General features: G+C 42.9%; 2 protein-coding genes across 3 annotated transcripts; one reads left to right on the top strand and one right to left on the bottom strand.

Annotated features, from left to right (window-relative positions):
* Nucleotides 1–8,626: 8,626 nt before the first annotated feature.
* si:dkey-63b1.1 (B2 bradykinin receptor) lies at nucleotides 8,627–13,847 on the top strand. Its single transcript, XM_048984877.1, has 2 exons — nucleotides 8,627–8,721; nucleotides 11,158–13,847. The coding sequence occupies exon 2, from the start codon at nucleotides 11,164–11,166 to the stop codon at nucleotides 12,247–12,249; it is 1,086 nt and encodes a 361-aa protein (XP_048840834.1). The 5' UTR covers nucleotides 8,627–8,721; nucleotides 11,158–11,163; the 3' UTR covers nucleotides 12,250–13,847.
* Nucleotides 13,848–29,730: 15,883 nt separating this feature from the next.
* On the bottom strand, nucleotides 29,731–50,597 carry kcnk10a (potassium channel, subfamily K, member 10a). 2 transcript variants are annotated; one of them, XM_048984873.1, is made up of 7 exons: nucleotides 49,760–50,597; nucleotides 45,439–45,842; nucleotides 37,874–37,991; nucleotides 36,287–36,447; nucleotides 34,805–34,997; nucleotides 33,981–34,123; nucleotides 29,731–33,473 (listed from the first exon to the last, which is right to left on the bottom strand). In XM_048984873.1, the coding sequence occupies exons 1-7, from the start codon at nucleotides 49,812–49,814 to the stop codon at nucleotides 32,847–32,849; spliced, it is 1,701 nt and encodes a 566-aa protein (XP_048840830.1). In that variant the 5' UTR covers nucleotides 49,815–50,597; the 3' UTR covers nucleotides 29,731–32,846. The 2 variants fall into 2 exon arrangements, with proteins under 2 accessions (XP_048840830.1, XP_048840831.1); XM_048984874.1 differs by lacking the exon at nucleotides 49,760–50,597 and adding an exon at nucleotides 46,302–46,334.
* Between the last annotated feature and the right edge of the window lie 7,515 nt (nucleotides 50,598–58,112).

Raw genomic sequence — 58,112 nt, 5'->3', positions numbered from 1 at the left:
GTGGCCGAGTCTGTTGCATGGCAACCAACATGCAGATGATGTTCTCCGTCGTCTAACCTTGAGGATGAAGAAACAGTAAGGAAATGGATTCCTGAAGATGCCAGGCAAAATTTACAAGGGGGTCCTAAACATTTTGCATGCATTATGCATTCTTGATGCTCAGCCTTGCTAAATATAGACCCACAGTATTACAAGACATTTGTTGCGTATTTTCCTTTTTGCACAGAAGAAATTCTATTTCCCGTTCAAATTTTTATTGCTTATTAATTGTAATTAAACTTATGTTCTTGCCTTGGGTGCTGAAAAAGCAGTACACAGCTGTGATGTTCAGAAAGGGGAGTCTTTTACAGTAGATGATGTAAGGAAGGGAATGTTTGAAATACCAAAGCTTAGAATTAAAGTGCACCAGCAGAGGGCACTGCAACTAAACACACATGGGGCTGAAAGCAGCAGTCACTGCCTTATACATCTGCAGGATATCCATTTATGGTAAGGGGTGTGGGGCTGTAGTGGTGTGGCGGGGGTGGAGTATATTCCAGGCATCACAGGGAATAAGGCCAGGACGATAATATGTATATAAAAATACACACGCACATATCATTGTGATGATTTTCTATTCATTTCTATGTGAAAAGGTCCGATCCAAAGAATGACAACCTTAACCCCCACCCAGCCCTAACCCTAACCCTAACCTTAACCCCCATACACCCCTAACCTCCACCCAGCCCTAACCCTAATCCCCACACACCCCTAACCCTAAGCCCTACCCAGCCCTAACCCTAATCCTCACTCACCCCTAAACCTAACCCCTATCCAGCCCTAACCTTAACCATAAGAAAACAAACAAAATGAAAGACCTTTTTAACTTTTTGATTGCAGTCAAAGATTTTTATTCATAGTTTTTTTTTTTTATTCATAAGCTTTTTTCATAAAGGGACTGAAAATAATGGTCCTCACAAAGTCAAAATAAACGTATATACCCCCCCACCCGCCATGCACTCTCTCTCTCTCTCTCTCTCTCTCTCTCTCACACACACACACACAGTGTGTGTAATTTATACAGTGTGTGTAATTTCACTTCAGTCACTCTCATTGTGTTTTGTCTAAGAGTGTCTATATTTACCTGTTTCCCATTAAATACTAGTGGAATTAAATGGAGAGGGAAAATTAATTTAATGGCTGTTTTTAGATGTAAAAAATACGACCCTTACTGCCCAGGATCTTGCTCACTATAACCAGGAATCATCTTTAAGCTTCATTTAAAAAGAATGACATCTGGTCCAGGGGGCGGCATGGTGGTGCAGTGGTTAGCACTGTCGCCTCACACCTCTGGGACCCGGGTTCGAGTCTCCGCCTGGGTCACATGTGTGCGGAGTTTGCATGTTCTCCCCGTGTCGTCGTGGGGTTTCCTCCGGGTACTCCGGTTTCCCCCCACAGTCCAAAAACATGCTGAGGCTAATTGGAGTTGCTGAATTGCCCGTAGGTGTGCATGTGTGAGTGAATGGTGTGTGAGTGTGCCCTGCGATGGGCTGGCCCCCCATCCTGGGTTGTTCCCTGCCTCGTGCCCATTGATTCCGGGATAGGCTCCGGACCCCCCGCGACCCAATAGGATAAGCGGTTTGGAAAATGGATGGATGGATGGATGGACATCTGGTCCACAGATGTGGCTAACACAGCTTAAGCCAAACCATTGTGACAGCAAGCTACCGGACGTTTAGTCAGCCAAAGGAAAGCGGTGTTACAATAGCTAACATGTGACGTTTCGAAACACCTCATGGCTGACATCTATTGCTTATCTGCTTAAGTGAAACACATTGTGGGATTTCCGGGCCACATGTCACCGAAAATGAAGAGGGGTCAGGGACAGTGTCGATGGCAGGCAGCACCTCACCTTTATCTGTTTTTGTGATGAGTAAAACCCACTTTCCTTCCACTGTGTGTCAGGATATAATGGCCTAACTACGCAGCCATAAGACGCCGGTGACGAATGGCGTTTCTGTACCTTCCCGTGTCGTTTTTGAGTCCTGTCCACCTTTATTGTAAGCTAGTCGTCACCATTTATCATTTGCGGTGACAAAATGAGAAGGAGGGAACAGAAATGGTTATATAAGGACTGTTATAAAGGAGATAACCAGAGGAATTTTTGGTGAGACCTTTTAATCAGATGCATACCTTGTAACATTCCTGTCGTTATGCAGACTGAGTGAATCTTGGGTTATGGTGGTCATGAACGGGACCACTCACACATGATTACTTGGAATTTGTAGCTATTCAAAGGAGACCACTCCTATCTCCCAGAAATGTAGCTCTTTCAAAAAGTGCAAAGTTCATAAATTAACTAAAAGTGGTTTGTAATATTACTTGATTATACACCGTGTTTAGCTCTGTAGAGTTTTAAAGTCAATTTTTCTGAAAATGTCTCCATTAGTTTTTGGCTCTCCCTTTTGTGATGTCTGCTTTGCAGACATGCTCACGTTTATTGGTGCTTATATCCACGTGACACTGAGTCAGCATCAGCAAAGGGCTCCTACGGTCAGTTCATATGCAGTTCAACGTCTGAGTGTCTCTGCAGACTCCCAATTCTGTTTCATGGTGACTGAGAGATTGGCAGATCAGGTGTGGATGATGATCTCTGCGTCCTGCTACAGCTGATGGTCTCAAGGTCATTTGGGACCCAGCCAGACAGCTGCGAAAATGTCCTCTTTCCAGGAGATCTTACATACAGACATGGTCCCACTGTATCTGTCACACATTAATGGTAGCATACAAACAGAAACTATAAACAACATTAAACAGCTCTGCTAAAATGCACAAAAAAAAAAAACAAAATGTGAAGCCAGCTGCAGATTTTTCTAGGATTTGCTAGGAGGTCCCTGGTTCCCTGAGTTAATCCCCTCCTCCGCTTACCTACCTCTGATATGTGGTGCCCTCTTGTGAGGAAATCAAGCAATAGATGCTGGTCAGATGGTCTATCACAGAAACACAAAACATAGGCAAGCGAGCCTCATACATCATTAGAAATGGAAATGTGTGTGTGTTGGGGGGGGCTGTGCAATGGTGTCATAGTAATAACACTGATAAAACAACTTATCAGTGCAGAACATATAAACTCGGCAGTTATACAAAGCTGCACTTGACTTTTTCCATATGCCAGTGTCTCCTGAGAGATAGCATTTGCCTTTTTGGAATGCTGGCCTGCATTAAGCAGAGAGGCATTACACTGGAGATTTAATAACCAACTTAATGAACAGGAGACTATCTTCATACATCAGGTGGTCGCAAACCAAAAGGAAAACTTCCGTTAAGACCTTACAGTGTCCCTATACTTTTACACACTGATTTAAAAGGAGCATATAAATTCCTGTATTTTAAGTTGAAATGATTACTTATTAAATCTGCGCGCCTGAGTGTCACCTGTCATTTTACATAACAAAACAAACAGGATGCATTGTGTCAGGATCCGGCCTGCTTCCCTGTTTGGCCACCTGGTGTCGCTGGCCATCCCATTTTGTGTTCCCCTCATCTTCCATGTTTCACTGGTCCTAGTGTGTTCCCCTGTTCCCCAGGCCACCACGTGGCTGCGAGGGATGAGTGTGTGGTTGGGACCCGAGCTCCCTTGCAGTCATGGGTTTGAGACATTTTTTGTCACCTTGGTTAATTGTTTTTGCATTTCAGTTTAGGTTTGTGTCTTTGTTTACCATGCCTGTGTCTAGTTTAATTATTATGTTCTCTTTACCTATATTCCCAGGGTCACCTAGTGTTTGAATATGTAGTTTTGTTAATGATCCTCACCAGTGTCTTGTTTCTGTAATTTTCAGTGTTTGGTTATTTCAGTTGTCCCTGGTCTAGCCTTCACCTCATGAGTATTTAGATGCCTGCCCTTACTTTGTTCCTCAGTTGGCCATTGCGCTTGTTCCTGTGCTGCTACATTTAATCCTGTGTGTTACCTCCATGGGTTTCTTGCCTGTGTTTTTCGGATCTTATTTATGTTTTTACCTCGTGGTCAGTTCAGTTATTATTTCTACCTACCAGCCTTCATTAGACCCCCCCATGCTTCCTTTTGTTTTTTGTCTTTATTGTGCTCAAGACTGAATAATTGTACCGATGGTTGTTCTTGGGTTACTAATATCAGATGAGTGAGCTACTTTAAGCTACACCAGGTCATATTACAAGCTTAGAGACTTAGAAGGAAGAATATCGGTAAATCTGCAAATCCAGGGGTTATCACGATTTCGGAATTCTTTATTTCATTTATTTATTTATTTTAGGCTCTCTGGAAAACATTACAGAACAGAACCAACAAACTACTTATCTTTGGAATATTGCAACTACGGTTCCCATATGAAGGGAAACATTCTTAGTTTCTAATTTTAACAGTTGTTGGTGGGAAGTGACTGAGTAAGAATTTTTGCAGGGTTGTTTTTTATAGTTTATAAATGTTGCTTTTCGCCATTAGATATTTTTGCCAGATAGTTTACACTGAAGTGAGTTTATGATTATTCTTCTATAAACAAAGCTGGTCACACTGACTTGCTTCTAGAAGGGTTGTGCCAAAGATGTCACATTTTTATGCAAGTCGAAATTAGTTTGCTGCCCCCAGAGCTTTAAAGGGCAAACTTTGTCAGAAATGAGCGACATAAAATATTACGTAAATAAGAGAGGTAATTAGGCAAGACACATTTATGGAAAGAAACAACAGCAGCATTGTGAGACCTGAACTTGAATTTTCTATATTTCGTTCCTGTTCTTTATGTGTCACACACCATTTGTCTTTAATAATTAAATTTAACCTGGATGCTTCTAAACAAGATACTGATACAGCTTACAATTGTTTTATTTGTTTGTTTGTTCAGCCATTTTTTAATCTCAAAACATCATATTCAATTGGATGTTGAGCAACTAACCCAATTAAATCTATAATATTTAAACTGGAATTACTGTCACACACCAAACAAAGTTGTGTATGATCTTAGATTTATTTTCTTTATCGCCGCACTTCATACGACTAGTCATCATCCTGGAACGAACTTGAGAATAATCTATACAAACAAGTACTTTCATTCTTTGAAGGAATGTATGAAACACTTATTGACGTCTCGATGAACCTACAAAGGCGACATCTGCACTCCCTGTGGTAACAAAACTGGAAGGGGTTCTCATAATCCCAAATGTGGATCTGCAAGCACTGTAACTATGTTTTTGTGATATAATACTGTTACTCTTAATATAGGTTTGTCTTTGATTAGTAACCTCAATTAAGTGATTTTTGATTTTTTCCACAACTATAGTTCATTACAGGGCCTTTTTAATTTGGCCTGAGCTCTGTATATGGAGTTTGTTTGGGTAAAAATACGTGATTCACCAGTGAGGATTCATCCAGTTCATGGTGTACCTTATGCCCTGTACTTCCTGAAATAGACTGTACATCACCATGATCCTAACTGGATATGTGATCATCAAAAACTTTGGATGGAAGGAACTTTATTTGCCAGTTTAGTTGTGTCTTGGCAGACAACCTAGACAACACACAAGATTGATGTTTGATTACCCAAAATGCATTTGGGTTACAAAGCCTGGTGGAAAAGGCTAATCCTATGGGCCAAGTTTCCAAGGAAACGTTTTACACAAGCAGTTAGAGTGTGATGTTGTAACATGCCTGAAACTTCCTAAAGCCCAATTAAGCATAAACAGTATACGTTTATAGCACAGTGTCTTCATTCTAGTGAACTAAACATTTTTAAATATTTAAAAAATCTAGCACCTTCTGTTTAAGTTCAATGTAGTAGAAATTAACAACCAGGGTGAGGCTTAATAAAGCTGTTCTCTTTCTGTTCATGCAAAGTGTGTAGTGTATGTCAAAGACAACGTGATTAAAATCATAAATAAAGTAACTAAAACCATCAACAACAAACAGATTTTTGACCCATTAATGTGTTTGTGTGTTTGATGAAACTAATGAATAAATATTTGCACTGCAGGGATTGCAACTGTCCAAGCAAACCACCTGGAAGACTCTGGGAGACATGATACCAATTTTAGATGCAACACTGGTGACTCAGACTCGGGGCTTAAGCCAGATGGTGTCTGTTCCCCTTGGGTTCAGTTGTGTCAACAGTTGCGACTGTTGTCCACAATGTCCTGTTAAAAAAAAAAAAAAAATTCTTCGTGACTTTTGTTGAGGTCTCGGGCAATATAAATTCCCTCTTTATGGAACCCATAGTCTTATTTTTATTGTGTAAAATATTTAACTGTCATCCTTAAATGTCTCTGAAGGTTTCAAAGAGAGAGAAATAAATGCAATGATTCTTATGTAATCTTAATTAAACTAATTAATAATATCGCAGGATTTAGATTAATTTCAAATAATGCAGATTATTGCTCATAAATATTTATGTGAGAAATTATCTTTCGAGCCATTTCAAAGTTTATGAAGAAATTTAATTAAAGTTTTATAAATAGACACAATTTATTGAGAGAAGTCCCTGCTGCCTTATGACACATGACACCCAGGGTGCAGCGTAGCCCTGCTGTGATAATCTCCTGAACTCAGTGATCTAATGCAGACCTGCAAATACACCACCGATCTAATGATCAACTGATGATCCCTACTGATCCCAAGCTGCTGTTCATGCAACTGCTGATAAGAGACTCCAAGGCTTCTGCATCCTAGGTGCCAAACACCATCAGATATTTTTTCCTCAATTTTTGCTACCGACACAACAGTCCTGACATATGTAGATCAATGTAAACAGCAATGTGTTCAGTATTATATACACAACAGGCTTGGTTCAGGAAACTTGCAGAGTTTGTTCCACACCCTATTAAGTACCCCATAGAGTCAATAAAACATTTTAAAGATCAGCTTAATTCTTTAAACTGTAATTAAAACTTTGGATCTTTTAGATAAGAGTTCCAAATGTAATAAAAGGTCCCAGATAGAGACAGCTGGCGTGGTGCCCTCCCTAATGTTGGCACCTCGCTTAAGTACACTGAACTGACAAGCCCTAATGAAGCCATTTGTCTGTGCTGTCCTGGTCGGGCCCACCTGATGAGCTGGGTGGCTCATCGCCGTTCACCAGCTGCTGCTCGCCTGCCATGATGGTGCATCTCTCAGCATTACCCCAAAAGCCCTCTGCTGAATTACAGAGTGACGGGCAGCGGATGTGCTTGTGTTCTCCTCCCGGGGGCTGGGCACACCAACCATCAATGCGGTCACTTTCCCCTTCCTTGCAAAGTCCGTGCTGGGAAATGAGACAGGATATCCTTTTGTAGACATCAATCAGACCATGGATGGTGGAACGAATTTGAAAGCAAGGCCGTTTTGCGGTGGGGTGGGTGGGGGGGGGGCATGCAGTCATGTTGTCTGTTTGCATTTGAAAAACTCAGATTTAACTTTTTGTTTAAAGTGACACTCGTGTAGCGGGTATCTCTGTTACCTCACCCCTCTGGAACCCAGGTTCAAGTCTCTGCCATGGGTCCATGTGTGATCCCTCAAAAGTCATCCAGGCGTGGGCCCAGATCATCCCCCCCTGCCCCCCACAAGTCTTTGGTCCATGAATCAGATGAAAATTCCAGGTTTCTCTTGAAAATGGGAGCTTATTCATAATCATGACTATCAAAATGCTTTAGGACAAACGAATTTGTGTTTGTTTTTCCTCCTTCATAAAATAAACACATTTAGTGTCTCGATTATACACTGCATGATGGTATAAAGTCTGCTAAAATCTACATTATATTTTGCCTTAGAGACAGAAATGATCTCTTATTTGTGAATCTCTCCTACCAAAAGGCAAATGTGTGTATTGTGATATTTTTCTCGCTCATGTTAGAGAGTGAACAAAATAATTTAGCCGATGTAACAGACGACTGGAGCCGCCGGCATCACAGACCACTTTCCGTTTCCTGGTTAATCGTATCTTACAGCAATAGCCAAGTCTGATTAAGATTAAGATGCACTTCCCAGGGGGGAATGTTCTTTTGAGGTGGTTGGCTGGGCATGAACGCGTGTATGTTGGGGATTGTCACATGAAGAGAAGTAGCTTACTTTGCTTGATTGATCTGAAGTTTCTTAGAACCTGATGTCAGAAAGCAATATGACAATCTTTCAGCAGTCAGGGTGTATTTTGTTCAACCGTAGAGCTGTGGTCAGAAGCCAAGCTCCCTAACTTTGGCTTCCAAGGGAAATTCAGCAATCTTGGATTGACGAAGAATATGTGTGGGACAAGAAGAAGCTGAAACCGGCTAAATGCAAGAAGCAAAACAATTTTGATGGGTTTCATTGATCATACTCCAGTTTTCTCTTAATAGCAATGTTAAAAAAAAGAGAAAGAAGATAAGATGTGAAATCACATCAGACAAATGTCTTCAGTTCAAATGGAGGGTCAGCAAATGGAAGAGGGCAGCCAGGGGACCACAGCACAAAAGTCTTTGAAACCATGTGAGAATGACAGACTTGTATAGACTTGATATGAAAAATGCATTTGCAACAAGCACGAGTTCAAGTCGGCAAGAATGTGGCGACGCAACAGGGAAGGAGAGAGAGACATTATCTTTGCGATGTGAATGACGTCATTCCAGCATCGTTTGCTCCTCCTCCACTTAAACTCAGTCCTCCTACCCGACACGAGCCTCAGTGGACGGCAGCTGGTCAGCGTTACATCTGAGGTTGTGCAAACGCCACATCTGGATTAAGAACTTGTGGAACGTGTGGAACGCGTCTGGGTAAGAACTTTTGACTTTGTGCATTTGTGAATAGCTAGTTGCCTTAAGGAACACAGAGCTAACTTAAAAATCTTAATTTTCTCCTTTTCAATATACATGTAGTTATGGTGTTGATAGTCACCGTTCTTGTCATTGTACAGATAGCAAATGAAACAAAGTTCAATTTAAGTTTTGTTATGTATTATTTAGTTATTGGTATCACATATTTTAGGAGATTTCATATATGTATATACCGAAGAATTGTATATACAATACATCATTACATGTTGATAATAATGAATAGAGTGAATCGACACCATTTAACTATAAAAAGGATGTAACCGTCAGACAAATCAGGATATGAACTGAAAATAGTTCAACTGTTTTTGTCTACAATATTACATAGCTTGTGTATAGAACCTCTTAAAAATTATGGATTTTAAAACAAGGACTGGAAATTTAACTTTAAATTTTCCTTTTACTTTAAATGTAAATTTTATAAAATAATTATGTCTCTTTTAAATTACCACGGTGAGAATTGTCATATTGTTTTTCTATAGAATTTTTGTGTAATAAGACAAACCACAAGTACTGTAAAATATTGTGTTCTTTTTATTTCTGATCAGCTACTACCAATTAACAGGTCAGAAGAACATGATTTTCACTTATTTAGCCAAACAGTTACAAAGGCAGATAATTCTGTCACAATTTAACAGATCTAACTCCTTACACCAGGTTACTTGTCACATGATCCTTTACATTCCAGAATAGACATTTTAAATTTCAGGAGATACAAGGTGGTATGGTGCACAAGATAGCTGTGGTATTAGTATGTTCTTGTCTAAGTGGGTGTCTTTCACGAATTGCATAAAACCGAGATAGTAAGAGTATGGTAGTTCCCTTGTGAGTCACTACTGGAAACTGCCTTAATCATCTGAGGGTTTTTCAGTGAGTGTAGACCTGGATTAAGAAGTAATCCAGAAGGGTGAGCGCATTCATCAAGAATGAAAACATGAGCAATGGAAATGGCTTCCATGCTGGGGAGCAGTAGGACGTGTAGTAAGGTGCTTACATATTGGCAGTGCTGGAGTTCTACCTGATGAATGTGCGTTTACTCCATGACTCCTGTGCAGCGTTGAACATTTATGAAGATGTTGAATCACAAACTCTGTTAAACTCCACCAATTAGGGGTCTAAAGATGTATAAATGCATCATTATGAATCAGTTATTAAGGTGATGATTCGATGCATCGATCTGTAATGCCAGAATCCATTTTAGGGGGGTAAATTAAAGAAGCTCGTAATTCCAGGTTTCGCACTCTTGTGTTCACGAGCTGCAGGTTGACTCACAACAGTAGCAGCGTCTGCAGATGAATTTCCAAGATCGCAGGGGAAAGTTCATTAATATCCATAAAGAAAATCGAACCTGATGATCTTTGCCACCACCGTTTTCGGGAAACCCCAAAATGCTCCCTCTAAAGGTTAAGATTCTCTTTTTGCAATGATGACTTTTGGAAATGTGCCTCTGTTTTGTAGCGGTAATTTTTTTTTTGCAAGATACAGTAGCAACTGTCAAAATGCTGAGGAATCTAAATAGTTAAGTAAAAAAAATAATAGCCTTAGAGATGCACGATACTTGTTAAAATTTTGTGAAAGATTGCACTGAACGATCAGCCATTTTCCGCAGTGGAGGATGAGGGTTTTCATCAACTCATTCACCACTTTTAAGAGATCTCAAAGTAACGGCATGCCGCATGTTTGTAAGATCGATCTTTTGTTTTTCACGGAAGAAATAACGGCATAACATCATTCAGGCAATGGCCCCCAAGATCGCACTTCCTACAATGTGTTTGATGATTTTTCTCTACTGTTCCGTAGTTGGCCCATTGAATTCATTTTCTGAGATTCTACTTTCTTTGTATTCCATTAATAGCATGAAATGAAATTCCCGTGATAAGATTTCAGATTTTTTTCAGTGAAGGCAAAAGAGGTTTCAATTTAGGTTGTCAAAATGATCTGAGAACCGACTAAGTGAAACAAATCGTTATAGAATTGAAGATTCCCGATGCATCGAATCATTACCTAAGTAATCATAATATAATCGAATTGCCTTGAAGACACCGACTTACACCCCCACCTCCGGATCATAATCAGGCTACATGCTATCATTGTTTCAAGTGACAATATTCTTATTTATAAATGATTCTCCTTCTCATATACAGTAGCACTCATGTCCGTAGTATAGATCAGGACCAAAGGAGGACTCAGACTCTTGTGTTTTTGGAACCTTGTTATTATACCAACACTGGAGTAATAGCTAATTGGTTCCTTACTGTTCTTTTTGAAGAATCATGGATCGGGTTTAGTTTCCACGCATGTTTATTCCGTCATCCAATGATTCTAACGCAGAAGTCATGTTCCAGTAGATCATAACATGCTCATCATTTCCTCTCACAGTTCCCAATGGATTTAAACAAATCCAGCCACACTGGCCCACTCTGGAGTCCTACCAGCAACGTGACGGACTTTGACGAGTGCAACCTGACTGCATCCTGGGACTGGTTGTATATGATCCAGCCCTCTTACATGACAGTGATCTGCATCCTGGGCCTCCTGGGAAACTCCTTTGTGTTGTGTGTCTTCTGTCTGCGGAAGAAGCACAACACTGTGGCTGACGTCTACCTCAGCAACTTGGCGACGGCGGATCTGGTGCTGGCGGCTTGCCTGCCCTTCTGGGTCGTGACCGTATCCCAGGAGTTCGAGTGGCTGTTTGGTGAGCCGCTTTGCAAGCTGGTCAACATGTTCATCGCCATGAACTATTTCTGCAGCGTCCTCTTCCTGGCCGTGGTTAGCATAGACCGCTACCTGGCGCTGGTGAAGCCATTGTCATTTGGCAGAAAGAGAGATACTGCTTTGGCCAGAAGGATCTGCCTGGGCATTTGGTTGGTGGGCTTTCTCCTCAGCCTTCCGGTTCTGCTGTTCCGCTCAGTGAAGGAGGTTCCTGCCCTTGGGGTGACCGCATGCCAGCTGGTCTACCCCCATCAGGGCTGGAGGGTCCAGTGGAACGTGATGACCAATGTCGTGGGCTTCCTGGTGCCCATGCCAGTGCTGTCGTTCTGCGGCTACCGCATCATAGCTGTATTCAGGGAGAACCATCCACGGGGTTTCCCCAGGGAGAGGACTGAAAGGAAAGCCTTGTATCTCATACTCATCGTTTTCTTGACCAATGTCTTCTGCTTGCTCCCGCATCAGATAGTGACCTTCCTTGACACTCTAGATTATTATGAAGTAATCACCGGCTGTCTCTGGTGGCATGGTTTGGACATCAGCAACCAGATAGCCACATACATGGCTTTCAGCAACAGTTCACTGAATCCCTTCCTGTATGTCATTGTGGGAAGTCATTTCAGGAAACGGGTCAGACTAATGTTCAAGCAAGCTCTGAAGCGTGGGGTGAAGGATAAGGCTTCCCTGACTGCTAATTTCACCTCCACCACTAAATATATTCAAGCCAGTAGAATTTCTTTGCCGCAATGCAATGTAAACTAGGCCTTGAACGATATATCGGTTGGCCGATAAAATCAGGCGATATTGAGGTTCCTTGAATTTACAGACATCAGTGTAAAACCTGTGTCTAAGGCACCAGTGATGCCTCTTTAAACATTTTTGATAAATGTTTATGATTGAAAGATTTATTAATTGATGATTACATTTATATTGTGCTTTTTTCAAGACACCCAAAGTGCTTTTAACAAACCAAAAGGGATCCAATTTGACCACTGTGTAGCCCCCACCTGAATGATGTGATGGCAGCCATTCTGCTACAGTTCACTAACCACACAATGGCTATAGTGGCGAAGGGGCAGGAGAGAATTCCCCAGTTAGATACAGGGGGGTGATTTACAGGCCAAATTTGAAAGGGCCACAGTGGGCAACATTAGCCAGTGCATCGGGCTACCACGCCTATTCTTTCAAAAGATGTCCAGGGACCTCTTATGACCTCAGGGACTACAGTTTTACGTTTCATTGACAGGACGGCGCCATGTTTACAGCACAGTGTCAGCACTGGGGCAGCGGGATCCACACCAACGCTTCTTCCACCATGATAGAAGATGTTGGTCGCTGGAGAAAATGCAGTGAAGCTATGGCACTCTGTGGGGCTGGGATTATTACTAAATCTTACAGTTCAGACTAAGGTTGACGCATGACAGATTGTGTATGTTCACATATGGCAACATCCAAGAGTTAACACAATTAATGAACAGTGAAATCCAAATATACGCAGTGGAAGCGACCAAAATGCAGAAAGGGCTGGGTACACTCAACGTCTGCTATCATACCTGCAGTCACACAATTTAAAATAGCTGTTAGTCATGTAATGTAAATATTGTATAATACCACACAAAAACTATTTTGTGTGAGTGTGTGAATTCAGTTTATTTATATTCTGCTTTTGTTAAATAAACAGTGTATTTTGCTTATGCTCATGTCAATATTTGTCAGAGTTTATGGTATTTACTTATTATAACTTAAGTTAGACTTCATCATTCCAAAATATGTAGGCATACAATTAAACAACAATGTCTGAGGTGCCTTTTAATATGACATTTATATTTTTTGGAGGATTTTCTGAATATCTACTGTTTAACTGATAATTATCTTAGTATAGGACTATTTTAACTAAAACTACTGGTCTGAGTTTAGTTTTGACCATATATAATTATTATTGGTTGTTGAATAAAATTTGTTTCTTAAAATTATGATCAGTATCATAGACAAAATTTTAGATATGCAGCGATAGTCAGCCTTAAAATTAGGATTTCAAATCTTTTCACATTTTTTAGGTATGTGTGATTGTATATAATGATTTGTAGCATTCCTGAAATATTTGTGCTATACATTATTCCGTAATGTTCCTCTGCAGCACTGTAATGCAAATAAGGTTTTTAAAATCAGTTTAAGGATGATATTTGCGGTGTTTCTGCCTCTAAATAGCCATTTTCCTGAGCGTATTGTCCTGTTAATGCTTTAATGTTCCTGTTATGTTATTTAAAATGAAGTTTCATTTGCAATACAAATTTTAACTTTGTTTGTATGTAGAGTTTGAATGTGATGTTAATATTTTAAGTAAATTAATTACATGCAAATATTACTGTGAATATTTATCGCTGGAATAGTTTCAGTGCTGAAACAAGTCTGCAATTTGTATATATTAATGTATACATACTTTTATACATGTACATGTTTATACATAGTGCATTTGTGTTTGATATAAAATTTGTACATACTGTACGGTATGTATATATTTCTACATTTTATAGTACATATCAATTTAATTTATATTATCACCAGTAATGTATATGTCACAAAATATTCACTTATTTAATTTAATACCATTTTTTTCCACCTGCCAGTGGCATTTCTAGCTTCTATGGCACCCTGGGCGACCCTCCCCCAACAAATTATGTGTTTTTATCTATTTTTTCTAGTACTTGATGGCTCAGACCTTTTCTTATGCATTTGTGTTAATTTGGCACTTGAGCCTCAATATATCATCTAACACTGTCAGCCAGGAGTAAAGCATAAACCACTTCTCAGTAGCAAAGTGCAAACTGACCAGTATTATTCTTAACGATTTCACACAAATTCCCCAAGCCACATTTCACGGGTACCCAGCCCCCCGAATGAACTCATTATCAGAGGGGGCTTATAGCTGCCGTTTGTCACCCCTCTCACACAATGTCCTCATTTTTTTTGCCTGTATCATTTTGGTTGACAGATTTCAGAGCGTGACCATTACTTTTATTTCACTGTGTCCTTCATAAAGCATCTCTGACACACTAAATTGCAAGTATGGAACAAGGTAGATCAGTGACTCAACACATCAGTCACAGATTGAAGCAACCTGTGAGACACCGGACTTTCAGATGGTTTGGGGATCCTTTGTTTTTACAGAGTATTTGCAAAGTGCATTTTTGAAGCATTTAAGACAACAAGTAGGAACACAGGATCTGTGATGAAAAGTGTGTTTCTACTCACTCCCTGTGCTTTAATTAGTTTAGACTTGTTTGTTGCATGAAGTAGTCAGCCTATCTACACAATACAAGTCGAAACTGGTCTCACAATATTGTCTTGCTTATTTAGCAGAACTCTACAGGTTAGGGTTGCTGTTTGCTGTAGCGTTCATTCTGTCTTGTTATCAGAATATCTCAATGTTTGCTGTGATACTGTCTGTGTCTCCCAACAGTCAGTGACACAGACTATGAACAGGAGGACAGAGAGGTCTGGGTCAGACAATTTGCAGTTTATCTGATTGCTACGCTTTGCTCAAGACCCCGCTCAGCAGTCCACACCCCTCAAAGAGACCCCTCAAAGCCAGAAATGATTTCAATAAGTGGCTAACATAGATCACCACAACAAGGTTTGCAAATTTAATTGCCTGTCCTGAATTGAATTTAGGGAACGGCATCCAGAGAGTAAAAACAACCAGATTAGCTAATGCCGTAATCGGAATGAACCTAAATTCATGGCTCACTTCCTTGCTCTCCTACGCTCCTCTTGAACTTTATAAACGATGCGGGGCATCGCTAACGTCAAGCGTCTCTGTTTGTGTTTTTTTTCTGTCAAAATTGTTTTCTTCAAGTGGAAAAGTATGACTATGGGTCAGGCTTTGGTTCAAGCCAAGACCAAGAGGTTCCAGAGATTGGCTGTGGATTCGGCCCTTTCTCCATGGAAACGTCGTCTCCAATCTGACATTAACAAACCTGTGTAGCTGATATTCACACCTCTAAGTACAAAGCCATCCGTCTGTCCATCTGGAGCCAAATTAGCCCCTGCAAGGATGTTCCAATCTTAGAGGTCTCAATTCCCTCTCTAATTTCACTAACTATGAGGTCTGCTTCCTTCTGTGGTAATAATGTTTCCCGGGAAGGATGCCTCTGATGAGCGCTGGCAAGATGCACCGTCTGTCAGGTGTCACCAGAGGATACATCATCTAATCTTATTTTATTTTCAAGTTTGGCATGGGGTCTGACGTGTTAAACCTGCAGAAAATATCCGAAATGACCACACAGATGTTTGTTGTAAAATGCCTAGATGGATTGCTTGCCTTATTGATCATGCAATGTTTTGATTAATGATGACAGGAAGGATTGTGGTGAGTCATGAATTTTTAATAATATATTACTACCACTCTAATGGGTTGATGCCCCATCTTAGGTAATTCCGTAGCTTGCAGCCATAGTGTTGGGGATAGGTTCCAGACCCCTGTGACCCTGCACTGAAGAAGTGGTTACAGAAGATGGATGGATGGATGGATGGATATTACTATCAATATGTTGTCATACTACTTTTACATGTTTTGCACCATCTTGCTCCCTTACTTGCATTCGATCTTCTCCACACCTTGTGACCGTCGGCCTGACTGGTTATCTTTCATATGGCCCTATTTCAGTTATAACAAGACAAAGTTGTCTGGGAAAACACTGGGATGTGTTCTTGGCCATAGAAGCTAAGAACATTCTTATGGAGGATGTCAGACGGGTTGAAAGACTGAAACGGACTTGCACACTTTTCACAGATCCAAGTGAGCTCTCTCATCTTTTCATTCTCTTTTGTTTCACATTTCTAGTGTTTTATGTACTACATTTTAGACGTACTACACTACCGAGACTCAACTGTCTCCAGAGCCGGTCATTTCTGACAGTCATTTCAGCAAAATCGAATAAGATATATAACTCCACATGCTATTTTATTTCCATCATCTGCACATGCAAGGTCCACCTTAAGGCTGCCATTTGCATTTCTGACTTAACATCTGTTGTGTGAGTCTCGGCTGCATTCATACAAACTGTCTCAATAAAAAAAAAAATCACTAAATCCACTGTAATAGATTTATTTCTTCAGTTTTGCTTTTCTGATTTTAATTTCTGTAATTACATTTTATTCTGCACTTGTCTAAGTTTATTTTGAGTCAAATGACTCATATTTAGAATAAAAGTACAAAAGAATACAAATACAGTATTTTAAATTGACACTCTTCATTGCCAGCTTGACTATTGGATTTACTATTCTAGGAAAAAACTTAGGAGGTTTTTACTCCAAAACGACAAAAAGGGAGAATAAAAAATAACTGACAGGAAAAAAAATTTGTTGACACACTATATAAGGACAAAAATAAAATAAACAACAGTGTCCTTGGTGGCTGGTGTTTCTGAGGGCACAGTGGCTCATGGTTAAAAACACTAACACTCCTAACAAGATCTTAATGATATTCACAGATTTAACTACCTGTTTTCATGCAGTTGAATCATATTCCTCCGTGCCACATACTGACGTGAACAACCTTGTTTTGTGCCACCAGGTGGCGCTCTCTCGATATAAATCAGGGGTCTCCAACTCCGGTCCTGGAGAGCTTCTATCCAGTAGGTGTTCCATCCTACCCAGCTTCTGATTTGCCACACCTGTTCCTGGTATTTGCCTGAGAGCAGCTGTGGCTCATCAGAAGCCGGGTAGGATAGAAAACCTACTGGATAGTAGCTGTCCAGGACCGGAGTTGGAGACCCATGATATATCCATCGATTTTCCAAACCGCTTATCCTACTTGGTCGCGGGGGGTCCGGAGCCTATCCCAGAAGCAATGGGCACAAGGCAGGGAACAACCCAGGACGGGGGGGGCAACCCTGAATATATAATCTTTTGTAAAGTCTCAAGCTGCTCTTAAATCTGCATGCAAACCACAGCCCTCATAATCAAACAGTACTTATATTATCCATCCATCGATCCCACCCGGGGGCGATGCCGGACACAACGGGCGCATGGTGGGGAATAGCCCCGCACAATCTAGCAACTCCAGTTCACCTTAACATGTTTTTGGACTGTCACGGGGAAATAAGAGAACGTAGAGGCAACTGCACGATGACGTGGGGCGGACATGCAAACCGAGCATACGGAGGAGAGCGGGGGGCGGAGACTCGAACCCAAGTCCCAAAGGTGCGAGGCAACACTTCTGTGGTGACTATTATGACAAGGAAATAACAGCATGTTTCCTTCTTTCTCCTTGCTAATGTCTTCAGTGCTGACTAGATTAGATTGATTAGATGCTGAATTTGCAGGAGGACATGTGTACTGTAGATGTTTATATTCTTATGCGAAGTGAACAATGTGGCCACAGATGCAAGCGTCTATAACACTTACCGTAGGGTATCAGTAAAACGATTAAATGTCTTGCTCTTTTTTCCTTGTCGTTTTTTTATTGGCTTTCTGACTCGTGTCATTATCACTGATTAAATTATTTAAATTACATATTTCTACATGTAAGATTTTATATCGAAAGTATTAATTTCATAAGTTTCCAAGAAAGCGAACTGTTTGATACACATACAATGCAAATAAAGGCTATAAAGCATTATTTTGGATCGTATAGAAATTTTTGAAAGTGATGACAAATGTGCCCTTGAGAGGTAAAGTGGGCTATCCCATATTTTTTACCCCTACCCCCTTTTTATTTAATATTTTCAATTGAATAAGTTGTTATTATCTAAGTCATACCTCTGTGCTACCTATGATGTATATCAATTGTAGGGTATAGACACACATTTAAAAAAAAAAAAATTCAACTTTGGAGCTCATTTTCTCAAAACTTTACCTCTCAAGGGCACAAATATATCCACAGATTTCTGCTTCCAGGATAATCGGTCTAAATAAAATGTAAACGACCACCCTCGTGTTTTACACGTACAGCAGATGATAAGTGTTCACCCCATATGAGAAAGGCGAGATTTGGGCTGAGACACCCAAATGAAAAATATCACTCTAATTCCCTCCCTTTGATGACATACAAGTGCATCAGGATGAGAAGCAGACACGCTCATCGCAGAAATACCTCCCCCCCACCGGAACGACTTACAGGAAGCCACATAGCACGGTGATTGACGTTGCTCTGTGGGGGGGGCTGTGTCTTTTGCCTGTCAATAACATATATTATTCAGAAGGAGGGGGAATCGGTGTTGAATTGCCATGTAGGCGTTCTCCGAAAAGAAAGAGATGCAATGCAAATTAAATCTCCCACTAACTAGTAGACAGACAGCCACCCCTCTCCCCCGCCCCGAGACAGCTGAATGTGACTTGAATAGTGAAAGGATTTCAGTTTAAGTTTACGTTTGGATAGTGCTTTGGTCAGGAAATCAACAGCAACTGTGAAGTGATCGGCCGTGTTTCCCCCATAATGGCAGGTCACCATCGGCACTTCACTTCTGTGTGACCTCACTGCGACAGCTGGAAATATCTCACTGTTACTGCAGCAATAGGGGGAGAAAAGCCGGGGTCCAGCGCCATCTGCTGGCCACGACGAAGTCTGACTGTAATAAACATCCAGACAGACATGTGACGCGAGTAGCACCATAACACTTGCTTTTGTCCATTTTAATCCAGTCTCATTTAACGTCTTCATTAGAAAATCCATCTGTCCCTTCTGGGATATTCATATTACTGCAATTGTGTTCGTTACCTAGGTAACAGGTATGCAGCTGTCAGCTGGATTCTGAAAACCAGCACTTGAAAGACAATGCGGCTGTTAAATGAATAGGATGTCTTTCGCTGTGTGTTAGTGAACTGCATAGGATTTTACACTCTTGTTCCTTGAGCAATGTCTTTAACCCTGCTGGGGCTAAGTGACTAAATACCCTGTGTTCTGAGTCACTTCTACGTAGCTTTGGACAAATCGTCTGCTAAATGTATAAATGTATCACATATGTATGTACGGCTGCTTGGAGATGTCCAGTGTTTTGCAGTCCAAAACTTGGCCGTTTTCTGTTCAAGACTTTTTTTTGAAAAACAGTTAATTTTTATTAGCATTGTGTTCTGTTTTTTGGTATTACTGAAGACGTAAATGAGTCTGTCTGTCTGTATTGATGGAAGCGTTTTGCATCATCAAATTCCCTGTTCAGCCCCATTTAGATTTTGCTATATTTCAGACACAGTTTATTTCACTTCAGTCATTACTGGGAAATTGGTTTCAATGAGCTTCTGGAACGTGGAGTAGAATTTAGTAGCGCTCCAGATGGCTGCATCTAGCTCCACCTGGTGGCCACAAGAAACATTGGGAGAAGGTCTATTGTATTGCCCACAAAATTGCAGTGGGCAGTTGCCCATTTTAAATAATATTAAGCAAGCATTTTCATCCTCGGGCAATATGGTCAATTACTTGTGCATAAATATCTGAGGCTGAGCATTCTCTGCCATTCCTCCAAGACGATCTGCAGACAGTAACGGCCAAACAGAGGTCAGCAATCTAGTTATTTTCAGCCAAACTGCCACAAGACTGATACAAGGGGTCAGTATTAGTGTCTTTAACATCAGAGGTATAGTGGGTGAACTTGTGACATTAAAATCATTCCAAGAAGGTCGTTCATAGGATGCGTTTATCAGATGGACATGATCAGTCGAGGCAGTTGGACAGGCACTGGAACATTGAAAATCAGCCCCCATGGCGGGAAAAATGTCCCTGCCCAAGCTCAATGGGCAGCCCCTGGTCCCAGAGCACTTACTGCTGCGATGCTGGGGAGACAGTCTGCTGCAGCTTATTACCCGGGCATCTCGCACCAGCCGTTTTCGCTTGTGTCCTTCAGCTCGGGACCCTGGCTCTCCCTTTGCCGGGTCACCGAGAAGGCAGGTGGTGCTTTAATCTCTGCCGCCCGCCTTAATCTCCGCACCAGCACAACAGCCCTTCGTGATGAACATCTCAGCACCTTCCTGAGGCGTCTCAGTGCCTCCCAGCTTGGTTCACGACATTCCAATATGTCAAGGATCATATTCAATTTGCTGTAAAGTTCTCTGCTTTCCTCCCACAGTCCAAAGACATACTTTAGCGCAGTGAAGCTCGACGGGTTTAGCTTCCTGTCCGTATCACATGTTCATTAAATCACGACCCAAATTTTAAAAATTTTGAACCAAAATTTTGTTAAAACTGATCTGAATCTGAGCACTATGTCTATTATTGTGACAGAAGATTCCAAACTAACCCTCCTGCGATGATTTACCGATGATTTAAGTGTCATATCTATTCAGGGAACACAGTCAAATTCTTGTGACACATTTATCTGCCCCTGGGAGTGGGGGGCGGGGCGGGGCGGGGCGGGGCGGGGGAGGGCAGGGTAGGACAGAGAGCAGTAGAAGACCGGACCAGTTCTGGAATACTGAGCTTTGTAATTGTGTATCTGGGAATTGTTTTTAAGATGATCAAAAGGCTTAAAGAGCGGATATTGTGATGTGTGACACCTCAGAATAATCAGGACCAACAAGTGCTGGCAGATAAAGCCCCCCCCACACACACACCCAGTCCTGATGCCTATGTGGGGTGGTATGGAGCCCCCCCGCTCTACTCTGCTCTCGTTTGAGTTAGAATCCCCTGTTTGATTAAATTTTTGCAGATTTTTTATTTTTTTATTTAATGACGAAATTCGATGGAATCGCTGGTGACGGACAGGGGGTCACCTGAGAGCTCACCCAGTGCTGACGCCAGACATTGGTGGCGATGCCCTTGGGAGAGACCAGGTTTATTTGCCTAAGGATTAAAGCCTTAATTGACAAATAAAAATAAAATAAATGATAGTGTCCTTGGTGGCTGGTGTTTCTCAGGGCACAGTGTGGCATTGGGGGGGCATTGGGGGGGCATGACCCGGGTCTCACCCTGCCCGGTGTTCTGTGCCTTCTGCGGCCCCATGCTTCTCATCCTCCCAGCTCGCTGTGACACTTCACCGAATTACTGGTTTTGGAAACTGGGTAGATGGGCAAATAGATCCTGGTAAAATAGCCTGCTGAAAGGTATATAGCATAGGTTGGGTACTGTACGACTATAGGAGACTGAGATGAGAAAATGGCCTGTAACACCAAGGCAGAATGAGTAAAGGATTAACAGACCTGTGACTGGAGAGCATGAGAGTACAGGGGAATGATAAGCGAGCTGGGGGAGGGGGGGGGCGGTTGGCGGGGGGGGGGGGGGGGGGTGACGACTGGTTCGAGGAATGGAAACTGAGCGCTGGGAGAAAGAGAAATGATTTCGATCAGGAGGTCTGTCAGTACTTGGAAGAGACTCACTCGCGTGTGAAAAGGAATGATAGCTCGCATCGGTTCCGACAAAACCCATCAAGGTCCTTTGGGGATTTCTCCCTGAAATGGATCTTTCATGTTATTCGTGCGCCGCCTTAAACAAACCTCACACTCATCCTTAAAACAAACACGCCCACACCGTGCCGCGTAAGAAGGAATTCGCACAGTAACGTGAAAAGGTTACATTGCAAGATGCTCCGTCTGTTACAGCTGGTACTTATTTTATAGTCCTCATATACAGAGCAGATAGTTTTTCCTGGTACAGGATGGTACCCGGAAAAATGATCAGTATTCATCTTTGGTACGCAACAGTTCCATATATCACAGTTAAGCCTGGGCAGCAGTCCAGCAAGTCAAAGCATCTTTTAAAAAAAGACAGACGAACTGCATTTCTTATGACAATTTCCTTGAGTATTTTGTTTTCATGACATCTGAGGTCCACTGGGAGGAAGAGGGCAGGAGCTTCCATACACCAGCAGACACGGGCCTGTTCGGAAATTGATTATTATTATTCAGTAATTGCATAAGAAAGAATGATTGAGAGATCAGAAGGTGTAGCAGGGGCTACCTAGGGGGCGCCACACTGAAACTGTGCTTCCGCTATGCGTGTTTTCCATGGCAACGCGATGCTCCAGGCAGGAATGCTGCGTATGTCCGTATCACATCGTCACCTTCAGCGTAAAATAACAAACCGTATTGCATAATTTTCCCCGTTTTATCATCATGTGACCAGCAGCAGCAGCGGAATGTTTGATATTGGGGGGAACAGAATTTAATAATTTACAGACAAAAGTCTATTTATTATGGGGATGAATTAAGCCAAATTACAATTTGGGGGGCGGGGGCTCCATACCCCCCGATTCTTATGCCCTTGCATGTCACCCAGACTCCAACTCGGTGTTTAATGCAGCAAAATAGCAGGTATGACATAAGAAAAACATTTACCCAAGGAATAATATAATAAATATATAATATAGATTGTCCTTGTGTGTCTAGACATTGCACATATAGGATTTTGTTCATATTTTTAAGGTAACAATGGCTCAGTGGGCAGCCTCACACCTCCGCAGTTGGGGGCTAGAATCCTGCCGGCAGCTCAGTGTGTATAAAGGCCACATTTTCCACCTGTCTTCACTCTAGTTTTTTTCCGCAGTCCAAACACTTTTTGGACTTTTCGTGGTCTACGTTGCCCTTAGCGTGAGATTGTGCCCTGCCTTTTGGGACGGGCTCTGGACTGAACATGCAACATTACCGCCAGGGGTTTACTGTGAGACAGGCAGCGGGCTAAACAACGCAAAAAAAATTGGAGATGTTCCGCGACGGCGAGCAGGTGATGTTTTCCCCGGCCGCTAATGACGCCATTGCTCAAACTGAAATGACTTTGCTCAAAAGTTTCTCTCAGCTTGTACTTTGTGCTTTGATAGCTTGTCTGCATTTTAGATTTAGAGGTGGAGAGTACATTTTAGCACATTTAATTGCTTTTCCGTTTTAGGTGCAGAAATTCATCAGAGTGGTGTTTTGTGAAGAAACATCATGCAACTTCCCTGTACTAATTGCACTGTTACTGAGGTGAAAGTACATGCTACATTTTGTCATTCTCAGTTTCCTCTTTTAGCTTTTGGTATTAATTGATTTACCTCTCACTTAATCTTTAATCTGAATTATTCTGTTAAATGAGATTTGAGTTGTTGTTCGGTTTGATGAAACCGAGCCAGAAAAAGACTTTAAACAGCTTTCTGCAAGAACCTGCCCCGCTTCCTTTATGTGTTCTCACTGCATCACACTGGGAACCAGCTCCAACCAGCACGAGAAACCTTCACGCCGAGACACTGTATCTTGGTGCCCTAGCCCCCGCTGTAAAAACGGGGCTAATCTCCATTTTGAAAAGGTCGACTCAGGTTTGCAGGCGGCATGAAAGATTAACACACGGCCATTTGCGAGCTTTCGCTGCGACGATGGCGTTCTACCGTTCGAGCACGCGGCCCCCTCCTGAAGCAGCCAGTCTACTGCTAATGTGATACATTTGCTCCTTTCAGAAAGTGCTGCTTTCAGACATTTACAGTCTTGCCTCTACCAAAATATTTAGACTGTATATTGATATTTATCAAATATTAAATGTCAAATTGAAAACCCTTTCCTAATATTTAAAGGAAAGCAGTTTTCCAGCCAAAGTAGAAAGAAGTTGATTTATTTCTTCTGGAAGGATTTACAGCATGTGGCTTGACACTTAATATGCAGCAGCAATTGTTGAAACACGGGATTTTGGACATATACCATTAAAATCACACCTGACTGATACAGATCAATAAAGTTGTCAAAAAAAGACACCAACACACCCATCAAAGACAATACACAGAATCAAAATATGTACAAGAAACACATTCTTGATTGCACACATTATCTGCTATCCCAGATGTCCCAAAATGAATTCTTCAAACTGATACAGCGTGTAAAGCAAAAATAGCTACCAGCTAATTATTCGGATGTCACATTGTGTTGAATCTATCATCCTATCTGATCATTTACTCGGGCCAACTTCCTAACAGTTAATTACCCCGTCGGTCTCGCTAGGAACATCCCCTCCTCTCTATTGTCAGCGCTGGCGTCCCTACAGAAGCTGTTCCCATCCTTTGTTTTCCCTCTTTTTTTTCCTAAATCACTTTTGTTGTTGTTTCTTTCTGTCTGCTCTTGCTTTTGTCAAACCCAGCTGGCCTAACTCTTGGGAGTGGGCGGGGGGGGGGGGGGGGGATGACCCACGAAACCAGAGTGTTGATTTTGTGGGGGACCTGTCAAACAGCAGCGGGGTTAAGACTTACGAAAGGCAGAAATGTGAAATGGGCGCTGCTGGGAGCCAGCAGAGGAGCGAAAATAACCCGAGAAATCTCACTAAAGCTGGGAAGGGTTGCAGCCAAGGACGGCATGGAAACAGTGCTGATGTCATAACGAGGCCCAACCCAGGATACCGCAGTTACACAAAGAATGGGAGTAAAGAGGGGATCCAACCTGACGTGACATCAGCCTGGGAATGTTCCTGAAGGGGATGAACACCAGTAACAGAACTTGGGGGGTCCAGATGGGCTGCACTTCACATCAAGCAAACTGTAAACCCGGAACTGCAAACCCAACTATGGTAGGCGTGATGAGTGAGGGGGCGTGGCCTACTGACACCTTCGGAGAGGAGAAGGCTCTGCTGAACCACTAAGGAGAATCAGTGGCAACTAGCCTCACGGAGAACGGGGAATGGGATGCAGTTTGTGCATCAAAGGCAGCACTGTACAGGCATCAGATTACATCAACACGGGGATCACATGGAGAAAAACATCTACAATCACCTAAATAGCTACAATCACACAACTAGCAAGTCTATGCAATAAAGCCTCTAGAAGCTGGATTGCTCTGCATCCGTCTTCATGGCCCAATACGTGCACACTGAAGTCTTTTGGAGGAGGCTGATGTTTTGCCAGCCGTTACTGGAATACACTCAGCCACAAGCCTGTCGGTGCACATTCACGTGGCGAGATCTTTGCAGATGTGGGTTTCCATAGTAACCGCACAGTGCCGCATCATGTATTACGCTGCAGCGTGGCAGGTATTTCGGAGGACGCTTTGTCCTGGCCGCGGCCCTCGCACTGGGGGCCTTGTGTCACCCGCCAAATGTCACCCGGCTGAGAGCGAGCCGCCCACCGGGCGGCTGCCTCAGTGCGCGCGATGGATAGAGGCGCCATTAATTACCCCGGGAACAAGCCATGCCGACACTCAGAGAAGCCGCAACAAAGGAGTGGTACCACGACATAGACGTGGGTTATAAACCAGTACCTTTCTGTGTGTGGGGGGGGCTAATAGGCACATGGCAGGTTTACAGAGATCATAGCCCATTTGAGCATCCAGTTTAGCTAACATACTTTTTGGTTTTGGCCAATGGCAGGTGGTCGGAGGTAGGGGTGCTTGAATGAAGTGTCCCAGACGTCCCTATCAGTGGGGGTCAGGGAGAATTCAGACAAACTGTTCTCACCATTTCTCACACCTCAGCCCTAACCCTGCTGCATGTCTTCACCTCACCTCCTCCCACTTCCTCTCCCAGAATGCACCCACACACACACACACACACACACACACATACATGCAGGCTTTCGCCTTCATTCTGCAGCAGATTAATTTATGAGTCTCCTTGCGATATCCAGATGGTTCTTAGAGCTTTCCACGGAGCAGCCTGTGTGATGGACTCAATACAGAAGCAACTGTCCGCAGATGGACTCCGTTATTAGCATCGATTACACGTCCGAGGAGCCAACCAAGGCTATAAGATGAGTATGGTGCAAAGTCGCCCCTGATTGGTTATGTAGCCTTTCATAAATCCATCAAGGTAAGTGGGAGGGTCACGTTATTACACAGACACGGGAATTTATCCGAACCTATCGTACTGAGCGGTGAACATGTACTCTCTGATTTATCGTGTTTTTTACTTAATCTGCTAGTTTCAGATCTTACTCGGGTTTTAACAGAAGCGCAAGGAAGCAGAAAGTCAGCACATCGTATGTAAATGACAGACCTTGGTGTCCTCTTGCATCTTTCACTCAAGCTAACTTCTGGTTGCAGTTGACTATGTTTGAAGGTCCAGTGACGTGGTCCTTGTACACATGACAAATGTCTTTGCGCTTTATGTCATCGATCGCAGAACAGTGTGCACATTTTAAAATGGTATATGGATACTAAAGAGCATGAAATGAGATTTTACAGACTGATGGTCCTTGTTGTGGAGGATGTTTGGCCTCATTTATCGTTATGAATGCAGAAGACAAAACGGAACACCTTAGAGGTGGCACAGTGGCTCGCAGTGCGATGTTGTGGCCTGACATCTCCAGTGTGGTGGCTTCGATTCCTGCGTGAAACGTGCATCCTCTCGTCATGCAGGCTTCATCGGGGTGCCCTGGATTTCTGCTGCAGTGTATAATCATGCAGTTAGTGTCTCTAAACCGCCCTGTGTGTGTGTGTGTGTGTGTGTTCTGGGCCATGGACTGGAATTCCATCCAGGGTATCCTGTACCCTGCACTTCCTCCACAGTCACCGCAACCCTGGACCTTATAAGACAGACGGATTTTACACACAGTGCTTTACAAGTACTTGGGAAATGTGATTACCCAACCGTATGCAAAACTGAAGCTTTTAAGCCATAAGAAGTCATATCTGGATAAAGTTTTCAATCACTTATTTGGTGAATGCGTAAGGTTATTGAGCGCTGAGAGCGATGAACTCATCAGTGATTGTCAGCTCAGTGTCTTCACAAGTTGGTGGAGTGATGTGGAGAACAGCACCGTAATGTTGACTGGAGTTGTTGGGTCACAGAGGGCCACTGCGTTGTGTCACAGCATTTGGTTGCCCTACATTGCAGGCCTGGGTGGCAGTTCTGGCAGCAGAAACAGTGTGATCACACATCTGAGCAGACTGTGCTGCAGAGCTGCTGGTTATATCAGCCAGTCAGCATCCACAACAGGTTCCTGAAGGAACTGGCAGGCTGTTCCATAGCCTGCTGCACAATGAAAATGCAAGGTTTTGTCTTGCTTCATCTTTGTTGGTCACAATATGTTGTCTTGCAACAAGAGTGTAGGAAAAATAAGGAGCATCCTACAATGAAACGAGGACACATTGTACAAATCAGGTTTACTTTGGAAACAGCTAGACCCATGGTCAAATTTTATTGCTACACCTCACACCGAGCCTTAGACCATCCATCCATCCATTCATCTTCTGAAACTGCTTATCCATGGAGCCAATGGGTGCAAAGCAGGGAACAATCCAGAATGGGGTATGAACCCATCACAGGGCACACACACACACACACACATACACACACACACACACACATGGTTTGGTAACTCCAACTAGCCTTAGCTTGCTTTTGGACCTGGGGGGGACCTGGAGTATCTGTAAGAAACCCCACAATGACATGGAATCCTGATGGAGACTTGAACCCATGTCCCAGAGCTGCGAGGTGTCACACCCACTTTTGAACATCCACAACACAAACAGAGAATGTACTTTTTCAGATGATGCAATAATTGGAAAGTTTAAGCTGAATAAAATTAATTTGCAATTAGCATACGTGACATAGCCTGCAACCCGAAGTAGGATAAATGATTAGATGGATGGATGAATGATGATTGAATGGATGGATGGATGAATGGATGGACGGACGAATATGTGACATAATTAATGCTTTTTAAAATTTTTCAGTAAGTCTAAATCAATAAATAAACTTGTCGATAATGCATCTCTTTATAAAGGTCATGGAGTTCATTGCACATCATGAAAATAAAGAAAATTGCTTTAATGAACACGAGCAGCCCTGCTCAGCATGGTCCATGGAGGTTCATTAGGATTAATCGAATATTTGCTGTCTTTTATCAAGGAACCTTCAGAGCTAGCTAAAAAGCAATGCCTCTTATTATTTATTTACTGGAATTTTCTGTAGCATCCGGTCTTTTGACTGAGCAGATTGAGCCCAATTTAGCCTTCTGATAATGATCCTAGAGACGCTAATAATGGAACCCTTAGAAATCAGCTATTGCTTTCAAAGTGATCGCGAAGGTCACATCCTACCGCGAGCCCTGGAATTTTTAAGCACCTTCTTACTTCTGTGAAACAAAAAAAACCAACAAAATCGATAAAAGTGTAATTTGAGGAGTCCCAAACATAGTAACTGTTGGTAAAGGACAATCCACTGGTGCTGATACTGACCATCGAAATGAGGTCAAACAAGGTAAATGCCCTGTCTGATATGGAAGGAGAGGACCTAAGTCCTGGATTTCAAATTCATATTGATTTATTCCAGTAGGGAGGCAAATGGAGACAGTTACATTTATTTACTGAGGTACTTCACACTGATGATTATTTATAAAATACACAGTTGGCATTTGTGCAGCAGATACAAATAGGTTTGTACCTGAGAGCGACAGGCTAGTGCTGGTGGCATGACAAGCTGGATACCATTTATAGCAGGAATCATGACCACCAGCAAACCAGGATCCATTGGATTGGATGGGGGAGGGTGAACTAAAGGGTGGGGGCTCTGCTGGGGCTGAGTGGCTCAGCAGGCTAAGCGGGAAAAACCTTTGTGCCTTTGTGCCTGTTATTGGAAGGTCGCTGCTTCTGAGCCTCCCCAGAATAGCCCACGGACCCTTAACCCCCATCTCCTGGGGCACTGCAGGCTGGCTAACTCTGTATTGTGATCCCCCCCAAGCTTGATCTCACCTACATATGTGTCTGCATGTCTCATGGAGATCAGGATGGGGTAGGTGAAAGTAGAATTTTGGCACAGGGGTTAAGAGAGTATCACTACTCTACTGTGGAGCTTCAACTCCAACATCTAACCAGCGCGTAATGCACTACTTGGGCTTCTTATTATGAAACTCACACGTGTCACATGTTTAGTGTCTTTGGCACTTATTTTTTGCAATGTACTGTAAGTATGTTCGCCTGTGCTCTACATGCTCGCCGCATTATGCAAACAAATCTCTCTTTGTGATCAATGGATTTGATCTAATTCAAATGGATCCATCCTTTTTCTATTTCCATTTATCTGGTACAGGGCTGTGGTGAGCATGGTGCCTGTCCTACCCTGGAGGGTGCCGGGCCAGTACAGGGCACACAGACGATGGCCAACTGAAACTAAACCATGTGTTCTTGGGCTATGGGGGCACGAACCAAACCCGCAGTCTTGTATTGGAAGCTACAGTTCTGACCAATGAGCCAGCAAAATAGGCTATTATCCTGGAGATCGGATGGCTGCCGGTTCGAATCCCAAGGCCGGCTGAGTGATGTCACCATTGGGCCCTTGAGCGAGGCCACTGACCCCCAATCAGACTTTGTTTTCTCAACTGGTTAGTGATTATGATGACCAACAAAACACAAACGACAAGCAGTCACTGAAATCAATGGTGATATTTATTTGCAAAAGGCACTCACTACAGTAAATGTAATGGTCACACAAGTTCTATTGTGTACGAAGTCCAGACTCGAGTGTGTAGGCTCACTTTAGCGCTTAACATGGAAATCCGAAAACAGCGGGAGTAAGCATGTGCGGGTACAATCAAAACCATACCAAGAATGTACTTGTACAATTGCATGCTTTTATATTCCATGTCTTTTTTTGTCATTTTTGTTTTCAATCATTTTAATATTTTTTTGTTATTATTAATATAATAATAATAATAATAATTTATATTATTATTGTTTTCAGAACAAACATTTATTGAGAATCAGCTGCTGCATTCACACTGAGTGGCCAATGCCTCGGGCAAAACCCTGGACAGGCTGGGGGCCTTAGCCTGACTGGGCCAAGGAGGGACATTTTCAAACCTGGGAAGTACAGAAGAGCGCAACTGGTGTAACTGATGTCCCTCATTACATACAGACTCACGGCTGGTGCCAGAATTCTTAAGTCAAAGTTCTTGAGAAGGACTCATGTAGGACAATGCACAGCTTGGATAGTACACACAGGGGCACAGTAAATTTGGATTAACATCAACACTGTGCTTCACCTCACTGGAAGCAAGGGTGTGACCACACAAGGGAGACATTCCACGGCTTAAAGATGCTGCAGAAAATGGATCTGTCTTCCCAGTCAATTCGCAAACGTTCGCCAATTTCCAAAGCACAGTCAGCCAAAAACCTGCCATTTATTTAAAGCGCCGTCCACGTAATAGGCAATGTCTTATAAGATAAGTTTTTTACCTCTTAAGCAGGACACATGGTAAGTGTCAGTGAATCCACAGCCTCCAGTTGCTACCCCTTGAGCAGTGGCATAGCCAGGAATTTTCGACAGGGGGTAGGTATTGTGCGTATCTAGCTTTTCTGCTCCCAGTTCCCAGTGCACTCCACTGCGGCACGGCCCAACCTATTTTAGCATTTCTTAAGAACAGGACTAAAACAAACTGTGTATATTTTAAATGACTGTTCATAACTGCAGACATTTCAGCTGATTCATTGTGATGATTACAGTGATGTTATTTTAAATTGTTGAAAACTGAACTTGAAAATGCAGCAAACTGGTGCTTTATTTGTGATTTTTTTTATTCCTTGAGTATAAACAAGTCGACTCCTAAACATGAGCGTTTTAACGACTCACGGGATTCCACAATGATGGGGAACACGGATCTTAGATGCAAATATTTTTTAATTTCACCTGCAAAAAATGTAACATTTTGGTGATGGGGGTGTGTACACACCTTATGCACTGTGTATCGCTACGCCGCTGCACCTGCGTGTAGTTATGCTAAGACTCCGCATCCAGATTGGCTGGAATAAATACTGCCATTTTACAAAAGCCCAGAAGGGCTTTGGTTTGTTAGTAACTTGGAAAGTGTTAATTACTTTGTAGTTTATTTCACAGCTGGGAACAGTTAAGAGGAAATGCTTCTTGGCATCTACTCCTCTCATGCCAGATAGCAATTTTAAGTCAAAAATAAATTGATGAAATTGAATATTGATCTCATGTTCCTACTGCCCTGATCAGTACTGCAGGTTAAGACGTGACTCAGTTTCTGAGTCAGTTTTGTATCATATATACACTTAAGTTGGTGTCTTGCAAAGATATTGGGTTAGATATATAAAAAAAAAAAACGCTTTCAGATTTTAAAAGATGTCTTTTTTTAATAAGAAGGAGTAGAGAGCTGTTTGAGATTATACATGCCTGTGTGCACCCTTTGTTCTGATCTCTTGCTCTTTGATCCTGTAATAAAAATGTATTAAATTCTGATTCGCTGACTGTGGACTGTGTGGGTAGAACTGAAACAGGCAGGCGTGTTGTCAGTACATCCTCATTCTGCGTATTGTGCCTTTTCTGTAAGGGTTCCAGAGCTAATCACGCTGTTTACGCCAACTAGGAGTAAAATCAGTTGTTAAGTAGGCCACCAAGTCATTTGGTTTGTACTAAGAATGTGATTCGCTTTCATAAATTACTGCCAAACCGCTTTGGCAATCATAAAAGAAAAAAATAAGTCAAACGACACAGACCCGCCTTCCTCTGAGAATCAGCGTCTGAACACGCTGTGCAGCTCACAGGGCCTGACGGGGTAAGTATGCACACGCTCTAGTGCTTATAGACAGACACATTTACATATGCCGCTGCACGGACACGCTCGTGTACACCAAGCCGCCTCCCACTGACACCCAAACCTGCAAATTCAGTCCCGGGTTTCGACCTGGGACTCCTCATCTGTGCCCTCGATGAGAGCCGTTACCTTCCCAAGGCCGGGCCCAGACGGTGCCCCTCTCTGGAGTGTGAATGCAGCGCGACTGGGACAAAGATATTCGAACAACGACAGTAGGACGACAAGCCCTGAGATTTCGATTTTGAGATTCGACCGTGAACTTGAAGCTTTTGAATACATTATGCTCCATAGGACGACAGGGTAGTTCCAAGACCATGCAATAGCAGAGTGCTTGTTGGTTTCATTCCCAAGTTCAGGTTTAAAGTCCTAAGGTATGACAATCACTTGCATGACTCTATGAATACATGTATTTTGGTTCCTGATGTGCATCCTCCTCTCCTCAGCGTCCCCGTTCGCCTTCCCTCTGCGGCCATGCCCTCTGTTCTGAACAAACTTGACACAGAACAACAGAACGGGGATCGGTATATCATCTCGGATGTCGAGAGTTTCATTATAAAACACGAGTGTAGGTCACAGGCCCGTCGATAGCGCCAAATAAATTTGCTACTACGTGTTACTGTTCAGGCTTCTGGAAAGCCCATCCGTTGCAATCTTCTATGTTTAAATGTTTTTTTTGTTTTCTTAAATAAAAATCATTGTTTTGATCGTTCTCAAGTAACAAAACATTGTCAGGTATTATGTCATAGTCATTCCTCCTGACGTGACTGATTCGCTCCGTTTTTTGGCAAATAAATCCACCATTTGGACACAGTGAACAGTTAGTAGTGTGAAGCAGGACGTGGCCAGCTCCAGGTCGCTGCCTTTCGAACAGGAGGAGTTAAGGCACGTGAGCAGATGCTAAGACATCTTCCATCCAGTCAGCCACCTCCTCTAAGGCATAGTCTTTGTCTTTAGCTCATTTTCTTCCTCTTTTCCCTCATCGCCCTCCTCCTTGTACAGCGGGAACCCGTTCTGCAGCGAGCAGGCCTCTGCATATTGGGGAAGATCCGTCAAACTGGTGTTGAACTCCTTCTCGCCGAGCTCCTCATCCTCCTTCTTCTCCTCGCCGGAAGCCAGGCTGCAGCCGAAGGTGTCGTACATCTTGCGGATGTCCTCCGGGATGTTCTTCTTTAGCTCCTTGTTCTTGTTGCGCTTGGCCAACCGGGTGACGGAGCCCAGGCGGTTGAAGATGTTGTCATCAGAAGCAGCCTGCTCGCCTTTCTCGTACTGCTCGGCCCGTGCCCGCAAGTTGTTCAGTTTTGAGTCGATGCTCTCCTGCGAAGTGGTCTTGGAGCGGTCGGCATCCAGGCTGTTGAAGACGGCCCGCTTCTCTGCAGACAGCACGTCGAGCGACTGCGCCCGCTGGTCCAGCCCCAGCTGCCGGCGCTCCATGCTACGGATGGTGGCGGCCCGCTGAAGCTTGTCGTGCACCTCCACGCTGAGGCGCCGGCGCGTCTCCCGGAACTCGGCGCGCACGTTGGCCTTCCACTCCGCTGCGTGGGCCTTGATCTCGCCCACCTGAGCATCACAGTGGTGGCACCGGCAGGAGCAACGTGGCACCATTAAATCACATCACGTTTCCACAGTAACCTTAGTTGCTGCACTCTTCCTCACACTGCCCCCCACAGTTACCTTACTTGCTACACTGCTCCTCCACTGCGCACCACAGTAGCCTTACTTGCTACAATGCTCCTCACACTGCACACCACAGTAACCTTATTTGCTACACTGTTCCTCACACTGCACACTACAGTAACCTTACTTCCTACCCTGCTCCTCACACTGTGCACCCAGTAATATACTTACACCTTTCGTTTGCAAATATGCTATAAAAATTTATACTAACCTTAGGCAAAAATAATAATTTTCAGTAATTCTAGTGGTTCTATAATTACATTCCCTCTTTTGCGTACACATAAAATTGCAGAATTATAGCCTTTGACTGTCAACAATGATTACAGCTTACTCAGTCTATACTTTGTATTATTACGTACATCCCCCATACTGAAAACGGCCACACTGTACCTCTTCCTTGGTCTTCTTGGACAGAACCCTCAACCAGTCTCCTATCATGCTCAAGACGGCGGCGAAATAGGCCAGGCCCACCAGGATCCAAAACCAGACCAGTGGCTTATACCACTTCCGGTATTCTATTCTCCGATCCCCACCTGGGACAGGGGTACAAACACACATGGTCGCTCGTGGTCATCTACACTGGCACCCAGCCCAAAATCTTTCTCCATGCCGTCTTCATTTTACAAAACGTGGGGTACTTTTTCAGAAACGCTTTTGCATTAGTAGTTCTATAGACTTGCTACCTCCGAGATGCCTACAAATAACTGTCACCCAGTGTCGAAATGCAAATAATCAATAGCACGTTGGCAGATTTGTAGATAAAATCTTGAGTAATAGAATTCTTCCTTCAAATAAAATTAACAGCTAATTTAATTTCACATTAGAACCATGTATCCCTGGCAGAAAGCCCAAAATTGTTTTCTTGGCTCATGCTTTATACCTCTGCTACATGATACCAAATGTCGCTCTGCAAACTAGAAACTGTATCAGTTATTACAGTTTGGATTTATTAGCCAGGGAATTCAAATGATTTTTGTTGTTAAACTGACAGCAATATAAATAACTGGTACAGGCTACTTCAGTGTATATAATTCCGTTAAGTAAACGTCTTCAATTAGAATTGATTTTGTGATCAATTCTGGAACCATCTCCTTAGCAATATATGCAAATAGACAGATGTTAAAGGTCATGTGATCTGGGCTGACCGGTGAAAAATTCTGTGCTCCTTTCAAGATGCAGCAAACATATTTAAGAAACAGACGATGATTGCCAACCTGCCACATAGTCGCCGATGCCAACGGTCGTCAGGGTGATGACCACAAAGTATATGGCCTCCAGCGCCGTCCAGTCCTCGATGTACATGAAAATTACGGCAGGAATGGTGACGAAGACGATGCACCCAGCCAAAATGAAGAGGATGGTGGAGATGACTCTGATCTTGGTCTGACTGATCTGCTTGTGTTTCCGCTGAGGAGAGGAGCGAGATATGACTGGGTGAGCGACTGTGCAGGCCGACACCGCAAGGCAGGCCTCAGTAAGACAGGCTAACGTATCATCCCACGCCGTCTGCTGAAGGACGAATCGCAGCATGGCATGGAAACATCTATCCATCAAGCTCTTGCCATGCTGGGCATACCAACCTGACGGCTTGACAGGCCTGCTGTCTCCTCTAAGCTTCCAGCCACTCTCACAGCATCTGCAAACTAGCTCGACTGCATAAACAACGCTAATATCCATGCATATTGACTTGTACCCTTCGTATTAAGGACAAAATGCAGTTCTTAGATCTACCAAATATATCAACCTTAGCGTGAAATGAAAATAACAGCTTTCCCTAAGGGCATTTAAAAACCATTTGTTTATTCGATTCATTTGTATTGGACTGTATTCATCTGTATGCAGAGACTGGCGCATTCAGCTCCACCTTTCTTCCTGCTCCATTTCTGGCAGGAGCGTCACCTTACGCAGGACCTCTGCACCCTGAGAGGCGGCTAAACAGGCTGCCTGTAAGCACTGGAACACCAGGGTCTCCTTCTCCAGGCCCGCCTCTCGATTTCAAGGCACATGGATGCCACGGGCAGCTGATTCCCTCTCAGGGGACGCAGGTACCCCTTGAATGCTCAATTATGGTCTGTAGCTGTCATGATTTATCTCACACTTTAATAGCCTGATCTTTTTTTTTTTTCCCTGAAGTGAAGTTAATCGGGCGTTTGCCTCCCACATTAAGTCATTCCTCCATTGCGTTAAGTTAAATTACCCGGTGACCCCATATGACCTTTTATCAATACTGTCCCTCAAATGTCTTGATCCAGTTGCTGCAAGAGATTCCATTTCCACATATTAGTTTGCTTTGAACTAACTCCTATATCCTAAATCCTAAGATCTGCTCCCATATAATACACCAAAACCTTTGGTTTTAGGGCCACATTCTTGTACAGTTTTCCATAAGGTAACAACAGTAGTCAATCACAGATATTATGTATTCAAGGAAATAAAATTCAGGCAGTAAAAAGTAAATGTTGAAAATGAAATTTAGATAAAGCACATACTAGGAGCTGTTTACCACTTCTGGGATTCGTGGGTTAAAGGCTCCATTCCCTAAAGGTTTGGGTTAACGACTGTCCTCTCCATTTACATGAGCGCACCTGATCAGACTGTGTTCTGGGATGACCCTGGACACTATTACATTGCAATTCACCCTTACTGTAAGATCTTTGTCTGTATTAGGCTACAGTGTGTGGAGCTCTCCCACTCACCCGGAACATCTTCTCCACCTTTGCGATGCTCTTAACGAATATGGTGCCAAGCTGATCACCAACGCCGGCCAAGAGAAAGCCAAAAAGGGGAATTCCAAATATGGCGTACAGGATGCAAAAAATCTTCCCTCCCTCTGTGCTGGGCGCGATATTTCCATAGCCTGTGGAGAATTTAGCAGAGAGGGTGGGCATATTAACCCACGCACAACCTCTCTCCAAACACTACAGGAACAGAAGGACATACGGTAACACTCTCTGAGAATGCCATTTCCATAACAATCTATGATCACATTCAAAACACATTATAATGCATTCATAAAGCATTATAAACATGACTATAATTATTTATAAAAAGGCATAGCACATTATATTCATGTTCGCTAGGCATTATGACTGCTTTATGAAGCTCTTATCTATAATGCACTACAAATAACTTCATAATGCTGTACAAATCATCCTTAATTCTTATACAGACCATAATAATACATAATGAAGTTATCTAGAGTGTATTATAGATGAGGGCTTCATTGGAGCTTATGAAGTATTATAATCAACACTACAATGCCTTATGACTGTCAATAGAAGATGCTGTAATGCTTTATTAATTCTTATACCGAGCATTATAATGCATTATGAAGGTATCTATAGTTAATTATAGATGGGAGCTTCATTGGAGCTTATGAAGTATTATAATCAACACTATAATACCTTATTGACTAAATGAAAGATGCTGTAATGCTTTATTGATTCTTATATTGACCATGTTATTGCATTTTGAAGGTATCTATAATATATTAGAGATGACAGCTTCAAATAAAGTGTTTCAGGACATACATTTGTTTTTACGGTAGAACTAAATGATAGAGGGGAGGACAGAATTAGATGTGACCAGTCTGATTATTCCAGAAATGCTTCAGTATATTATTTAGCAGACATTTTGGGGTATCGCCCTTAAGCAGAGCAGAATACAGGGAACCAGTCAGTCTCAAGATGATTCATTTTTCTGTATCTGAGGACCATATTGTGAGGCCCTTCCACTGCAAAATGTAACCAAGTCCAGTGACAAACACCACAGCCATTCAAATACAAATGCAGTCATTTAAAAAAATATATTTGCTATGTAATGATGTAATGATTCTTTTTTATTTCTTCATTAAACACTCCTACATATTACTTTTTAATATAAGGCATTTATAACAGCATCTCTTTTTGCATTTTTCTGTATATTTTTTATATCTGTTTTCCAGCACTGCCAAATTATTATGTAAAGCATATAACGACAAAATGATGGAGATGTTCACATACTACCACATCAACTGCAGACTGAAACCTGAAAATGTTTTTCAGGGGGTTTTTTTTGTATAAAAACAGAAAACAGCTTCTTAAAAAGATGAAAGTTCTCTGTTTTGACAAACTCTCCATCTTTTGCTCCTGTGGGACAGTAATTCAATCAGGAGTAGCATGAATTACTTCATTTAAAAATAAAGCGAGTTTGCATTGTGTAAAAAACATAGGGTAGACCTGCAAAACGTGGAAAGAACGTTGTGTAGTGAATTGGGTGCCATGAGCCAGGCCATGGAGGTTTACCTATGGTGGTGATCACTGTTCCTGCAAAAAAGAAGGCACTGCCCAGGTCCCAGTGGCTGGAGTTGTAGGTTGTGTCGCCGATGGGACTCACTCCGGCACTGGCGGCGTCTATGGAATGCTGCGAGGAGAACCTTCGGATTAATTTAGCGATTCGCCCATGCAAACGACAGTAAGCAAAGACACCTGAGCGACCGGAAAGTCTGTCGCCGTGCACACGGAGCCGTGTGTGGGGAGGGAACCACACTACTGCACCCTGCCTTCGACTATTATGGGATGTGGGAGGATCTGACGGCTCGCGTTCTCCTGCCGTCCGTAATAACTGAGGTCCTCCATCAGAAGAGCAGGGATGGAGGGCGGGTCCAGGTGTTTTATGCAACGTAGAGTCCAGTTGTGTAACGCAGTGGATGGGAACTCTGGCGATGGTGACTCAGTGGCTTTTGCAGAATGAATCATTGTGACGGAGTCACTGGGGGAGGGCGGCGGGAGAGGCACTGAAGCCGCACTTCTGGCTCAGCCTATGCTCCCCCTACCAGCCAACGAATGTCTCCGAGTCACAGCGAGACTTCCCGGGAGCAGATGGAAGCCGCAGGTGGAGAGCAGCGAGGGGTACTGCCAGACGCCGGTGCCTGCTTCAGGTGCGTGCCGGCAGGGATGGGGCCCAGGCTAGGGATGGGGTGGCCCCCAATCAGCCAGAGTCACCTTGACTGACACGCAGCCACGAAAACAGTCTCGCCGTCCAAGTCCTGCTGAATGTTACCAGCTGTTAAATGTTCTTGCAGTTCTGCACACTTACTTCTATGACTTTGCTACCTCAGCTATGCTATGAAGTCCATTCATCGCCTCACTGTGTACCCAGTACAGGCTCACAAGGGGGCCTGGAGCCTATCCCTGGCAGCACTGGGAACCAGACAGGGGTCAGCCTGAATGGGATCATACACAGTTGAATAATACAGGCAATTTAGAGACACTGGTTTACATAACTTCGTGTCTTTGGAGGAAACCAGGGTACTGGGAAAAAACCCAAACAAGACACACAAACTGCACATGCACAAAGAAAAGAAGCAGGATTCAAGCCCCCAGACCCCAAGAACCATCCATCTGAGTTAATTCGGTAAAACTTTACTTAAAGCAGTCATTATAATGCATTATAAATACCTTCATAATGCATGATAATACATTCATAAAGTATTACAAGCACGGCTATAACTATTCATAAGGCATAACACACTATAGTCATGCGTAATATGCATTATGAATGCTTATACTGACCATTATAAGGCATTATGAAAGTATTTATAATTCATTTCAGATTAAACCTTCAAAGAGCATTCATAATGCATTGTAAAAATGGCTATAACGTGTTTTATCAGTTTTATAAATATTTATATATTTACTGATTTATATGATTATAATCCTTTATGAATGCATAATAATGCCTTATGAAGGTATGTATAATGCATTTACAGGTTTTAATATATAATATAATATAGCACAAAATGCTAACTGACTTATAGCTTCAACATGAGATGTTGTATTCTGCTGCTTCTGCAAACCGGTCCTAGCGAAACTCAACCGATGCATGCATCTGGAGAATTCTCCAGAACGCTGACTGGAGGAGAACGTATAGCTGTAGGCTCTTTGATTGGTGCGGACCCGCTGCGTGTTCTCCAGAGCGGAACCGCGGCGTCAGCAGACTGGCTGGCTCCTCCACATGGCCACGAGCATGGCGGAGCGGCCGAGGAGCAAGTGGCGGGGACCTGCGCGGACGGCTACTGCTCCCCCGAGAGGCTGCGGCAAATCCGCTTCCGTGTGGGCTACTGTGGCACATCATTCAAGGTCAGGGGACGACATTCCTATTAAGGGTGAACAAACGAGAGTCGGGGATGTGGTGACAGAGGGCTGGAGAGGGTGAGTGTTCCAAAGTCATCGTGGACCTATGGAGCACTTTTCTGTGACTCACTGCATCCTCCGACCACCGCATCAAAGTTTTAACATTCAGGTTTTAAAGGGGCTCTCTGAAATACTGTGTAATCATTCCCTCCTTTTCGTTCTGTTTAATTATCTGATTCCCCAGCGTTTCACATCTTACTTGCAAAATCAAATGCATCTGGTTGACACATCACAGTGAAAACATTGTAAAATGGATGCCACTGACACCCATCATAGCAGAGCGATACCCCAGGATAAACTGTTTTAGATTTAAATGTCATCTGACAGTCTGTCTGTCTAGATGCTCGCGTGATGCTGTGTTGAGAAGCAGAGCTGTCGCTGAAGCTGTAGAGTCGCGAGGCTCCACTCAAGGTGCTCTTTATAGTACAGGGCCGATCGTCTTACCGGCTGTGGAGCACAAGGACAGCAGTTTGGCCGAATGCAGTCTGGAAATGACATACCTCAAGGGAGCTTTCAGTTTCACTTATCCTCCTACAGCCTGTAACACGCCTTGGAAAGTTCTAGAAACTATCCAAAAGGTCACTCCTCACGTGTTGTGTCCAGCTGGGTACAGAGAGCTGGATTGATGAATATTACTGAAAGACAAATATGTAGGAAGCTGAGCCTAGCAGGACCTAAGCGGACATCCTACCAGCTGTCTTCTTGTGATGCATTATCTGTCTCAGCCATACGTCACGCTGGACTAAAGCATATCTAGTCTTACAACTTCCATTCTCGGTTCCACCCTGCCACATTGACAGGCTACAAACCCACATCCACCGTTCTCCACATGTAGGGAGGACCCTGAACCAAAGGACCGTGGACTAAAGCTAAAGGCTGATTACCCCTTTTCAGTATGCATACCCAACCTTTGAGACAACCTCCCAGTTAACATCAGGTCCTCCACTTCAATAGCTGTTTTCAAATCCCGTTTGAAAACCTATTTGTATAGACTGGCTTTCACTCCATATTAACAAAACAATCTTTGAAATGTTTATTGTTTTTCTATATCTCCTCTTCCACTCCTGTGGTTTAGTGTGGTAGTTTTACTGTGCTACTATTACGGCACTATCAGTTGTGGTTTTACTTTCCTTTCGGAAACTTAACACACGGCAATACTCAGTTGTTTTAACTATGCTACAAATTTACTTCATTTAATTACTTAAACATAATGGGTAACTACACCAACACTGGGGTAACATATGACAGTTACACCCACACTGGGGTAACATGTGACAGTTACAACAACACTGGGGTAACATATGACAGTTACACCAATACTGGGGCATAGAGAGGTAGATTCCAAGAATATCTAATCTCATATACTTTATACTTATTCTTATTAGATTCAGTGACAGGATAAAGTGTAAGGTACAAATTATAAGCAATAAATTAATAATAAACAGCTTATAAATCACTCCGTGCTCATACCTACTTAGATTCCTTAGTGAAAGACTATGTTCTTGCTGCAGAGCATGAATAACACTGCCGGTTTTCCTGCCCGGTGATAACGCTCACAGCAGCCTTAGAGATGGACCCCAGGAAGACCCCAGACCAGGGTCCCAGTCACCACACTGTCCGTGGGACGCCGCCGATGAGGGCCGGCGCTCGGCTGACCTCACCTCACCGTACCCCACAAGAAAAAAAAAGAACACGCACTGTCCTTCACTCCTCCAAGTTTTGCCGCACCTCAGTGGCGGCAGCGCTGCCCACGCCCAGCACCCTGCCATATGTTTGGCAGGACTCTGAGTCACCGAAGCTGGGACTCCCGCTGCATAGCAACAGATGGAGAGAAGCAGAAGCGAGAGGGCGCTTCAGATGTGAGGCCAGGCGAGAAAAACTTCAGCCGCCCCCTCCCCTTTCCACTCAGGGCTAATTTAGCGAAGGTCACGACCCTGAACCCTTCATCGCTGATCCCTCTGATAAGCTATGAACTGAAAATACACTTTTACAGCCTGTAGCCCTCAACTTTTGTCAGAACTGGAAACGAGGTCGTTGGTGATCAGTTTAGTCCCGGATGCTCGCTTTTTCGATCTTTCACAGCTGGATACCACACCGCGTCACTGTAAGGTCACGCACAGAGTGCCTAACACACATACACACTGCAATGGAAGGTTAGCTGTGATGGCCGTAAACAGAGTAATTTCCCATGGGGTGCCCCCTCCACAAACTACTGCTTCATATGAACACATTTCACCCAAGACCCATAGACAGCGTCAGTGCAGAATGTACAGAAAGCGTGGTCGCATTCCAAGCCATGCTGTCGCCATGACGATGCCATCAGCATCTGTAAAACAGGGCAGCACTTGTCATAAATCTGACCTGAAGCAGTAGTATTTCCAGCCTGCACTACAAAGGTTTACCTCACGATCTGTTATGAGGCTGACTCTGCAGGAAAGCTGTCGGACCACAATAAACAGGTTTCCGCTTGATTATTTTCATTTATACACGTCTCTGGCGGAAGCCAATTATCAACGAATCACACCTCTGAAATGCCAGATATGAAACACTTAGTCTTTGCTTTATTTCACTGTTAAGGTGAAGCTACAGGATGCTCGTGTTTTATGGCTGTGACCAAAGAGCTCAGTCTGACGCTAACTGCATAACCGAAACCTGGAAGGCGACTCTCTCGAACCCGCCGGTCCCGTCCCTCTGTGACAGTCACGCTTTCCAACTGCAGGGCACTTATTGCAGGGCTTCGCAAAGCCCGTCGTTTGCTCCGAGCCTCTGTTGTGCGAGGATTAAACCCTCTCTTGCGCATTATGGTGGAGAGGAACATTATCTGGCAGGTGAAAAAAAATAAAACGCCAGGACGTGTCCCTGTGATGACCGTTCTAGAAACTCTCACACCTCAGTGATGACTCAGTGTGTTATACTCACGTCAGAGCCGTGATTCCAACTCTCACCATTACACCCGCTTTCCCTTAAAGTAAGGATTTGACCATAAAATTCAGGCTGACAGTGACGCCGCTGTCCTTTAGGACAGTACTGTTTTCATGACTGGTATTCCCATACCGATGCCACGCTCTTACTGTAATGCCCCGCCCATTATTCTGTCTGCAACGGGGAGCAGCATAATACTCCAGACCGCGGGGTTCATAACACCCTGCGTGGTGCCGAGGCCAGTGCCAGTGCCAGTGCCAGTGCTACACGGTTAGGGCTGCAGGTTCGGTAAGGCGGAGCAGGAGTCTATCTCCGGTGTGGCTCTTTCCTCCCTGCGTTGCTGCCGACTGCAATAAGCAGAGCATTGCTTGCGCTGTAAGAGTGAGACCATGTTAAATTTGGTCACGGAGTAACAGGTTTAAAAGCTGTTTCTTTCTTTCTTTCTTTTTCTTTCTTTCTTTCTTGCACAGGCCATCACAGGCCAAATTCCATGTTGTCAGGTCTCAGTACTTGCTGTTGCTCTCATATTTGTTTGTGTTTCCTTATTTATCTGTTTATTGTTCTCACACCTGCTACTCAGTAAGCATCTGTCTCTTCTTAGGTATCCACTGACATTAGCTTGCGACTGGCTATGAGCAACACCTACAGCACTTTGCTTTTTATATTTTCATATTTTAAAAAAGAAATCTTACGCGTTTCTATATTTGAGCCATGTTTACATGGGCCCTTGTCATCATACTCATGACGAATAAAGGGCGTTGACTTAAACCCTCCTACGCTCTCAGAAAAAAAGAGAACCAGTTTGTACCTCTGCTTGCCACTGGGGCTGCCCTTGTAATGGTACCTTTTAAGGTACATAAATGGACTGTAGGGAACATCCCACAAGTACAAACAGTATTAATATACCATCAATGGTACAGAAATGTTCCTCAGTACCTTTTCTGTACCTTAAAAAGTACATCTACCCTTGACGATACAGCAAAGGCACAAATTGATACTAATTTATTCTGACAGTGAACCTGTAAAAAACAACACCTTTGTTGAACATTACAGTCCAGGAGTCTTATGCATGGTACACAGATTTCAGATCAAAGATGCACTTTCTTTATGCTTCCTCCCTGCTCAGGCCGTCCCTGGTTTTACTGCTTATAACCTGCTTGTTGCTTGTCACTCTTGTCGTTTACCGCACCCGGGTCTAACTTGGCATCGTCGGGGTAACTGCCCATCTGACGGTCATGTTTCACACGTCCAGGATCGATAGCTGGCACGTTCAAAATCTTGGGCGTTACTCTTCCTCTCCACGGAGATGCCAAACGGGCTTTGGACGTGAAGGCCCAGTGCTGGCCGAAAGGCGGTTTGTCAAAGGGGACGACTAATCAAACAGTTCGTGGGCAGCTCCTTTGCCGGTCACCAGATTCATACACTCTGCTTTGATTATCTGCCCACTGCACACAAGGTCATGCAGTGCGCAATATATTGCCTTCTTTGATTTATCCTGTTCATCTTTCTTTTTAATTTCCTGATCCTTTTTGCTTTGAGGAAGCTTAAGAGCTATTTGCATGGCATTTATTGTGAGTTTAAAATATAAGAGATGGAATTACACACAACAAGCACAAGTGACAAAATGTCTATTATGTATCAGTGAACATCATGGATGACAGTGACACGTGCCGGTATCCAGCAGGTTTTCTATCCTACCCGATCTCTGATGAACCACCCCTGATCTCAGGCAGATAGTAACTCATCAGGTAGGATGTAAAACCTGCTCCGGATCAGCACTCCAGGATCTGGATTGTTTACCTCTGCTCTAGCTACTGAAGGCAGCTGTATCCATCCCACTGATGCTGCCAAACTTCACTGGACACAATAAATGTTCATGTACACAAGGCAGAAGACCCAGGGCCCAGTATCGGATTATTTACATTTTCTGACATCATAGGTGGCAAGTTCAGGTCAGAAAGTATGAAGCCAGACCAAGGTTTTATTTCAACCAACCAGTTTAATATGAAGAGTCACAAGTACTCAACTGATTGGTTGAAACAAAATCTTGCTCTGGATTTGTACTTTCTGAACCTGAACATCCCACCTCTGTCCGACATATACGTGCGTAACCCCCTCCAGCTTCACGGCAAAGACCTGCTGCAGAGAACAGAGATAAGCCTCTGCTTACTGCCTTAAATGGAGCCTTGGCCAGCCTTCTCAGTGGCTGCCATTAGCACCGTGATTCTCTTCAGGGAGAAAATCAATAGCGGGTCTCTGACTTGACCTGCTTATGTAGCCTCCAACGTCAGCTTCTTTTCCCGACCGTGAATAGGTCGCGTCTCCTTTCCTTATGGCTCTGCCTTTACTGTAAGGAGACATGAGCTACATCCCCAGTGTCTGGAAAGCAAATAACGAAAACCTCTGAAATGCCATCGCATGCCACGCCACAGATGCTGATCCATTTGCTTGCTTTGGGCTCTTTCGGTTAATGCATTTGCTTAGCCTAAATCACATTTCCTGTTCCATTTATGTGCAGGAGTACTTATACCGTACTTATACCGTGTCCTACAGTCTGAAGTTGTGAAAGATTTACTCATGATAGTTCTCTGTGTATACCTGATATTTTCCAAGATCTTATGTTTCATCTTCGATGTCCTTGTCCGGGATATTTTGCATCCCCTGTGGATCCCCTGATCCAGCACTAGGGAACTGACTTTCTCAGCAAGCAACTACGGACGAGCTCCTCCGAAACACTTCTGGTGGGACCTTACCTGGATGAGAGCCTCCAGTTCGTCCCTCGTCACACAAGGGTGCTTCTGCAGGAACACCGCCTTCTCCTGCGTGATCGTGTCCTTCTGGTTGCTCTCGAACGGCTGCTCCAGGGCCCGGAACACGAGGCCGCCGACGACCAGGTAGACCACCACCACCACGAAGACGGCGAGCACCGTCTTCCACTTCATGACGGTGTGGAGCGTGGAGCCGTCGCTGTCCATGCTGGCCACCACAGCCATGCCGCTGCGCGACGACACAGAGAGCCGGGGAAGCGAGCAGTGTCTGTGCGGCTTCACCTCACATCCCATGGGGTTCTGCATGGTCGCCACGCTGGCCTGCACCAAACTGGACTGCAGCATTCCCGACTTCACCTTCTTCGGAGTCATATTGGTCTGAACTGGAACTGAATCAAGAGAACAAAAAGGCATGATGGACCCTACAAAACCACATGCTAACACTCAAATGGTCAAAAGAACAAGTCTCCTACCTGATGATTTAATTCAAAGCGACTCACAATTTCCACATTATGCCATATGTAACATGTTAAAGCTCAGATTCAAGACTTAGTTTAGTGGTGCAGCAGGTTCCGATCAGGACTCAAGCCTCGGTCTGTGGTTCTGCCAGTTAAGATTGTGATTAGAAGCTCATGGGACTGAGAGACATTTCACCATCAGGCCCTTAACCCAAACCGCTCCAAGGACACGTCTGATCCCGACTCTCATGACACCTGGCACGTAAAAGAGTGCTAAATTAATTTAATATATCTTAATTTAATATATCTCATTTAATACTACCTTACCATTTTTTTTGAATAAACCATCCCACCATGACCATAAAGATAAGGACAGTTTAAGGTGGTTACCTTTATCAGCGCCACACACTTAGAATATTCTGCCGTCTGCTCTCCGTTACAAATGAGTACCTACAACTGGCCCGGGAATTCTCAATACTGCACCTGTGTGTTCAATAACAGCCATCTGTGCGGGTCAGACACTTTGGTGATGGAACTTTCTCTCTGCAGTCTCCTGCCATGAGCAGATTGGCCTCCCTTAATAATTATTTTTATTAAGGGGGTTGGTGAAAAGAAAGAAAAGTATATGCAAGGGTTCAGCACCCAAAGAAGAGGGATCGGTATATTGGATGAGTATAGAGGTAGATATTTCTGGTCCAGAAAATAAAATTCCAAACCAGGATTTTATTTCAACCAATGAATTGCGTACTCTGTGACTTTAACTCTTTATGCTCATCTGGCTGGTGAAAACAAAACCCTGGTCTGGATTTTTTTTTCCTGGACTTGAACTATGCAGTTCTGGATGGGTGTCAGTAATTTAATAGAACCAAAGGATGAGATTGAATTAACTGATGTGCATCTTTTCACTCTCTGAGGACAGAAGAAGCTTTTATTTGGGGACTGAAACTGAAGGTGGAAGCCAAAGACAGGGCAGGATGTGGTAATGAGTTAGGAACAAGCTTTGCGGTGTTTTGTTTTGTTGTTGGTCGCTGGGTATCTGTGTCGGCTCTTTTCTTCCTTGTCTAAAAATAAACTAAGATGTGACTAACACTAATCTTGAATAGCTATCTGTGGATTCACAAGTGGAATGAGAAAGCCCCCCCCCCCATGTGTTATTACAGAATCTTAAAACGTGTCAATATTTCTACACCGCATTCACTGTTTATGAGGATAGGAGCAACTCTACCTCCAGTGATATTGCTGCCGAAACTCGCCGGTGAAACCGGTGACGGATGTCCAAATGGGATTTAGGCAGCTCTGAAACTCCAGCTCCTAACAGGGTTATAATCGCATAAAGGGGCAAGAGAATCGTCTCCGGTGAGGGTCGAGAGTGTGAGGAGACGCCGCTGAAAGCCCCGGAGCAGGGAGAACATGAGAAGCATCTCTGGATGATCTGTGATGGAGATGCGGCGGAGCAGATCGGCGACCGTTAGGCGAACGGCAGCTTATCTGAGGTGTGCGATCCTCTACACAAGCGCCCTGTCACCCGTGAAACAAGCAGGTCGTAAGCAATGAGTCGCCCCTGAAACGTACACGGCTTGTTTCATCCTGCGCCTTTCATGTGTTTGCAGAACATTTCAGCACATCCTTCCACACTGTACCACACACAGAAAGTATCCTCGTGTGGATAAGATGATGACAGAAAGACACAAAACGAAAAAAGCAAACTAACATGTCTTACAATAAGACCAAAAGGATATCAATTCGTTCATCGTGTTAATTTCATTGTTATTGCTCAATTTTCAAAAACATATTTCATCACACAATAGCACTTTTGCAATTTTTGAATATGACCAGCAGAATACAGTGCAAAATCCAACAAAATACATTCTGTATGTTACATATGTGATTATGATATTCCAGTACTGAACGCTTATTGTGAGTAATCAATTCAGATTAAGAGGTCATGAATAAATTATACTCAGGGCTGAACCACAAAAAGAATTAATTGCCACCTTAGTGGCAAAAACTCGCGTAAAATTCAATAGGATGACACACAATTATGGTCCAGTTTAAGTGTGTAAGCTTTATTTGATTACCTCTATATTAACTATCAGACCTCAAAATACTATTTATAAGCTGTAATATGTATTACAATAAAACCTGACACTATTATTATTATACTTGTTATCAATGTATAATTCACTACACACGAGACTGAAAGCGAAAAACAGACCCACGCGATCCAGTTTTAATTCGCCTCAATCCAATGACTTTTCTCCGATCAATGATGTCCGTTCGGTGGGGGTCAACATTCCCACAGGACAGGGGACAGACTAGCACAAAATAAGGGACCATCGATAAAACTGAAGCGCTGACACCAAAACCAAACAGTCCCTTGTTGATTATTAGTTAATTCACCTTTCCATATAAAAACCAAGGCGATTAAAAAATAAATAAAACAATCATTTTAATTTCAAGCTTTCAAGCTAACACATTTCCAATACTTCCCATGTACAATGTATGAATTGGCTTACAGCGCATTTTATCTTAATTTGCCAGCTATGATTAGAAGCTTCATATTTAACCCCCCCGGATTAGTTTACTAAGAGGTGTGGTTTTTAAGCACATTCTTATTGTAGTACCAACACATTGATGCTATTCAATCAACTCCATCCTAAATATTACGTATAGAAAATTCATTCGATCGAGTATTTCTGCATCATAACACATTGGTTTTGTTCATGTTATAATTATCATAATAAACAGTTGCACATGTAGACCAAAAAACTGACGCGCAAGGACAAACAAATATTTGTAAATTATTGCCCGCGGCCGCCACGTGACAGCGCGTGTGGACGACCTGATAGAACGCACTCGGCACGCGACGCTGCCAGAATCCACCCTGCGCTCCAGCTGAGACCTGATGAAGTAATATCACCCCATGCTCCGTAATTATTTTTCCGGGTGACACTTCATCTGAATGTGCTTCACTATAGATTTAAATCAGCATTTGATGAAAGAGACGCATCTGTTCAGTAACCTCGACGTGTTCAGCTAATTTCTATTTACGTCTATTTGCAAGTAACTGAATGTGCTGCGAGAGTGCACGGAGCACATGGCAAGCCACTTTGCGTAAAGTCTAAATTACATAGGTTTGTTTCCGTATTTTACGCGAAAATGTATCCATAATGCGTGGCACATCTTAAATACATGGCACTTTTGATTGTGGAAAAATGTAACGTTTTTCATTATTTGACAGCTATTGTCTTCACACAAACAGAGCATTGCCACCCAATGGAAGGAGGACGTGGGGAAGCACCGCGTACGATTGAATAGTAGGGGGGAGTCGTGTCTGGAGAGACCCGCTATGAATGCAAATGAAGACGCTGCGCTTCCAGAAGTGATAACGCCGGTATTGCCCGGTTAAAATGGACAGAGAAGGAAAGCCCGAATGGATCTTCCCTTACATATTACAGGAATGTAAGGTCCAAAGACTCTCTGATTCAAGGGAGGCCAAGGTCCCCAATCACTGCTTAGAGAAGGGAGCGGCACATCAGCATTATATCAACAAAACAATAGCCTGCTCCTTAACATGGCATGAGAAAGACCTACCCATAATACGCTTAAAATTGCGCTCCAAGCTTCGCAATGGTGGAATAAGGTGTGCGTAAAAAGATGTGTAGGTGTTCAGTATAAAACCCTCTACGCTTCGTTATTCCCGTGAACTTATTGGTTGGGGCAAGTTCCACCAGAAATCACAGTGATGAAATATCCATGTATTATATTTAACGCATACATATTTTCTTATAATAAAACCATTTAAAGAGCTGCACGTAATATGATATTAATAAGGCTGGCGTACAAACCTGGAGGAGGATTCAAGTTCCCAGGCTTTCTTGGGTTCTCTGTTGGAAATTTCATCTCGACGACTCGGTTGGAAAACAAAAGAGACGATCGGTGGCCAGCAGCTGGTTCGGGTGTAATCAAAATCGGGAAAAAAATGTATATTTTGGTATGTATACTGTGTTTAACGGAGCAGCGAGAGACGCGAAAATGAAAAGGAGCGTCTGGTCCGCTGCTTTTACTCTGCGGCTGTCAGGTGGAGCATAGTGCCCAGGCAAAGTGATCGGAATGAGCTTTCACTGCTCCGTCGCACCCCTCAAGAGCACCGCCGCATGACTGTATGCGCCCACTGCGGTGTATTTTCTCCCAGCAGTCCACTCGCATCTATAAGAAAGGGATGTAAAAAGAGTGCATGCCGTGCATCGTCCGTAGAAGCCCCAGTTAATTAACTTCACGCCAACGTGCTGCACGGTGATTCATCCGCAGTACAGAGTTGAGGATCATTTCTACAGAGCGAGTTATTACACAACGGCTTTAATTCAAGCGGTGGTGCTTATCACTCTTCTCATGCCTCGTTATCATGAATCCAGTTTTGCCAAACGGTGGCTTTATTGTTGCACGCCGCAGTCTTCCAAATGCGAATTGCCAAAATAAAAATAAAAAAGAAGACACCGCCGCCAGCTGATTCAGCGCCTTATGCACGATATCGAGCCACGGCGGTGCTGCTGGTCGTCCGAAAGGGGTGTGCACCTGTCGTTTTTATTGTCATGGGCTTTTGATACGCCATGCATCGCGAACCTGGTCGTTAGGCGGGGAGATGTAATGCACGCACATGGCAAGGAAAGCGTGCGAGACGAAGGGATGTAGCGTAGCGCGCGCTCTTCCGATCGCACCATTACATCATCCCGTCGTGTCTGATCGCATGTTAATAGTTGCAATGGTAATAGTATAGCAAACGTGTTTAACCCCTCCCCGAATGTAATGAGCCACTGTCCCTTGGATGCGAACTCATGAAGTCCGCTCACTTAACATAGCAAGTAAACAAAGAGTAACTAGGCATATTAAGAATTTATGGCTAAATCCCTTACATTGCTTTTTAGATCATTATATGATACGCATGTGGGATGTTGAAACTTGGGGTTCGTATTTTGGTAACACACAGATTGCTCAGTTCTCCAGGAGACGATAAAAGGCATCTCTTGTCGTCTTGGACAATGCAACGTCTTTGAAACTCTTCCCTCGCGTCTTTGTTAATGTACTGCGAGAGGTTGTCCGCATAGTGACGTAATTTATTATGATCTGACGGCTTTCGAGATGTTACGATACATGAACGCCTGCCCACAGTTTAAATATACTTCAGTGCCAAAGAGTTTATGTCTATAAAGCGGTATTTCAGGCGGCTGTGTGTGTTTGTGTCGGAAGGTCACCACTTGCGTATAGTTGTTCAGTTCATCATATCTGCCAGCTAGCGACAATATTTTATTCTGCATATTGTAGTCAAATGGATGCTTGTCCTGTAAACAGGCAACTTTTTTATTACAGTTGTGCGATTTTCAATTTGTAGAAGTACGATTTCAATCGTACAATTATAGGTTATACAGTGTACATTCAGTTCCCATAGTAAGTGCAATTAAACATGAGGCAATTGTTCTTTGAACCATTAGCAGTTCTCTAGTGATTTTTTTTTGGGCGGGGGACAGCCTGCTTATTTTAGTAGCATTTGTAGACTTATGTTTGGAGCCATGACACAATTCCGACGTTTTGCTAAATGCTAATAAACTTCTTCAGCATAGTCAGCCAGTGCCATGCTAGTACATGGGGAGCTGTATATCTGTTAATGTTCATATGAAATAGACCATAGTTCTTCTCTATATTTAGACATTCGGCGGTCAAAAGTTCCTAAACACAAAGCAAGGAACTTAGTATTGAAAGCAATGATTGGGTAGAAGGTTCTGTATCTAGCAAAAGTGAGGTACAAACTGCGTGTTAATCTTCTAATTTCTAATTCTATTGTTCTTTGACATATTTTTATGTTGGGTTGGTCTAAATGTGTTATTCTGATTGCATTCTCATGGACCTTTATAGAACTGTACAATGATTTCCTTGAAAGATCTCTGTCATTATATATATATATATATATATATATATATATATATATATATATATATATATATATATATATATAAAATGACATGGTGTATATGCTTGTCTTTTTATACCACAATGCAGACACATTTTCCTATTATTCTCCTGACATCTTTGTTTAAATTATTTGGGATAAAAACACACCAATGCATTGAAGATTTCCACATTACAAACATGCTGGATGTTGGCTTCATACGTTTGTGTTTTACGCAGTAAACTAACCAAACCTGCATAATGCTGGTATTTCAAAAAAAGAAATGAAATGTGATGTTTCTACAAGCCCATGAATAAATGATTATATGACTGTTTAGGTTGAGATTGAGTCTGTGGGTGGTGCACAGTGTGATAAATATTCAGATACACCTCTTGTGCTTAAGATCTCCAATGAAACTCATTACACTTTCCAAGTTAATATATGTAGTATTGATGAAGTAAATTTCTTCAGCAGTTTATCAGTACTACCTGTTTTTCTAGACAACACCGATTACATCTCAATAAATCCGCCTCAACAGCGTTGACTGGCAATGCAAATATAGGCCTTACAAATTCTCAAGTCTTAGTGTGACTACTGCACGTCCAGAAGCAGCCAGGTGTCCCATCCAGAGTGCACACCGGCCTTGTGCTCGGAGGAGGATGGATGGATGGATGGATGGATGGATGGATGGATGGATGGAGGGATGAGGCTTCTGCTCATGTTTGCCTGATGCCGTTAATAACTTGCTGCTGCAATGCCAGCATTTTGCTTCATGGGATTTATAAAATCTATCATCTTATTTCAGCTTATCTTAGCCTACCTTATCTTGATCTCTGCTCTGTGTTTTCCGTTACATATTCCATGCACTAACGTGACTCATTCTTTCATTAATTTATTTTCCCTTGGCTGGTTATCCAGTGGTGAGCACCAACCCACGTAAAGCCATTCCTGTGAATCTTAAAATAAACCACATCGCACTCCATTACTAGTAAATTACACCAGAGCACCCAGTGGAGGAAATGCACGTACAATGGAGAACATATAAATGATCTACTTGCAAACACATCTCTGCATTTAGCCACTTCCCTTAAGGTGTCAGTGAGCGCTGACCCATAACCCGCTGTTATGAACATACATTGAGTCTGAATGCTTCCTATCAGTGTCTGAATGGTCACCATGGCCGCTTCCCACCACCCTGGCTCAGCCTGTCTGTTTACTTTGATGCTGCACTGCCAGCTCACTAGGCTCTGTCTTTAGCCCCTGCTTGCGACAGTTCATTCTGACCTCAAGACAACACATTAAGCATGAAACATGCAACATGCTGAAACCGAGATCCGGAACGTAAATCCAGCATAACGGCAGTTGCTGGATCAAAAGATCAGTCTTTAAGTTCCCAGGCATTGGCGACTTGCTCCAGAACGCTGTGTGTTCCAAGCTAAACACAGAAAATCAGGGGTTAATGCACCAGCACATGTAAGGCACAGTGATTAAACAACAGTGGTAGGGATCACATTAGAAACTACCCCCCCCCCCACCCCACCCCCCTAGACACATGTTGCTCCAATAATATTGGTAGAGATGTCCTTACCGTTCATCCCCAAATCTGTGTGCTTGGGATTATACTTGGCAGAGATTTGCTAACCAAGTGCGAAACCGAGCAGAGAGATTCGACTCACTTGGATGAGGTAAATGGTGACTTTGCAGGGGGTGGGGCTCTCCCACCTGTCTCCCAGGTGTGCGCTGGTGATGGAGGCATGGCAGGGGGCTGCTGTCCTGGAGAGGTGCTATTTTGCAGCCTACAGTGTGCATGTGGGGGTGGGCGTGGGTGGGAGGGATATTTCAGGCCTGGCGTTTCCAGGCAAGAGACTTCAGCAAAGATCTGAAATCTGTGACCTCATGCTTTCTACTTGCGATTTAAATGATTCTCATCTATGTATTTACATTGTATTACTGATATTATTTATTACTTAGATTTGTACTGAGCAATGATTGAGTAGAAGGTTCTGTATCTAGCAAAAGTAAGGTACAAACATGGTGTAAATGTGCCAATTTATAATTGTGTCTGCATTGTTCTTTCATATATTTTTATTTTGAGTTGGTGTAAATGTCTTGTTATGATTGTAGTCTACCACGGACCTTTACAGATCTGTACAATGATTTCCTTGAAGGATCTTTGTTAATATCTATATATAATGGTGTATATACTTGTGTCTTTATACCACAATGGAAACACATTTTACAATTTTTCTCTGTGTGTCATCCTGCTTTATACTTGCAACTTGATTTTGTTTATGTATCATCTATGTATTTACATCTTCATTACTGACATTCTTTACTACAAAGTTCTGTACATGTGCTTTCACAAGTTTTAATATATCGTGCTAAGTGCTCTTTAGTACATTGCTTTGTTTTTGCATTGCATCTCTTTTCACCATCCATTCAACTGCAAATTTATTGTTATAGCGGCTTCTGTTGATAGAGTGTCGAAACACACTGTCCCAAGTTTGTTTCCCGTTAGCATGAAGGTTACAGTCTGTTCTTCGGCGATGACATCATGCGTCCTGTAGAGATGAGAAGAATGACGGATTCTAGCTTGTGAGACTTAAAGAAGCTTGTGCTTTCTAAGTACGTCACTGTCGTCATGTAGGTAAGAAAATGGCGAATAACACAGGAAGGTTTCATGATACTGTATCAACATAAATTCCTTAAAGAATATCTCCTTCATAGTTCCTATATTGAAAGCATGAAATCTAATAGGTGTTAATAATATATATTTAAAAATGTAATATAAAAGATTAATTCAGTGCTACAGAAAGCACTTGATTGCAGTTATTGCTTCAAAGTGCTATAAAACGTTATGTTAGGGGCCCCAGTAATTTTATCTATGTTATTTTCATTTGTTTTATTATTTAGAACAGAATAGTGATACTTTATCAATCCCTGTAGGCAGTCACCCTGCACCCATGGAGCTGGGGGTTAAAGGCCTCGCTCAAGGGCCCGCAGACATGTGACTGTTCTACAGAGGCTGGGCTCACACCGGCAACCTTCCCATCACAGGCACAGCCTGCTGAGCTACATGCTGCTGCAAATCATATGTTAAGTCATAAATCAAAAAGCAAAGGGTCTGCTCTACAGAATGTAGGAGACAGAATGGCAGATGGCAATTATTTTTGTTAGTTTCAACTTATTTCACAGGAAATCCCTTTGGCCGTGCCTGTAACTCCTGGCTTCAGTGCCTGAGAGTTCATAATCGCAGAGGCTAAGAGGAAGTGCAGGGCGCCCCCTGTCTGCTTTGACAGTCTGCATGGCTATAAAATTTGCCTCAGCTCAGGCTGGTCACTTTGCTTTTCGATAGATGCTGTGGGGCTTTTGCTCTAATTTAGCAAGTGCCATCCTAGGATTCCACCGTGATGCCTGTTGGATTCGGCACGCCACATAAACTCAGCGGCGCTCCTCTGTCTACCCTAGTGCGTATAAACCAAGAGTAACTGGAAAAGTAAACTACGCATCTGTTTTTGGTCTATTTCTAGAACATTTTTTTAACAGGTGTGCATAAAATTAGTCGATTCATTAAAACAAGATTACAGTATGTGTCAGTATTTGCTGCTCAATTGAATTATCTCACCAAAAACCACATTTCTGCTTCTCTTTATTGTTGCTTTAATGAAGAGGTCGGTTGTTATAGTGAAGATACTGGTGGTGTTTACTGTAATACCACATCCTGCAAGCTGAGTTTTTTAGTCAGGCAGATTAGGGACAGCTTTGGATACTCTCACTGGGCCTTCCAGGCCCTCCCACTCCTCCCTAGTCATACATCTTTGCCAGTAATATGATTTGTAGTTGCAACTGTCATATCAATGTTATTGAATAAGTTAAATGGGTGTTCACACTTGAACGGGAGTCACCGAAGTATGACGGGGGATTTTACTTCCACCTGAGCACCTACTGCTTAATTTAAGTGATTGTCCTAATTGATCTAATTTTGCAGGATCACCCATGACTGGATTTGTTGGCTAATTAATGTGAAGCATATGATGGAACCTGGCTGTGGCCTGCAGGGACTGATTCAGGCCTTCATGAAGTTTCCTTCTTCATTATGAGGCTAATAATGGCCAATGATAATCAAGATGGTTATGATCTGATAAAAATAAAAATTACTCATGATCATTTCCCAGAAATACAGTAAACAATCCTCTCTGCTGGCCTGAAAAACCATAAGCATTGATCTGGCCAATACTGGCTGTCTGAGAAAATCAGACATAAATGTCAGTTCCTTGCCAGTATTGCAAAACTTGTGGCTCTCTTTAGAAGTACGGTATGAGTCATGGGTGTGCTGGTCATTCTGCGGTATTGCTTTAACTGGAATACATCAGGGTGTCCTGGATGAGACGCATTTATAAGAATTTTATCTGAGGATTTTCACCTTTGCACCAGTGGACAATATTCGTTTTTTCTCTAGTCTACAAGAAAGGTAGAAAATCTCATAGAACATATAGACACTCACTTATAAAAATGTTCCATTCATACTGTATATTTGAATTTATTCAGCATTTGGCTGAGGCACTTACAATATTTTCCAAATATAACATTTTGCACTTTATGTACTTTCAATGTTGCATCTGTGTAGTGGTGTATACTTCTTGTAGATTATAAGCGACTAAAATCTTATCTATTGAGAATTATACCAGACTTTGTTTCACCTTGTTTTATGTTGCAGTAACTTTTAAAATGTTATTATGAATTAATAACAGCTTAATATATCAATGAAAACCATACAATAAGAATTATTATTGCCCTCTTTGACATCAGCAGTCATCAGAACTCATACTCAGTAAAGTGGAAATCATTCATTCGCTTCATTTACAGTTTGATATTGACTTTATATTTGTTTTGTGCAGGCAAGTCTACAGTCACCTTTTTTTTCTGGGCCTTCCACAGCAAGGGCATTTCAGAAGTGGTAATCAGCAATGTCCTGTTATAAGATATTTTGCTTTGGATTGTTTTAAAATGTCTTCCAAAAATGTCACAAAAACATAACATTTACATTTCAAAAGCATCTGCACATTTCCTGCAGGAGGCAACGTACCCAGAGCGGAGCCGCTGTGCAGCTAAATGAAGCCAAAAATGCCATAGGCGAAGGCAACAATCAATCCAGCCACCTTCCTTTTCGCTCATCTTGGGGAATCCTGTCAACTCTGCTAGGGAGCACAAGGCAGGGTCCCTCCCTGGACAGGATGCCAGGTCACAAACATTAGAAGCAACTTAGAGGAGTCAGTTAGCCTCACCGCATATCTTTGGACTGTAGGAGGAAACACAGGGGAAGAAACACACAAACTCCGCACATATAGACGGCTTGGGATTCAAAGGGCCGGCTCGGTGAGGCAGGGTGCGACCCAAATAATAAACCTGTCATGAGGGTGTTTGGACTGATGATGCAAGTTCATTTGTGGAGGTTCTTCTGTCAAACAGCTCATTTTATTGATATAGCCATATACTATATGAAAAAAAAATATATATAGTTTCTTTTTTCTTCTTCCTCCCATTGCTCAGATGAGACAGTGAGTTCTAAATAACAAATGCGATTTTCGTGCAAATATAATGGATTCCCACAATTTAAAAACGAAGGTGGGGGACCACGCCAACGACTTCTGCATTTCTTTTTGATAAAAGGAGACTATATCCGCCATCTTGTGGACATTATGTTCAGCAAACAGGCATCATTCGAAAACACTTTTACCCTCTTCTGGCCACTAATGGAATTGCACGTGATCCCAAATCCAATGATAAACGGAGCAATTTCACAAGTACCATGCTGGAGTGGGATTAAAAGATGTTACTGGAAACGGACTAATAAATTATTACTTTTTTAACTCTATAACGGTAATGTCAAGTTCTAATACATTGAAATGAATTATTTTATTGATTCGAGACATATATCCATCTATCCATCCATCCATTTTCTGTAGCTTGACCTATTCATGGTAGCAGGGGGGTCCGGAGCCCATCCCGGAATCTATGCGCGCAAGGAGGGGAATAACCCAGGATGGGGCGCTAACAGTAATGGGGCTTGGGGATGGGGCTTTCAAAACAGTAAAATATATTTTAGTCACTAAAATAATACGACAACAGAGCTGACTCATGGAAAAGTTTCAGAGGACGTTTGTATAGCTTACATGCACATCAAAGTGTCAGGAACGAATCGAAAACTTTCTTTACGCGAGCTGTACAAGTTTTAGTTTTAGAAAATGTTTGGGTGT

This window comes from Brienomyrus brachyistius, chromosome 19, assembly GCF_023856365.1.
Source record: "Brienomyrus brachyistius isolate T26 chromosome 19, BBRACH_0.4, whole genome shotgun sequence".
Lineage (NCBI taxonomy): Eukaryota > Metazoa > Chordata > Actinopteri > Osteoglossiformes > Mormyridae > Brienomyrus > Brienomyrus brachyistius.
Note: the sequence above shows the minus strand (reverse complement) of the source record. Positions and strands in the feature narration are given on the sequence as shown.

Bases quoted from the DNA above. Each gene is read 5' to 3' on its own strand.
- kcnk10a (XM_048984873.1), bottom strand. From the start codon at position 49,814: ATGAAATTTCCAACAGAGAACCCAAGAAAGCCTGGGAACTTGAATCCT. The intron at 34,124-34,804 runs GTTGGCAATCAT...CCCCTGTCCCAG, and splicing joins CATCGGCGACTATGTGGCAG to GTGGGGATCGGAGAATAGAA. The intron at 33,474-33,980 runs GTACAGTGTGGC...TGTGATGCTCAG, and splicing joins CCAAGAAGACCAAGGAAGAG to GTGGGCGAGATCAAGGCCCA.
- si:dkey-63b1.1 (XM_048984877.1), top strand. From the start codon at position 11,164: ATGGATTTAAACAAATCCAGCCACACTGGCCCACTCTGGAGTCCTACC.